Source organism: Rhipicephalus sanguineus, chromosome 5 (assembly GCF_013339695.2).
Source record: "Rhipicephalus sanguineus isolate Rsan-2018 chromosome 5, BIME_Rsan_1.4, whole genome shotgun sequence".
NCBI classification, from domain to species: domain Eukaryota; kingdom Metazoa; phylum Arthropoda; class Arachnida; order Ixodida; family Ixodidae; genus Rhipicephalus; species Rhipicephalus sanguineus.
This window is the reverse complement of record NC_051180.1, coordinates 25355756-25427844: the sequence shown is the minus strand read 5'-3', so window position 1 is coordinate 25427844 and position 72089 is coordinate 25355756. Positions and strand designations below refer to the sequence as shown.

Genomic DNA, 72089 nt, shown 5'->3' with positions numbered 1-72089 from the left:
GGGACGACGCTAGTGAATGTAGTCAAGAACTTGGTTCGGAAAATGTTCCATGATGTCAGAGTGGACTCTTGGTTCTCGGACGGCGTCCTAGCGGCGTCTTCTAAGGCGAAGTAGACCTGCCGCAGCTTGTCTTCATTGCTCCAATGGTTGAAGACGGCGACGCGGTCGTATATTTCCAGCTAGCTTTCAGGGTCCTCGCACGATGACTCATGGAATTTAGGTGGCTCCCTGGGATGCTGAAGCAGGGGTGGTGTAGGCTGCACAGGTGCTGTCATCGTGCCCGCTTGCTTTGTCGTCTTGGCTGTTGTAATGTCAGGTAGGGATCTGAACTCCGGTTCTAGTCATAGGTGCCTGCGGCTAGCTTGACGATCCGGGAAGTCTTTCGGGTCTTCTTGCTGACGACCTGGACTTAGATCACGGTCTTGCGTGGACGTCCGGAACATGGACGAAGCAGCACCTCTACCAGATGTCACGTGGTCGTGACGTCGCCATTCACTGGGTAACGGTCAAGCAGCTAACGTTCAAGCGGGTAACGGTAGGCGGGTTAGACTTAACTCTTTCTTTGGCTGAGCTTGTGGCCGGGAAACGCAAAGTCAAACTACAGGAGTGCACACTGTACAGTGATAGCGGTGAACAGAGCGTCGGCCGTCGATATTCTGACAAGCTGTAAAGCGTGTCGGCTTTTATACATGTGCTATCGAACATTCCAGCCCTATCTTTGGTGGCAGTGTTATCTCTCGAAGAAACTAGACTATTCGCATCCTGTGCGCAATCTTAATGGAATGAGCTAAAATATTCGTGAAGCTTCTGCAACATCGCAGCGCGTCTGCGCGGAGCGTTGCAAACAGTCTTGGCGGCTGAAGCCCGAATACATCAAAATAACACGCATGGCAATATCAAACGTGTTAAAGTAAGCAGACTTATAAGTAGCATATAGTAATATGGCTATGCGAATGGCTTAATTATTTTGCCTTTGCAAGGAAAAAAATTATTTCCTTTCTCATAATTACTGGAATTGCTTGTTTTCCGAGCGATCAGAGACCGCAGAGGCAGTGGCTAAATTGACTTATACCTGGTATGAACAACCGTCCCACGAAGTGTCACGAGTGATAGCAGACGACGCTCGGTTTGTGTCTCGCGCTTTAGCGCGAAGAAAACGAAGAAGATCGACGCCGAGCTCGCGCGCGCTCGTGCAGCTTCGAGGAATAAAGAAAAGGGTCTGGCAGTCCCTTCCTGGTCTCCAATGTGTTCGGTCGTCTTTCTTACGCCGCCTCGGAACCCATAGATTCCGACGGCCACAACGGCACGTTATTAATATATTAGCTGGAAAGGGGAGAAGGGAGCGAGGGGGGCTTATAGAAGGACACCTATTTAGGGAGAAACTGTCTAGTTATGTCCACGCGTAGGGATAAACAGTTGCTTAAGTTACGTCCAGCGTGCTAGACGCATTTTTATACAGGCGAAATGCTATAGGCTCGTGTACTGTGCGACCTCATTTCGCGTTAAACAATTTCATTGGGTCGAAATTATCCGGAGACCTCTACTACGGCGTCTCTAATTGCCCTAGTCGCTTGGGAAAGTTAAACCCCATAAACCAACCAATACAAAATGCGGTAAAAGAAATGCTTGTACGAGCAGACCATGGTTCACTCAGACACTGCTGGAGGCAGAGCCACACACTGTTCTCTGCGATTAACCCTGGATTTTGAAAGCAGTTCGACGAAGTCATCGAAATTATCGGGTTTTTATGCTAACCTGGCACTAAATTTGATGAACTAGAAATACAAAGCAAATTTCCGCTTTCTTCATTAAGTTTATGCGAAATGCGGGGCTTCACAATCATGTGTAGTGAAATTTCCGATGCCAGTGGGCAAACAAAGATATCAACGAAAGCGCAGCGGGTGCTGTCAAAACACGTTAATGCGAAGTGGTGTTCTGCTGCAGCCTATATCTATAATTGATAATGGACAAAAAAGCGTCCAAGCAAGGAGTCGTATATAACACAAACACAGAGCAAAAGTATGCCTGACACCGAAATGTGGGGCTGCACAAGTGCAACATTTATGTGGCTTCAAAGCTCACGTTTATATTTTGCAGCCGGCATATCGGTTTTATGGTCGCTGTCAAACTTTTAGTCAGTATTGATCGCATTTCTAAGTTGCTGACGAGCCCACTTCAGTCCGCAGCTTGAAATGAAAGAATATATCCGCAAGTGCATGCAGCTTCGGTAAATCATGACGAATAAAAACTGTTAAGATCGTTCGATCCCAACTCCCTAAACGCAAAACGCGCTATTACTGATCGTGTAGAATCGTATTTCCCCGTAGCTGCTGACGAAAGTTCTTGCTTTTTTTTTCCGAGTTCTTGCGCGGGACAGCTCCTGCTGTCCCCGCTAATTAGCTTTTCTGTGAGTTTTTTGGGTGAAGCCAAATCTGGTTCCATCTCGTGCGTATGCCTCTTGCTTTGCACGGCTGACCGGAAGTTTGAGCTTTCATTTCATACTGTGCGTTTATTCCCGCTGTTGAGTTAACCGATATTTGTCGAGGGAAGAATTAATTACGCAGATTGGCTAATCTGAGTCTGCATATGGCACCTTAATTAATTCTCTGCCTCCTGCACCGGTCCTTATCGGAATAGAAAACAAGAGAATAAGGCATGTCCGTAGGACATTTTCCAACTTTAACAGAATACTTTATTTTCTGTTTAAGTAGCGAGTTCAAGACGTAGTCGCTTCTCTTTTTGGTAAACAGTTACGCTCACTTTCTTTCTCAAAACAACCTCTTGCTGTTATTCCTTCCTTTTTCTTTAGACTAAAGTGCGTCCGCAGTTTGAGACTTTCTGATTCACTTTGTCATTTGAATTTCTACCAGTCGTGCGTAGTGCTTGAACGTGTGTGTAAATGCTACTAGTTTCTGAAAGTTTCAATGTGGGCAGTTTAGTGGCACGATCAACGCGTGGCACTCTTGTTTCTCTTCCAAGCGCTTCTGGTCGAGCACTTACTTCCGGTGTTTCGAATATTGAGATGTGTTAAAAATTCAGGCAGCTACGCACAAGTAGTGTCAAGCCTGAAGGAAGTGCGGAACTGGATGTGCGGATCGCTGTGTCTAAAAAGGCCATCTCCTCAGCAGACGACCTTTCTAGAAGCAATGATAACTCGTTGGGATTTCGTTTGGTATGACGCATGGCTGCTTCACGCACGCGCAAAGGTGGTTGCCGGCCAGTATAAGTTTGCGTTTCAAGCATTCTTTGATCAGTTGTAAGTGCCAGGCTGTCCCATCATGTTCTTTCTCTGTGGTTCTTGTTTCCTGCTGGTGTGTATCCAATTTATTGAACGGCGCCGCTTTCCATTCTGCTTAGGCCTACCAGCTGCGCGCATGGCTGCCCTGTTTGCAAACCTTCCTTCGTTCCTCGACGTTCCCGGCAGGCCTCCCATTACTTGGCATATATGGAAAAAAATTTCCAGGTTCACCTGAAGGCGGCCGGCGGAAGCGGCTGGGAGGACGAGCGATGTGCGTGAGCCCACTCGGAATTGAAGGACAAAGAAGGCACTTCACCGCTCAAGAGCAGCTTGAAGCGCAGGCGGATGGCACCGTTACCGTTACGCCGTCGGGTTCGGGCACAGTGTCGACAACGGCGGAGTATGACACGCTGCTCCAGTTTCTGGATGGGCTCTTCGCCGAGTCTGCCAACGTATTAGCGGAACGGCACCTTTTCACCAGCCGCAAACAACTTCACGGAGAAACCTTTCTGGAATTCGTCACCGTGCTGAAGGACGAGGCTCTGTCATGCGAATTCGGAATCACGTACGACGAACAAATACGTGACCAAATAATTCATGGGGTAGCCAACGGACGTGTCCGCGCCAAATTGCTGTCCTGCGGGGAAGCCCTCACGCTGCAGAAAGCTGAAGCAATCGGATGAGACTTGGAGGCGTTTGAAGGAAATGAGCGGCTACTCGGCTCGCTCTCCGGTGACGGCGATAGCGTCCAGCGCGTCGCAGCAGCGCAACATGGCAGATTGGCGGCTTCGCCTGCTCCGCGTGCGACTCAACATGGCGGCAGCGTACCCCCCAAGCCGGGCGGCTGGGGCGGCCGCGTCCAAGATGGCTGCGGGGGTTCGACAGCGAGTCTGCAGGACGGCGCTCGCTGCCAGTATGTAGAGCAGCTTGCTCCCAAGCCTGAAGCAGGTCCATGCTTACGGTGCTGCGAGTGAGGCCGTTTGGCTTCGGCGAGAAATTGTCGGGCCAAGAAGGTATGCTATTTCTGCAATATCAAAGGGCGATTCGCGGCAGTTTGCCGTAAACGACAAGCGTCGGTCCATGGCGCAACTTTGACGTGTCGTCTTGCTACACCACTTTCTTCGCAGGTTCCTGCAGGTGTACCTCTGGGGTTCGAGCACCTGTCTGCCGGGGTCCAGGGACGTGTCAAAGACTACGTCCACCGGGTCAAGAGGTGGCATGACACATTTCCAGTGTCAGCGAAGCTACGTCGGCTGCCTCTGGCGCTACAGAAGCAGGTCGCCAGCGGGCTGCTCCGGCTCGAGAACGACGACGTCACCGTCAACAGCGATCGACAACCGCAATCAAGCTTCGACATCAGCAACCAGGTGTTGCCTAAGCAGGCCATTTGCGGTGGCCCTTCTATCCAGTGCAACTCTGTACCTGCTGAAGCACAGCTTCAATGGCCTGCAGCCCAGGATCGTCACTTGGGACCTCGGGAGGAGAGTCCTGGGCACTCATCCTTCCCGCTGGTAAATGAGCAAAATTCCAACACGGGGGAAGGAACACATGGGAATGAGACATCAATTCGGTTACCGACAGCAGCAACCCCCAAAGTCTTTCTTCACGGTCTGGGTCGAACAGTCCATGGAAGGCGCGTGAACCCCGGCCCACCTGGACTGTCACATACTGAAGTAGTCCGTGTGTCTTCTGGTGCTGTACTGCTTTAGAGGTCCGCAGTGTAGCCGCCGAGGACTATTATGTTCAGTGTGGACAGTGCAAGTGAGCACTTTTCCTTGTGTACTGTATTCTTACGTACTCATGTTTTGTGTGTAAGATTGTGTTGCATGACTGTCTTCGGTTTTCATAAAGCGTTGTTGTCTTCTTTGCTTAACTTATTTGTTTTGATGCACGGGCTGAAGAGTCAATTTAATGTGCATCATAGTTTTTATAGGCAGGTCATGTACTATTGTTACATGCACAGTAATGTTACTCTACTCCCATCTAAAAGGCAGACTGAACGGACTTAGTCATTCGTACACTGGAACGTACAATTATTTGCAGGCCTCAATACTTACAGCGTAGTCTTGGTGCATAACTCGGGATGTCATTAACAGATGTATAAGGACGTAATTTCTCCCAGGGGGAGACGATGTAGGGAGCCTACATGACCGGCCGGTCATGTAGGCTCCCTAAGACGATGTCTTGTCGTGCAACCTCTGGTGTCACGTCAACACACCAGCGTGTTATGTTTCCTGTCCATGCCGCATGACGGAGCCATGCCTTTGAATCCTGTAGCCGACCCGGCGTGGCCACGTAAGTAATGTGACCATGTCACGCCGTCCAATCACCCCTTTTTCCCCCTCCTTAAAAGGTGATGAAATAAACGTTGGGCGAACACTCTCCAGTCTCGCCCGAACGCTCCGTGTCCGTGTCGCCTCTCTACGCGCCCTCCCGTCGCTAGGCCTCTCTGTCGGCCGGCCACGGGCTACGCCGCGCTCCTGCCAATACCACACTTTACTGAAGAATTGCCTCAGAATATTGGAATGCAGTTTCTAGACATTGTTTAACGTTTCAGAAGAATCACGTATGCTGGCAGTATTCTCCTAGATCTGCTTCTCGTCGAAGCATTCTAGTGTTGTAAAAAATGGTATAGCCATGCCTTAAAGCTTCCCTCCCGAAGTCGTGTAAGCATAAAATGAGTGTCAGCTTTATCTAACGCACAGGTTACGCGTCTTTTAGATGTAGGTTATCCTCGCGTGGCAGTGACCACTGTCGCTGAACGTTCAAAGAAGTACGTTTTGTTAAGGGCAAGCATTGTTACAGAAAGCAATAGGAAAAAAACGTGTCGTAGGTATTCATTGCTTATCTCACAGGCTAAGGAAAGTGGGAAGTAGATACGATAATAATGTTGTTTTTGCGGCTGACAATAAGCTAGGTAAGATATGTGCCGCTGTGTAGAGAAAGAATGAGCGAGCAATAGACAAGAAGCGGGCTGACATTTGTCTCGTAAAACACACCGAGAGTGGAGAGGAGGTGCGTGGAGGGTTTGCGCATGCGCAGTAAGGGTGATCACGCGGCACACCACCACCGGATTCAACTCCGCCAAAAATGCTTCGGATCTAAAACTCGTCTAATGATTGGGGCATGGCACATCGATAATAGGCACGCGTCAGCCAACCGTCCATTAACTTGCGTAAACAACACATCCGATGCCTTAACTGTTATCTTTCACGTAGACCCCCACATGTGCCGGATTGATAGGTTCGTCTATTGCCTGGCTGTGCGCAGATACGTTTTCGCGCCTTCATTCTTTTCCGCCGTTGTACTGGTTGTGCGCCCTTGAAGTTGTTAGCCGGCGTTTGTGGTGTCTTGACTTCCTTCCTGTCTCCGTCTTTGCGCGCCCGTGTATTTTACAATGGTTCTAATTCAAGTTAAAAAATATACGGGAAACATACCATATGAGAGCATAGGTTTTTTTTACAATAAGGGCCAATTAGCTGTTAGGATAATCAACGAAAGTTAATTAAATAAGTTCACTCAAAGAGCAGGCGCTGGCTTCTGTACGAGAACTTGCAGCATAACCGCTGTGCCAGATCACAACAGATGCAAAATTCTGACATTGCTAGTTATCCAACAAGCGAGCACCGGCAGTCTTAAACGCGAATTGAGCGGCGATGCCCTTTGGCCGCGCCCCTAGACCGTTTGCACCATCTCGTAGGCTTATAAAGAAGCATCTGCGACGCTGAAGCAGCTCAGAGATGAGCACACACGAACTGTAAAGGGCATACATATAAATAGCTGGTCGTTTGTGCGCTGGATTATGTATGGGCTATGGCGGAGCGGTCTAAAGCGCAGCGCCGAGGAACGAAGGGTCAGTGGTTCGATTTGGCGGTCGCACATTATGGAAACATTTTTACCAGTACAATTTCTTGTGGGTGTTTGAAATATATATATACATACGTATACAAAAAAAAATGAAGCCAGTTCTACTCCCTACAAACCGTCGGACGGTGAAGCTGCCGCCCCTTTTGTCCGGCCGTACTTTTTCCTGTTAAGTTTCGGCAAAGTTCTACCTAAGTAATTTATATATCCCCCTAAATGCCTCGTGATAAACGCCTCTCTTCGTAAAATTCTGTTGGCACCGGCGAGACGTCCGACAGCGTCGTCACCGTCGTCTTATAGCTTTTGCAAATCTTGTATTTCTGGAATTTTCGAAGTTTCGCACCATGTTATAAAATCGATTTTCGATCCATTTTCACGCATAACGTAAGCCTATAGCCTTTGGAAATGTTGTATCATTCGTTATATCGAAGTTTTGTCCCATATTGATAAAACTGATATCTTGAGCAAGGTGTTCACCGCAGAAGTGGCGATATGTCCTGGGACGTATCACACCGCAGTGCGATACGTCCCAGGTTCGATTCCCAGGGCCGGCCGGAAGGTCGTCGTGTTTTTCTGATCCCACTGTTCTTTGGGTGTACGATATCGAAAGATGGCCCGAGGAGGTTGTCGGAAGTCCTCTGGGCGCACTTTAACCCACCGCAACCTTTGTGAATTCGCGGAGCGTCGGCCGTTGCTATAATATGCAGAGAAATATGCCGCCGAAAACCTACCGGTAAAATAGGAGAAAGCGTGCTTCTGGTCTCGTGTCCGGCAGTACGAAGCTTTAGTAGCTTTGGAGGGCGACCAAATTGTTTGGCGTAGGACCACTACGCCTTGTTCTATGCCGCCAAAAGGAAGCCGTTCTTAAAAAAAGTGGAAGCCTTTTTTTATTTTTAAAGAGGAAAGACGAAGCTTTTATGGCCTTGCAGTCCCATGTAAAATCTGGCGGCAGCAATTCTCTGCCTCCTACAGCAGCGGCGAACGCCGCCTGTTTCACCAACACTGTGGTAGGTTAAGGCGCGGCCAAACGCTTCCCCAGACCCTCATAGGGCCCACCTTATAAGGCGAGTATCCACAAGCGAGTGCTAGGTCTGTATACTCCTTTAAGACTCGAATAAACCGCGAGTGTCTCTGGTCGGCGCATGGAATCGAACGTGGTACCTTCTTAGCCGGAAACGAACACTCAAGCATTTAGCCACTACCGCTGTTGCGTTTTCATACGCCTATTTTCAGAGCACTTTTGGCCGAAATGCTAACTTTATTGCGTTGGTCATCTGGAGTTTATCAATTTTTTAATGTTTTCTTGCCTCTTGATCAGGAGCCTTACCACGGGTGATAAGGCCTTCAACTTTTTCGACTGCTTTTCTACATCTATTGCTTTGAAGCAGTTGCACCAGGAAAACCTTTGGCTCAGAAGGTAGCTCTTACACGTGTAGTAGAACCATAGCTGCAAGGTGTGACGTCAGAAAAATGTTGAGCTTATCATGGGTGATAACTGCCTCACCTTTTTCGACTGCTTTTCGACATCTATTGCGGTGAAGCAAATGCGCCAGGGGAAACTTTAGCTCGAAAGATAGCTCTTACACGCATAGTAGCTGCAAGGTGTGACCTCAGAAAAAAAGTCACTGTTTCGCTGCAACGGCGAAGCAATGAATGCGATAGCAATAAATTGGAATGTAACGCGAAGAACGGAAAGCAGCTCGAAATTGCCAGCGCGTCGCTCAAGCGCAAAGGACGCACGAAAAGAACACACACAGGACGAGCGCGAACTATTACGTGTCACAGCTCGACACTTAAGGCTCATTCACACCGAAGGCGGGGCGGCCAAAGCGGCAAAGTGGTGAGGCGGAAAGCGGCAAAACCTCCTCTCCAGGCGGCGAAAGCGGGGCGGAAAACGAGGCGGCAGGGCCGATCGCTCTCGGATCAATTTTTTGCCGCTCGCCGCTACTCGCCGCTTTGCCGCAGCCAATCAGAACGCGCTGCGGCGATGGCGCGGCGGTGGTGCAGGTGTCTCTTTGGGAGAAGCCGTACCACGTGATAGCGACACGTGCGCTAAAGCGCGAGAGGCCCCGCCTCCTCGGCCGCGCGGGCAGCCAAGAGAGCCATGCGGTCTGAACAGGTACGCGCGCTCGCCGCCTCGCCGCCTTGAAAAGCCCGCTTCGCCGCTTTGCCGCCCCGCCTTCGGTGTGAATGTACCTTTAAAGCGCGCTGCTCAAACATAAAGGAGGCATGAAACGAACGCACAGGTATACACAGGACGAGTGCGAACTAACAACTGCCACAGTTGTCACTTATTTCTGTTTGAACAACGCGCTCGTTTCACAAACGCGGCCGCTGCACAGCGAGTGAAGGGACCTTCGTACGGTCTGTAACTTCAGCGCGGAAATCGCGGTGAAAGCACGAGACACACAAATAAACCCTCCCCCCACCCCCAATCCACGAGAATAGCGCGCGCGCAGGCGACCATGCCCTGTAGGGCGAAGTGCACGAAGGCGTGAGCGCATCACTACGAGTGGAGCGACGACCTTTAAAGCGTGCACTTTGCGCCATCTCGCTGGTGAGCAAGAAAGCACCTTGAAGTAAATGGTATATATAAATAGCTCGCCGTTAGCACGCTGAGAGACGGTATTCTTTGTGGCCTAGTCGCCAACGCCGCGCGCTGCGGAGTGAGAGGTCGCCCGTTCGATTCCGCACGTCGGAAGGTATTTCTAAATTATTCTTTTTTGTGGCTTTTGTGCATATATATATATATATATATATATATATATATATATATATATATATATATATATATATGTGTATATATATATATGTGTGTGTGTGTGTGTGTGTGTGTGTGTGTGTGTGTGTGTGGGTCCGGACGGCGACGCCGACGCCGACGGCAAAAACCAGCCGAGAGTGTCCATATATTTGCTATCGCAATAAAAAGTTGAGCGTGAGCGTTATCATGGTTGAGAAGGGCCTTAACTTTTTCGACTGCTTTTCAACATTTATTGCGGTGAAGCAAACCCATCAGGGGAACCTGGAGCTCGGAAGGCCCATCGCTGCAGGGTGTGACGTCGGACAAAAGTTGAGCCTTATCGTGAGCGATAAGGGCCTCAACTTTTTCGACTACTTTTGGCCCTCTATGCGGTGAAGCCAACGCATCTGGGGGACCTTGAACTTGGAAGGAACGCATAGTAGGCACACCGCTGCAGGGCGTGACGTCAAAGTTGAGCCTTATCGTGGGTGATAAGGACCTTAACTGTTTCGACTGCTTTTGGCCATCTGTGCGGTGAAGCCAACGTATCTGGGGTACCTTGCACTTGGAAGGAACGCATAGTAGGCACACCGCTGCAGGGTGTGACGTCAGACAAAAGTTGAGCCTTATCGTGGGTGATAAGGACCTCAACTTTTTCGACTGCTTTTGGCCATCTGTGCGGTGAAGCCAACGCATCTGGGGGACCTTGAACTTGGAAGGAACGCATAGTAGGCACACCGCTGCAGGGTGTGACGTCAGACAAAAGTTGAGCCTTATCGTGGGTGATAAGGGTCTCAACTTTTTCGACTGCTTTTGGCCTTCTATGCGGTGAAGCCAACGCATCAAGAGAACCTTGAGCTCGGAAGAAACGCATAGTAGGCACACCGCTGCAGGGTGTGACGTCAGACAAAAGTTGAGCCTTATCGTGGGTGATAAGGGTCTCAACTTTTTCGACTGCTTTTGGCCTTCTATGCGGTGAAACCAACGCATCAAGAGAACCTTTCGGAAGAAATGCATAGTAGGCACACCGCTGCAGGGTGTGACGTCAGACAAAAGTTGAGCCTTATCGTGTGTGATAAGGGCCTCAACTTTTTCGACTGCTTTTCGGCATCTATAGCAGTGAAGCAATCCGGCTAGGGGAACCTTTGGCTCGGAAGGCTTCTCTTAAAATAGATGAGACCTGACCAGGCGAGCGCACGAAATTGGAAACAGCAAGAAAGGATGCATGGGGAGGTTTGCTTGATGAATGGAACTCTGCTCATTAACACGTATTTTCCTTGCGCTGAGGGCATTCTTGTATGATTTGTCACTTTACTATGTAGTTGGGCACTTTGCAGCGTTAGAGACCCGCAGACTTTTAAAGCAGTTTCAATTTACGGATATGTATAGAGAATCGATTATTATGACACTTTTAAATGAATGAGCATTTCTATGCCGAGTTAATAAAAAAACTATCAGTCTGTCCATCGGTCTGTAGCTTAAAGTGAATTGCTGTGTATAAATAAATGTATGACAGAAGAAAACATCTTCAGCAGGGCAGGGCATCGAACCTAGGACCGTGAAGTCCGTAGGTCAATGCCTTAACCGCTAGGCTAAATGCCTCTTTACGTTTTTCGTTGAACTATGTGCTTACCGATGCTTGCACAACGTGACTATTTGTGAACCACATAAGCGTGATGTCTTGGCAATAAAAGAATAAATATAAAAAAGAAAGCTTTTTCCATGAAAGCCTTTTTGAAATAAATAATGATGGTGGAAGAAAGAACACCTTTGCACGACAACATGGGAAACCGACACTGAGCGTTCTACGAATAAGAAAAATTCCGGCGAAAATGTCAAAACGTCATGACAGAGACGCGTTTTGCTGGTAGTGGGATGCTGCTTTCGTAGTGATATGCGGCTTTCGTGGTAGTGGGATGCTGCGACTACATACAACGGTAACCCAAGGAAAGCACCAAGGCACGCTAACGCCGAGGTGCGAGTGTAAACACCAGGCACTTCAGTGAAGGATTATGGTCATCTGCAATTTTTTGAAGCAAACCTGCCCGTACCTCGTTTGTTTCTATTTCTGGTTTGTTGCGCCCGCTTGGTCAATATGGTTAGTAAATTTTGCTTTAATTTTCGCGATTTCTCTAGGATCGGCCCATGTCGGTGGCCATTCGAAATCGACCTTCCGTTTTTTGTACTCTCGCGGGATCTTGTAAAGTTTGGCGAGATGTGTGGTTCAGCTTTAAAAAAAATCTAATTCCGCGGCACTTCAGAGTACGGAACGTCCGTTTGTCACGGCCGTCTCAGTGAGCCCGTCCCGCAGATTGAGCAGAGGGAAAGTTCCTGTTACTCTTCAGATTTACCAAGCATGCGCACCAAGCTAGAAACCCCATGAAAGGAGGTAAGCACAGCTTCACTTTACTAAATGAACTGTTTTCATTATTGCACACATTCGTTACGCTGAGGACATTCAGGCCCAGTTCGTCTTCGGGTTGGCGTGCGTTTTATAGCATGAGTCACAAGCACTCCCTGGAGGTAGTTTAAATGCAACTATTATGCACTCAGTATTTCTTTTCTTCCATCCCTCTCGTACACTACACGTAATGCGGCCTCATTCATCCGACTCTTTATGAACGCAACAGCAAATTTTGTACACCCATAACACCCTGTACGGCGTGGCATAAGAATATGACCGCAACACCTACCTTTTCTGAATTTCCGATACCACGCAGAATCAAGGGGAGATCCAACTTACCAGACCCAACACTGATGACCACTGACAGCTGATGAACAGGGCGAGCCAGTATCCTGACGTGAGGAGGCGAACCAACACTTGGACGTCCAAACAACATCGTCTACTCTTAAATAAAGTTCTTATCTCGTTTTCCATCTTCTTCTTCTTCTCTCTCTCGCTCTGAATGAGCCTTATACCATGCGGGCGATAGCTTCTGACTTATGGTTATTTAGCTTTTCTAAAAGGGTGTTCTAGGGCCTCATGCATTGTTATAGTGGACCTAACCTCAGTCCATATAATACATTTGCTTTTTTTTGTGCTTAGAGCAACTCACACGTATAGTACTCACGGCTTGAAACACGAAAATTTAGGGCTAAGTAGTGCACATACTTTCGTTTCCATCGCTTTCAGTTTGTGTCATATCGGCGTAATTTCGACTCGCACACTTACATCAGAACTAACATTACCTTCAGTGACCAGATTCGTGGCGACAGGACGTGGTAATGTCGAGCAATCGCTCACAGCAGTCTTTATACTGGAGAAAATTTATGTCGTGCTTCAATTCGTGAGGACTGTACCACGCCTAATTTGCACGGTCTAATTTGCAGTTTATGGCGCATAAAAACTGTAGAAGGAAGTCCCAGCAGCTCGCTAAAAATAAAGCTCACGTTAAAGCCTCTGTGCACGTTAAGAAAAGTGATGGCAGCACAGAGATGCAATATTTGAATGAAAAAATCTCACCAACCTGTGATCCTGCCAGGCATGTCATTGTTGTCGAAAACACCGGCAGTATTGATTTGAATGCAATGCTGAAAGGAAAACCCCTTATTCAAGTATTACCGAACAAATGCGAAATGAAGTAAACGCAAAACTGGGGCAAGTTTTCGTTTCATAAAAATACTCTTTATTTATTTGTCGCGATCGCGGCCTTTCAGCAAGCCACCCAGGCCTCCAATATCGGCACTGCATGCTTTGTCCAGGACGAGTCCACTCGTCGAAGCAGTCCACTGAAGTGCTCGCTCCAACAGATGCGCGCTCATAGAAACAACCGTTGCAATCATCTTTGGTATACGCTGTTGGTCTCTGCTTCAGGTTAGCATAGAGTAGTCCATATATCTAAGCAGCCATAAAAAGGAAGTATATTATCTGTGGTATTTAAACGAACGGTTGACTACACAAGGCGGGGCTTTTAAACGTGTAGTGGGGCTTCAACAAAAAACATAGTTCATCACAGTAAATGGACGATAACAACAAAGGAAAGCCACAATTAATGCGGGATTTCCTCTTAAAGGAATGCGGGCGAAACAAAGCCGTAACTATTGGCCAGCTTTCTGCCTTATGTCATTGTTCTTCGAGAGAGGATACCAGATAATTACAAATATATGTGCGTATGTACATCTTAATTACAAAAACTTTGAACGTCTGACTAGGCGTCCTTCAAGCTTCTGCCACAGTTTCTTCAACAAACCTGCGAACGAAGATGAGAATCAGATGAGTGACGTAAGGAAGGACGCTGGCATTATTGATATGAGTAGTAACCAAGCAGCTTAGCCGTGCCTAGAGCACTATGCTCAGAGCGTGAACAATAAGGATATGTTCAAGTTTCAAAGGATGTAGACGATGCAGTTAAAAGAATATTCTACATGCACCATATTCACCGAGTGGCGCGGGTGAAAACTGCAAGGGCCGTCCATGTCAATGTACACTAACAGCCAAAGCCATGCACAAATGACCAGCTGCCACGGAAATGTAACCATCGGTACAGCATCGCGAGCGTAATGCAAAAGGCGTGGCTGCTCCCACCTGCGGCCAATTCCGTTTTGGTCTACTTTCGTTTATTCCCTGATTCTACAGTTAAATTAAATTTAATCATTATTTCACCAATATTTCCTCCGACTTCATTGTGTCTTATCATATCCAATGCAACTACTACACCGAAGATTACAAAACGGTCGGGTAGGCAATTAACCCTGAAACTCATTTTTTTATTTAGCTCTGTGCATCCCTCAACGCAGAGCGCTCGTCCTGTTTACACGACTCTTCCTTGTGTGTTTGTTGCGTTGCGCCGTTGAGATGAATAAGCTCTTTATATCATGTTCTTTACTGTATTGGTCAGCATTTCCGAAAGTGAAAACATTTCGCACCGCATAGGCCTTTTCGCGATTGTCTCTGGCAGCCTCAATGAAGCAGTTTCTCTGTCGACCCGCGAATAACTCAAGCTTGACATCACAAAGTCTGGCGCTCACCTGGGACTAGTCTTCAACTCGTAGATGTATAGGCGTTCTTTAAAAGCGTCAGGACAAAAAGCACGACCAGTAAGCTCTTTCTTGAGGCGATCTCTGATGAACCACCTGGAAATCGGATATGTTCGGGAAACAGGAAAAAGAAATTAACTTTAAGCGCGTAAACGAAACATTGGGATAAGCGTAAAAGCAGCTGGAGGTGTGTTTTCGCTAATCGTTGGACATTTCAGGACCTACTCTGTTCGACAAACGCAAGACTAGAACGCAATAAGTGAGATATTTGGGAAAGCTGAGAATTGTACATGACTCAAGCACAAGTTCGACTTTGCGTGTCGAACACATAGAAAAGTGGTCAATTAAATAAGGCTCTCCAGCTATGATGGCGATGCGTAAATCGCAATTAGTTTCACTCCTGCAATAATAAGTTTTCTTACGCCTGTCCACCACAATCTCAACGTTGCCCTCGCGCAATTTTCGTGCCTCTGAACCGAGATTATGCGGTAAGGCTTACGTAAAAAAGATACCGGGTTACCCGTACTTCTGACGTAACTCAATCATTAGTGTGACTCACTATAACCATTTTTATCTACCAGTGTTAGACACCTATATATGTGCCCAAATATGGTGTGACACTGAGAAGTAAAATTAACGTACGTACCTGTTAAGTAAAGATACCCTGAAAAGAAACAATACAATGTTGTAAAGGGACGTCAAAGGTTCACCATCACACTCGCCAGTTCAGGAAACACGTTTGCTCTGCCTATAGTACATATGCGTGGAGGGCATGGTGAAATTCGAATATATGGCTATTCAAGAAGCCGGGCAATTTATATGCTTACCAAAGGAAATCATATTTCACACTGCTTCCCATAAAAACACATAGCATCCGTTGCCTTTTTTTCAACATTGCACATGACAGCTCTGCTTTTAAGACAACAAAATCTTAACACTTTGAGCATACTTCATCCTGAAAGTAACATTGAGGAAATTTTATTGCTCATGTATATTGTTCTTCATCTTCGCTGTCGTTCAGATGTTTCTAAAGCGATCGCGATACACTGCGGCTTGGTGGAGCGTGAAATTACGCCTTAGCTTCAGCCCGCCTTTTAGTCAAAGAAGTAAGCGAAAACAACGAACCTGCGGGGTTTGACACTTTAAAATTGCATATCGAGCCTTAGAAAGTTATTGGACAGAAAAACTAATACGCTGACACTTCCATTAGTGGACCATCACTCTCATGTTCACTCACTATCCTTTCGCAATATGAGCTTGACATAAGATTGAAAATTATCCTTCGCAAAGGCTCAGCTTTTCTCTTTTTTTTTTACTATACGTGAGCTACTTCGACAGGCTGCTGATTTGGCCATTCTTTCATTTTTGTAAAGCAGTTATAAGTTACTTCATAACACGTCTACTTCCTGGATGAGCAGCACTTAGAGCTAAGTAGTGAATATGCGTTACAACAATGAAGTAAAGAACATTCTTAAATAATTCACTGGTACTGCCATGGCGTTCGCGAAGGCGGTCTAAATATGCTGTTACCTTATCCTACATTTGTGATACAAGTAGTAGTAGTGTCTTTTGTTGGCTTTTCATCGCGCGTTTGAGAGCGTAAGACGTCGTACACGATGCCGTCAGCAGTTTTGACGGCAGATTCTATCATTTAGTTGTGTTTTAAATTTTTCACAGCGACTATTTCGTCAATGCGTGGGTACACGCAAAAACGTCTTCCGCCTGATAAGGCATACATAGATGATTATTCATTTCGACCAAGGGACTCGAGAAGAATGAAATCACACCATCTCCGCTAAAGGGGACCATGAGGCGATGCGAAGCAGCGTTTCGGCATGTCGAGCCCACGTTTCAGAGGGGAAGTGGAGAGGGGGAGGAGAGAGGGAGGGGAAGAGGGGAGAGAAATTGGAGAGGGTGAAATGGGGTGAGGGGAAGGGGAGAGGGGTAGTGGAGAGAGAAAGCGGGAGACGGGAGGGGAAGGGGAAGTGGGAGAGGGGTGTGTGGGGAGGGTTCGCGCTTGCGCAGTAGGGGTGGTCACGCTGCGCACCACCACCGGATTGAACTCCGCCATAAGATGCTTCGCATCTAAAAGAAAAGATGTTTTTTAATTGGGGCAGCTATACACTAGTGGCTCGTAGACTGAGGGAACAGGGGAGCTGGTGGCCTTCCCCTCCTCCTTTCCCTCCTCCTCATCTTCACTTCCCTTTCCCATCCTCTTGCTATACTATGCTATACATTACTATGCTACGCTTTACCCTGTCACCTCCTCCTTTCTATCATCCACATGCTCACTGCCATTTCCCACTCCCTTTGCCTTCACTGGCAAAAGCACAATGACTGGGAAAGGACGAGCGGTACCGTATAGTACATTACCGTGGTAGTATTTGCGTACCGTATTTCCGTAACTTGGTAAAAGACTCTCAGTTCGGGTTAAGCGTTTCGAGTTAAGACAGGGAGGTGTTGAGCCGCCGTCACATTGTGAACAAAGTCGCGAGTGGCGAAAATTGCGAATTTTACGCTGATAGTATGCAAAGTACAGGATTTAGGTATTCATCAAGAAAATGAAACTGCATTGACGTAATCGACATTTGTTTATTGTTTCTTGATACATTCTATAATTCGGCATTCGGTTAATTCAGACATTTTTTTCCGGTCCCGTGAAATCCAAATGAACGGGAGTTTACTGCACGCATAGCTTGTTATGGTAGGAGCTGCTTGGCTCACACCCGCCTTCTCTGGCGCATGAACGCCCAGTTTTGTGCGGACTATCCAGGAATTTTGCAAATCTTAAGCAGCTCCGCTGCTAAAAAAAAAGAAAGACTTGTGCTGTTTTTAGCACTTTTTCATAATACTACTTCTGGCACTTATTTACATCGTGAATTCAACCAGCAAGATTACATTTATATGCTGCTAGGACATCTTACTTTAGTATTTCTAGATTATCCAAGTGTTTTCTCCTTATTGATTGTTTGTGGTAACTGTAATATTCGCCTTTTACTTGCAAGGTTCAGGCACTCACCGGGACTGTAGACTGTCCTCCGGCGCACTTCGTAGTCGGTGCCCGGTATCTCGAGCACGCATTCGAATGTCACCGACTGCGGCAACTGCTCGGCGCTGAACGAGCGTGACAGCTCGATGTCGTACGTGCCGTTTGTCTTGCGTGTCCGGGGCCTTCCGCGCTGTACCTCGGTGCGACGCATGTCCGGTGTAATGCTGAAGAGCCGAAGCGTGGGACGCGGGTGCAGCCCCAGGGCGCCGCAGTGCACCTCCACCATCGTACCGCTGCCACTGAAGCTACCCGGACTCGTACCAGGCCCAGGGGAAGTGGTATCAGCGGGAACACCCACGAGTGCATGGGCGGCGGTACCGAGGGATGACGCGGCCGCAGGGGGCGCTGCCGGCGCTGGTGTGGTCACGTACGAGAGAGTGAAGTTTTTCGCTGGTACTGCGAGATTCAGAGAAAGAAACGGTGCGTGTGGACATTCAAGGGCCAAGCAAAACACAATTCAATTGCTCAATAGCTAATGAACCAAGACCAACTAGCACGATTCACCATTCTAAAAGATAGCCCGATTATCCCGCACCTTGGACAAGGCAAGGAGTAGTGAAATAACCGTAGAATGTCAAACTGAAGTACATCATGCAAAAAAAAGCATCACTAAGTCTATTAAATTCTTTTCGGTTTTATTATCATGCTACCTTGCGTAATATATGCCGTTTGCTGGCGTAATCACTATAAGAGACTAAACTAACGGGACTTCTGGAGATGTGGCGTTCATTTAAACGGGCACTTGTAATTTCACAGAAATGGTCCAGCAGAACTGCGTCACTAAACCAGTTCGAAATAACTTATCGTCAGCTCAATCGCAACTACCCATGAACTCAAGCTTTGTCGATTAGCACTCTGCTTAAGATATGCCTTAAGGTCTTGAGCCCTGTATAAGAAGCGCATGAAGTGCTCACATTGCTTTGGAATAGAACTAGTCTTTTTTGCAGTGATTGCTTTTCAACCGGATACGCTATTCATGTGCCGCTTTCTTTGCATTCGCAGGCCTTAAAAAGTAAATACATAATGTACACTGCTGTTGTAAGCCACTAAGTTTATTACAAAAGATAACTAATGGAAAGAAGGTACGTGTTCCGCAACATAAACAAAGAACCCACATAGCGCACTTGCAGAACGTACAGTACCTATTCAGCGTACCATGCACGCACGTCAAAGTGCGCCGTTTGCACTGAATTATTACGCACATTCAACAGCACGCGGTGTTGTTGCCGGAAGCGTGCTTTCGTACGTGCTAAACTAAAATTACGAAAGACGTGGAACAAGACAAGTTGCTACATGGTAGCTACTTGGTCGAGCGCATACGAATGCTGTCCAAGCTCTGCGTGACGATGGACGACACATTCATTCTCAAATCCATGCGACCTGCACGCACCTATGTCGGGGTCCCGGAGCACGAAGTTCCTGGGGCAGCTTTAACAATTACAGTCAGTAAAAAGAAGCTGTCTTCAGCCAACGACGCAGGGAAAACGGATATGTATGCCGTTAAAAGCCTCCAGTCGGCACGTACGCTCACGCACGGCGGTTGACTGTGAGCACGCCCAGAGGCACGGACCATGCCTCCTCTTTGAATAGAACGCGTCAGCGGCTATGATGCGCCAGCCATGCTTTGTATTTCTTATTTCGCACTCAGAACCCCTCAAGCGGGGTTCGCCTGAATGACTTCCCACACCCCGTCTGGAGACCTCTGGCACACTTTTTTTGTTTTATTGCGCGTCGCTTGACTGAACAAACTTGGCTTGCAGAAAAGCGTGAGGATCAAAAGAATACGAAGAGCTGTGTGAAGTGTCACGTCCGTAAAGAAAATATATGTCCCTTACGTACGGAATACGACGACAACCCTGGCTCCAGTATATTTTTCGGGCTTCTTTTTTCTTCTTCTAACACTTCGATATTCGTGATGATACTATCAAAGCCACAATTTTCTCATCACAAAAAAAACTTGACTGTCTACCCAAGAGCTAGCGGTTATATTTGCCACGAAACGGAGAAGGGAGGAAGGAGAGACGGGGGTAGGCGGGTAGGGTTGGGTGAGCGGCGAGCAGGGGATATCGAGACGCGTAGAAATAATAAATGAGAAAGCGACAACGACTTGCAAACATATCTCCATGTCCGCGGGGAAGTGTGGCGAATAGCGTTACACGCAGACGAGCTTTTCCGCATTCGGGTCTCACGTTCTTGAGCAGCATACGCCCACGGAAGATGTTAGGAAAGTGGAGTAGCGCCATGCCTTATGCATCGCGCGGCGGCACCATTCTGGGCTCTCCGCAGAATACATAATAAAGGGGTAAAGTATCACCGCAGAGGCAGCCTTGGTGTGGCGTCCGTGCATCGCTAAAATTCACGCAGCCCTACGCAATGAAACTGTCCCCACAGACACAAAGAAGTTGATCACATCTGAAACAGCGGCGAGGTTGGGAACAAGCGCAGTATCGCTCGATCTATTTCGGTTCTTCTCTTGTGTTGTTTTCTATTGAAATAACAAATAAATGAAAGAGTTGTCATTTCTTGGTGACCACTACACCTTCCAGCTTGGTTATTAGAATAAAAAACAAAAAGTAAATAAAAATTAGGAAACAAATAGTATATATACATGTACATATAAACAGTCGGACATTTGGTAAGTTCAAAAAGTTCTCGTTTTAATAGAGCACACACGCAATCGCAGTGTACACTTTGAATGTAGTTCGTTCAATATTCGTCAGAAATTTCGCGCAGTTTAGAATCATTCTCAAGAATGCAACAGCTACCCCTTAAGGATCGCTGTCATCCTCGCTGCATAAACGCCACCATAGTAAGCGCGCGATTTCCTGGGATGACCATGTTTGATTTCGTCACTGCTAATTCCTCGTCGAAACATCTATTATCACACATACGACACATATCCAATAATCTCGTGTGACCATACGACAACACATATGATTCATGTGTGGTACGAAATTAATGAATATCTGGCCTGTATATCATATGAGATTTTCGACAGGGTCCAGGTACATATTTTACTTTCACGTTGCGCAGAGTGCAACATCGAAGGGTCATGGGCCAAATAACCTTCCTTTACGACCCTCTGAAACAGGCCTGTAATGGTGGATGAAAAGGTTTATAATAATTGCTGGGGTTTAACGTCTCAAAACCACGATATCATTATGAGAGACGCCGTTGTGGAGGGCTCCGGAAATTTCGACCACTTGGGGTTCTTTAACGCACACCTAAATAGAAGTACACGGGCCTCAAGAATTTTCATCTCCATCAAAAATGCGGCCAGGATTCGATCCCGCGACCTTCGTGTCAGCAGTCGAGCCCCATAACCACTAGACCACCATCGCTGGTGAAAAGGCTTATGCAAATGCGACCTTATGCTACAAAGCTTACGCAAGAACGTGAATAATATGACATGGATTGACCCTATTTCTGCATGGCCTCTAACTTCCACCTAATTCGTTTTTTTTTATGAACGGACCTGTCCGCCTGTGCACTAATATCATCACTGCAATCTCTTCGAATCGCTGAACAAGCTAATGCAGGTGGCTGTCAGGTATCCAGTATCACTTCCTTAGTAGACCTCGTTTAACTGCATAAGGAAGCACACAATGTTGCCCAAGGTGGAAGACGACTAAAAAAACGTATTCAAAGAAAGGCGGCGCCGAAAATTCAGTAACTAATGTTACGGCGGAGCTGTTAAGCCTCTCGTGATGCAGTTTCGCGTGGGCATGTAATTATCATCATCACGAACCGGCACGCGCTTTTTTCGTCCTCTTCGTTCTCTTCGTCCTCTTTCTCATCTTCTGCTTTGCTCCCAGAACACGTGCGTCGATTTGCTCGGCGTGGGATGCAATAACGCTGATGATTGAGAGAGCAAGAAAGAGAGAGATATAAATTGTTGGCGAAAAAAATTTCTCGACGAGGCGGCATTCCAACCCGCGAACCCACGATTAATTTTTGTAATTTTTGTAAATTTGTAATTTAGATTTTTTCTGGGTCAAGGGGCCAGTCAAGCTGTGAAATGCAGCTTTTTTCCCTTCGCACCAAACCACGTATACTGTGTATTTTCATGTACTTGTCACGTGGTTGAATAAACTCAAACTCAAAGGCGAGCCTCGCAACCACTCGGCTATCCAGGCACGCTAGCAGAGCCAAACCTACTTAAACAGTATAGTATAGTAAGGCGGTGGGAAAGAGAATTGAGGTTGAGGAGTAGGGAAATGAGGAGGGGAAAGAGAGAGAGAGAGAGAGAGAGAGAAAGAAAGAAATCGAAATAAACAGACACAAAAAGATATAGAAAAAACAGAGAGAAGAGAGAAAAATAAAGAAAGAGAAAATAATGGGAAACAAAGAGGGCCGCCCAGCTCCGCAATTCCTTCAGGCTTGGCAGCAATACTGCGAAGATGGCTTAATTTTTTTCTACAGAAGATTCTACGAGTAAAGCGGCGTGAAAAGATTTAACTAGTTAGATATGGCATCATGACAGAAGTTCAAAATTCTTTAATAGCAGCGAACTCGAAACCTACGGCAACTGGTTAGCGTGCAAATGACGTGTGTTGGAGAGCACAAGGCCGCCGCCACATCATCGGATGATTGCACGAAGCAGTGGTAATGCAATCGGATTTTCAAGGCAGTCTGTTCAGCCGCGATTTTGTGTTAATCGTGTTGTAATTTAGGCTAGTCCACTAGTTATGCTCGCTTTAATAACCTTCATGGCACTGCATAACTTTAAGGTAAGTTTACTGCTGAGTCCCTGTTCCTTTTTTTTTTCAGCGAGCGAATGCATAACCAAGGCAGATCATATAATAAACGTAGGTTCTCTGACATTCATGCCACATTTGAACGGATAACGTGACGTATCTCATTCTTTTTATCGGTCTTTTCTTTTTTCCATAACTGACTTCAACTTCAGCCCAAAACAAGTTTGTTATCCTGTTTACCGAGCCGCGCTCGGGTTTCCAACAAGCGTTGTCAACGAGTCACTCGGAAAGTCTGTTTACACGAGGCTTAATTCCGGAAACACTCCGCTTTCATTTTCTGCCTGGACCCGTGTCACGAAACTCTCTTCACCAGGCAATCGAAATTCTAAAGTTGCAGTTTCAGCTCATCCGACTTTTTTATGTAAAGAAGTACTTCGTTCATATAAGGTCCGCACGTTGAACCTTCCTTCATTCGCTTGCCTCTTGGGTTTCTCCATCAAAACCTTGCTAATCCTTTCCCACGAGGCAGACGTAAGCCTGTGCCGTCCACTTAGTCTGTCCAGCCAGGATGGGCGTGTCATATCGTCCGAGCCAAAACACAGCAGTGTAATCTCCCTGTAGCGTTTTTTCTTAAGATCGCCCTTGCGCCTTGCCATGTATGATTCACGTGGCTTCGCTTCCTTGGTACTCGCGTTGAGAGCGCCCCTCATATGATGTGCTTATTTTATTTTTGCTTTTGGCACGGCGACGCCCCAGGCGCAGCCATTCGCGGCATCAGGGGAGCTTATGCGAGAGGATTATGTGGTTTCGTCGAGCCAGGGAGTGACTGGTAATGAGCTATGAAAGAGGCTTATGACGGGTCGATAAGTTTAATAACTGAGCCTAGGATCAGCATCGTGCATAACACGCTCGAGAGGAGAAAGGGTGAAAAGTGGAGCCTTTTATAAAGAAAGCCTTTCGCCACACTGAAAACATTGATGCCATTGGGCTGATGATGCGCTAAAAAAGTAAATGAAGAGTAAGGATGGTAAGTGTTTAGTGCCACAGGAGTTTCCTGCTGCAGTTTAGGTGTGCCATCTGAGTAGAGTCTCCGCGGCGATATGATATCGCATTCACCTTCGATGTCGAAACAAAACGTACGTTTACCGGAAGAATGAATGTTCTATTGATCAACTGAAAAAAAACCAGACAAGTTCAGATGTAACCTACGCTTACATCTACAATTTCTTCCCTTACATACTTTATTCCCCCTCTCCCCTTCCCCGGTGCAGGGTAGCCTACTGGACTCAGCCCTAGTTACATCCCTGTCTTTCTTTCATCTTCATTCTCTCCCTCTTCCCTTGATAGGTAAACATACAAACATTGCCGACAATATCACCGAGTCATTCGCACACTTATGTACAGAAAATGACCCGGTTATCGCCAATTCAAGAATCAGCTGTATAATACTAAAACCCACACACACACACACACACACACACACACACACACACACACACACACACACACACACACACACACACACACACACACACACGCATATATATATATATATATATATATATATATATATATATATATATATATATATATATATATATATATATATATATATATATATATATATTCCTGGACACCTTGGCAATGCAGCTGCTCAAAAAGTCAAACAGCCCTGCCCTGACCAGTTTTCAGCCACACTCAAATCTCCTCGCTGCATAGATTGAAAGAGGGCACAAAGTAGCAAAATCAGCCGAAGAGAATTCAATATCTGCGTGAGAGTTGCCAGCTGTCGAAAGCCCACAGCCGTTTAGTCTGAAGCCAGGCCAAGGAATTACTGATGACACAAGGAAACCCCAGACAACTCGCAGGAAAAGTAAAGAATGCGTTCGTTGCGAGAGCCCTGGGCGACAGAATGGACGAAGCAGCTGTTTCAACAATTGGTCTGCTGCTCTTTTGCGTCGCCGACGTTGTAGCGACCGCGTATTTGAATTTCACCGCAGCGCATTCCATAACGGTCGCTCGCAGCTCTCGCGTATGTGTGTATACATCGGAGAGCTGTAGCTTTCACCCGTGGCGTCCGCGTGGGCTTTTATGACAACGCGAGGGCTGTGCTCAAAAACAACGCCTCAACGCCCCTTCTGTCTTGTACCAGCGTCTTTCCATTCCTTTCGTTTTCTACTTCATGTCCGAGAGCATTTTGCGTAACACGCTGCACTGTTATCTTTCGTTTATTTTTCGCTTTTAGGCCAATTTTTACTGTTTTGCTAAAAATGTCTCCTTTTTATTCGGCCTCTTCTACTGTACTTCATCTTTACTGTTCCGTTATCACTCCAGTGGCACTTTTTTTATGCCTTTCCCTGTTATACTTTTGACCTCTGTTTGTGGATTGGTTTCACTTGGTTCTTTGTTAACTTGCAGGACCAATCCTGGCAGTTCTCACTTGGTTCGCGCCGAAGTTTGACGTCTTGTTTCGCCTCAGCCGACTTCTAAGCACCGCGTGCTTCTTTCATGTCATTTTTGCATGCTCTTCGCTACTGTTTCTAAGACTTCAGAAGCAGGAGCCGAAGACGATGGAGATGGATTTGTTTATGTGTAGGCACTGAGGCTCTGCCCCCAAGTACCGTTGATTATATATTTATGTTTACACTGTATGTTATTTACGTCTTTTCACTAGCCGAACGCGAAGAACGCTTAAGATAGTGAAAATGCTCCCTCTAAGGGAACCTCTTCTTCTCCGTAAATATATATGCCTGAAAACATACCTCCACACTGAATTTTCTGGGATGGCTTTTCAAAGCAGACATAGTACCTAAAGTTATGACAAAAAAGAACGAAAATTATTATCGCTTGGAGAATGACGACGGCGGGGGGCTACGTCATATCAACATAAGGAATCAGTGGGTCCAGTATGGGACAAGGCTAGGAATCACTCCGCGGTGAATAAAACCCCATCACCTTAAGCCGACATGACGTCTGTATCATAGGAGCACATAGGTAATGTCTATTACCTTGTTATATAATTACATAGAACCACAATTGACGTTGCACCCACATGATTTTTGCGCACAGGATCTTTTTCCAAAGCAGTTTCAAGACCTGGCGTGTCTCAGTGGTAGAACACGTGACTGCCAGCAGAACTCCTGAGTTCGACGATGGAGGCGAAAATGTTTGAGGCCCGTGTACTTAGATTTAGGTGCACGTTAAAGAACCCCAGGTGGTCGAAATTTCCGGAGCCCTCCACTACGGCGTCTCTCATAATCATATCTTGGTTTTGGGACGTTAAACCCCAGATATTATTATTAACGCCTGAGTTCGATTTCTGCTGGTATCCTCAATCTTATTCTTTGGATTCGTCGGGTGACGCTCTCCCGTTTCAGTTACCAATGTCTGTTCTCGCCGTTCCTTGGTAGATATAAATTGTGAAACACCTGTGGCGCATAGCCGCAAACCGCGGCCCGTAGTATACGGTATGTACCACACGTGGCTGGAGGAAAGGGTTTCATGACGTACACTCCAGGATTTTCGCGCTATTGACGTCATGACCAGACAGACATGTTCGTCATACCTTCACACCCTCCTGTGCTGGATGGACGGATAGATAGATAGATAGATAGATAGATAGATAGATAGATAGATAGATAGATAGATAGATAGATAGATAGATAGATAGATAGATAGATAGATAGATAGATAGATAGATAGATAGATAGATAGATAGATAGATAGATAGACAGACAGACAGACAGACAGACAGACAGACAGACAGACAGACAGACAGACAGACAGACAGACAGACAGACAGACAGACAGACAGACAGACAGACAGACAGATAGATAGATAGATAGATAGATAGATAGATAGATAGATAGATAGATAGATAGATAGATAGATAGATAGATAGATAGATAGATAGATAGATAGATAGATAGATAGATAGATAGATAGATAGATAGATAGATAGATAGATAGATAGATAGATAGGAAAACGCTCTAAGTGTCTTGGCTTCGCTAAGAAATGCTTCGCATTTATTTAATGAAGTCCGATGTGCCTTCCTTGGCTTCATTGTCTGTTGGTTTTCTTTAAAGGGGTCATGAACCACTTTTCCAAGTAATGATCTAATGACCTCAGCATCGGAGTTTACTGCCTCCCGAATCGATTGCCGCAAAAATTTCTCGAATCCCTCAAGAATGAGCGGAGTTACGGGGCTTTGGCGCACACTCTCAGCGCTTTCTCTATTTTCTCGTGCCAACGAGCGCACTGGAAGCTAGACAGGGAGGGATGGCACGGGGGAAAGAAGTTACGTCAGCGCGCGTCATGAAACGCGATCGCTCTCCCGATGTGATTCGCGTGCGCGAGTGCGGCTACCATGTAAAATTAGCAGACTGAGGAGTGCGGCACGGGCAAGTGGCGGCACCCCGTGGCAAGAAGCACATCTCATCCGGCTATCGGCCAATAAGCATGCTATGTCTCTTGCGACGTAAACAGGCAGATCCGCGACGTCAACGTGCAGACGCCCCGCCCACCGACGAGAGTGACAACCGGCCTCTGTTTGAAAAGAGGGCGCCTGAGGAAACGGCAACTTCGCGCTCCGCTTGTGGCCTTTAAGCGGCGCGCACGACTGTAATATTTTGCAGATCAGTTCATAGCCGTGTCACCTTTCTGCAGGATGCGTTTTTTCAAGACCAAGGGGTGCTTCATGACCCCTTTAAGGTTATGTCCAACAAAGAACAACGAGCCGTTGAGAAGTTCCCATTCTTTTGCCTTTCGTGCGCGACAACCTTATCGCCGTACATCTGCGAAACACGTGCAAGAGATAAAATCACACGTGGACAAGAGTCACTCACCATAGACCATCATAGACTGCTTCCGCGAGTCGAAGCCGGCCATGGACGAGACGACGCACGTGTAGAGACCACTCATCTCGGTAGTAGGCCTGATGATTCGCAGCGCCCGGTACTGCGAGTCCCGGGGACCGCCCACAGTGTACGAGTCGTCGAGGCGTCCCGTGAGGATCCCGCTCGTTTGACGCGAGTTCAGCTCCGGTATCCACTGGTACACGGGTTCTGTGAGGTCGTTGAAGAACCACTTGACCACGAGTCTCCCGTCGTGCTCGTTGTACACGTACTCGCAGTCCAGCAACACGGGATCCTCGGTGCCATTCTGGACCCAGCGAGGCACTGAGAATTTCCAGATGGCCACGCAACGAACGCCTGCAGTCGTATAAAACAAAGCCAAAAACATTGTGTTACAGCAAAGAAGAAGAGGAAGAAAAGGAAACTTCATTTTCACAGGAAAGTCTGCGTGGCCATAATTTGGGTGGCCATAACTTGGGTGGTAGCCTCCCGTAGGGCCCTAAAGGCTGCCGCGGCCCGCCGGGCCTGGCCTAGGGTTGCCAGTTGGTTTCCCGAGTCCAGTTCAGAGAGTCGTGCCTCCCAAGACCATGCCGTGAGTGTTTGTTTTGTGAGTCCAGGCGAGTCCGCTTTATCTGGGCGGTCGGTGCATTGGTGCGTTATGTGAGCAAGTGTCGCTGTGTGTTCGTTACACGAGGAATAGTTCCTGGTCGCGAATCTGTCTGGCAATGTGGCCAGTTAGCGGGATAGACAAGAGTACGTGTTGGTTTGAAGGCGGCGCCAGTCCCTGGAGCACTGCCTATTGAGCCTTTGGAAGATGGATGCAGAACGGGAACGTAGCTCAAATAATAATAACAAACCAACGGCCAGGGAACAAGCGAATTGGCTCCGACCCAAGTTTGGCAAAAGTTCATCCCGCAAATTTTGCCTTTACCACTTCCTTGAATCAATGAGGAGTGTATCGATTTCAAGTGCCAAAATTTAAACAAGGTTATTCCTCTCTGCATACGAAATTTCTGAGTATAATGTTAAACGCTGTGACGATTATGTTTAATAATGACCATGCCACACCACTGTTCTTGTGCTATAAAGATTTATGCGGGCGCACTGCATGCTGAGGGCGTGTTTCTTGAATACATATACAAGGTGTATTTTTTAGACATTACAGATTCTTCATTAAAATGTGATGACAGTAAGGTTCCTGTCGTTTTCGCACACGTACTCCACGTCGAGGCGGAAATATTTTGTCGCAGTTAAAATGACACTGTTGTGTCTGATTAACAAAAACTCTTTAATTAGCTTTTTAATTGTTGGCTTGAGGGCAGGTGTTTATATCACCAAGTTGTAGTGCGTGCCAATTTATGGCGTGCCTATTTTTAGACATCACAAAAGTTGCACGTAGTTCGAAATATTCGTCATGGAATTTCATGGGCGAGATCGAAACTGATCGTGCAAACACCTTGTATAACCAATTTTATTCAGCGAAGCATCGTCTTTCTGATAACACTGCTGCAAAAGAAGCAACAATTTAGTACTTATTCTGACTGTCCTTATGTCTGCTTTTATTATACAGCAGTCGCGATGCTGTATCCGCCGCTTGTTGCGTAGGCAGTTGCGTCGCTCCAGTCCCGGCACGTCTGTGTTTACTTGAGGCGCAGGCGTTGGAAAGCACGCACTATCACGCGTGTGAGCCTGTATATAATTAAATGGAGATGAGTACGCACAAAATCTTAACATCACACACCGTTTCTCATATCTCTTGTAAGAGCACGCAGCCCCACACTCCGGAGCAGACGAGGGCCAATAGGAGATTATTTTTCCTTCCCTGTGGTTTTGCCCTATCAAGAAAGAGCTCGCGGCATATCCTACGAATGGCTTGCTAGTAAAGATTCTATGTAAATAAGCTCGTAGCACAGTGGCCTCGAATGCAAGGCTTTGGACAGAAAGAGGCAGGTTCGCTGTATATAAGGTTTCCCTGTTGAATATAATGCGGTGGAAACCGAGACATCCGCAATCGCTGAAGACGCCCGACTGGGTCGTACATAGCTACGCTGTTATGCATAAAGAAGCAGGTGACTTCGAAAGCAGACCAACTTTTCCTATTTCAGGCTTCTTCCAAGAGCTTGTGCAGTTACGATGATGAGAAAGAGGAATGTCAGGGCAATAAGTAACTCCGTTCTGTGCTTTCCTTTGCTGGTTCACGGAACCTTACAAATGCGTCTGATATTTCACTATTTCAGACTTTATTAAGCTGTTTGTTTTACCTTACTAAGCGTATACGAGCGACCACCCGGCACTGATATCAATGTGAACTTCTCACTCAACTTCAACAAAAGAAAAAAATAAAGAATTTTGTTGTTACGGAATTATGATCTCAATCAAAGCAGCCAATCAGAGACAGATAGTTCATACATACGCCTGCTGTTCCGTCTTGGTGTGCATTGTTTACGTTTAAAAAAAACAGGCAGCTACGCACTAGTGGTGGGAAAACTGGGGAAACAGCTGAGCTGGCGGCGTTCCCCTCCCCTTTTTTTCCCTCCTCCTCACGCTCTCTTTTCTTTCCCACCCTCTTGCTATACCCTACTATACATGGCTATGCAACCACATCGTGCCCTCAACAACTTAGACGACCCGCCTCTATCAGAAGAAAGACTACTGCGCCATCGTCCGGACATAACGTCGCAGAAGAAGGCTTTACAAGCACTACTAGTCTTCCTGCGATCCACTGGCCTGTCAGAGCGCCTCTGAGCGGAATGCTCTCGTGTGTGTGTGTGGTTCTGATTGTTTTTTTTTTCCTTATTTATTATTTATTTTCTCTCTCTCGCATTCAACTCCCTATTCCCCAACCCTAGTGCAGGGTAGTATACCGGATACAAACTTTTGGTTAACCTCCCTGCCTTCCTCTACTCTTTCTCTCTCTCTCTCTCTCTTGGCACATACCCGCTTTCTGTGGCGCATATCCGCCCAGTTTTGCGTGTACGCTTCGCGGACATACCTCGAGCTTAAACAACTCCGTTCTTAAAGACCGACCACATCAAGCTATTTTCCTCTATTTGTCAAAGCAGCGACGGACATGAGACTGCACGCACACAATCTCGCGCGAGCATCAGCCTTTGGATGGCCATCCTGTGAACCCTGCCCCCACAATGATTGATTGGACCATGATACAAAAAAAGTAATAATAATAAAGCAAGGAAGATGCATGGCAGTGCGAGCTTCTACGCACTTCCGGGTTTCCGGAAGGCAGTCACACTAGAGCTTCCGGGCGTAAAAACGTCCGGTCATTATGGCGTGCACGGTTCTATGAAGTGAGCTATAAAGTGTGCCCACGTCATGGAGTGGGCACTTCTTGCTGGACGGGAAGACACACGACTTCCCTGCGCCGTCTAATTGTTGCCTCGGCTTTTTCTAAACAAGGACCTTATCTTATGGTCACACAGCACTATGTAAAAGCCTGCTAGCTGAGTAGACAACGCGCGTGAAGAAAAGGCAGGCCCCTCCCCCTTCCCTTGAACCCTTTGCCCTTTCCTCTTCGTTATCTTCCGTGTGCCTTTACATATTTAACGCGAGGTTCATCTGCAAGTACGCGTTAACAGCTAACTGCTCGTGTGTTGGCACTAAGTTATAATACTAGACTTTCAGGATAAACCAAAGCATAAATGATGCATGATGTAACAGTGAAGCCTTCCGTCAGTGCGGCGGATTGTCGCTTTCAGTCATGGAAAAGTGTTAGGTTTACGCCGGCTGTGCACAACAGATTTTCTGCAGCGTCTAGGTTCCCTTGGGGTGCATTTAAATAAGCCCCGCACTAACGTTCTCGTTAGCAGACTTACCGAGTAGGAACGGGTTTAGCGCGAAAGAAACCTTCAGCCCTTACGCATCTCTGGCTCGTGCTCGAAAGTTGCTTGCAAACTCCACGCAGAGCTATGTCGCTGCGTCGCCTTAATTGGAAGGATTTTAAGGCATTTAGCGGGGGATTTGCATGCGCATTTCGCAGGCGCTACTGACACGCTTTGGTGGCTTTCAAGCTGCCGCTTCGGCCCGTCTGTTGTACCTTACTAAGTAGAGGAAGCAACCTGTGGTACGTTTATGAATAAATAAATAAATAAATAAATAAATAAATAAATAAATAAATAAATAAATAAATAAATAAATAAATAAATAAATAAATAAATAATGTGGCACAATATCATAAGAGAAATCTTGGCTTTGCGGCTTGTGTCGAAAACGTCTGAAACATTCATTTCATGCACTTTCCCCTGAAACTGTTCACTGTAGTGAATGACACTATAATTGACAAATATACGTAAGAAAACGTTTGTCTTTAATTGACTGTACTCTCACCCCCATTAGTCATGTGGCGTCAACGTGGCAGTAGAAAGACAAGCAAGCTGGCTTGTAGCCTTGTTTACTTCAGGCTAAAGCAAGGACAACATTCGGGAGCAATTTATCCATTCATGTCACCTGCACTTGCATCGAATGTTAGAGCGGAAACTGATGTATTCGCTTGAGCATTTCTTTGAGAAACGGGCACATGAATGTGCACTAATTGGGCCGCATTTCTAATGTTAGGTAAGCACAATCCGCCCCCCTCCTCCCCTTCCACACAAACACACACACACACACACACACACACACACACACACACACACACACACACACACACACACACACACACACACGCGCGCGCGCGCGCGCGCGCGCGCGCGCTCATGGCTAGGCATCTTCGCTTTTTATGTTAGTCATAGCATTACAATGAAAATTTGTGTTACTGATCAGCTGTGTTTTAAGTGCGAAGAAAGCATCTCTGGGTAAATATACGAAGGTTTTTTTTTTTTTAATATAACTTCTGCAGATATATTTCGCACATATATCTTCAAACACTAAGTGGGAAGAATGACGTAGAAAGGTCATAGTAGAATCTCTTCAGAGTAAACGACCTGGAGAACGAACAGCCTGTCTGAAAGCGCTATCACCAAGCAAAACGAAGCAACAGTAAAAAGAAAAAAGAAAGGACAACGACGCTAGCAAGAGTTGTGGGTAGGAACAATGGGCGAGCGTTTCGTAGTCGTAAACTCGTTTAGAGTAAACGACACGGCAGCTTCCTCGGGCTCGTGAAATGAGATTCCGGCGAAAGCACGGTGTTCTTGATCACGCGACTCCTTCTACTGTACGAGCTCGTTACGCGGCCGTTTCGAGAGGCTTTCGCGCGTCGACTAAACTGATCTCGCGATCCTTCTAGCGAACGAGCTTTCCGCGCAAATAAAGCGTCCTGCATAGGAGCACGCTACACACAACGATAAGCTAGAAGTAGCGTTGTGGTAAATCCATAAAGGGGTCGTAAACAACAACAACAAAAAAAAAATGTTCACCTTTAGATGGCCTCAAAGGCCCTTTACGGAACGCAATAGCGGGAGACAATCAACAAGCTCAATTTATCCCACAATTTGCTTTGCCCTCGAGGATAGCTTCACACCGAGTCGTCTATATTTGCTACTTGTAAAATGACGTCGTGCTAGTTTTGCCCTATATTTCAGTACCTTTTTCGTATCTTGGTTTCCTCTTCTTGAGCTTGTTTTTGCGAATCCAAAGGGAGATAGGCTTTCAGTTTACTGCTAAATTGGAAAGAACGCGATTGCACACGATTTGCAGTTGTGGTTTTTTTGCAAATGTCGACCATTGGAAGGTGCCTTCTGTAAAACAGTGTGTCATAATAGACAAACAAGGCCGATAGTTCTCCGGGTCACAGTACTACTGATTCCTTCATTGTATAGTGCGTTGCTCCTTTAGTCTGAGGTACCATATACACCCAGCCACTTCCTGTGTGTTATCATGGCTGGGGAAGCCACGGACAATGAAGCCAGAGCTGGAGAACCCAGAAAAGTCACATTGCTACGGTCAAAAGAAATGTATAGCTGAATGGACGGCAAGGAAAGTGGACGAAAAAAACCGTAACATTATCAAATTATGGTCTTCATCGTTGACATATTGCGTGATTTGCAATAACATTCTCTTAGAAATCTTACTTTAGGTCTTACTAAATGTCTGATGAAGCATTGTCGTAGTTGTGCCGTGGTCATACCCACGGTAAAGGTTCGCCCCACTTCAGGTAGTCACCCACATCGAAAACACGAAAGCGCCAAAAGTAAACAGTCAATATGGTAACCTTATGGAAGTGAATCGTAAAATATTTGCAGGTGCATAATGCCAGCTTTAAAGACCACTTTCTTCCTCTCCCTTTTCTGTCCCTGAGATAACTCATCTCGCCACAAGCAAAACCCCATTTCTGAAAGAGAAAAGAATTTTTTTCCTTTTCTTCGCTTCTATACATCGCGAAAACATATTTTATTATAAAACTTTTATTTTCTTTATTAGGCTTAGGGCTCCTCTTGCAACCCTAACGATCGCGACTTGACACTTTTTATATGCGAGCGTAAAGTATGAATAGGTGCGCAAGGCATTGCCTTATCGCACAAAGGGAATGCGGGGAGGCGGCCGAGTGCAAAGATAACAAAACCCGTTTCCAGAGCCCTCGGTGGCCCAGGGTTCCCTTTTTGACTTCCTGGCCTTTTCCAAAGGGAAAATCCCCTCCGGCGCTTCTCGGCGACCCCGCCGTTCCTTGCTTTCGGAGAGAGTGTCAGAGCCCTGAATCTGATTTCGTTCCACGTGATCATTACTCAAGAGCGCAGCTCGAGTCCTCCGCGTATCCTAGCTTACGTCCCTGCGTTCGGATTAGCACCGCCTGCGCTGATAGCCTCGGGGTCCCCGAGACAGCGAGATGGCTCAATATAAGATGGAATGGCACGACCCGCCGCTGTACGGGCTTACCACATTGTTTACTTATTTGAGTGGGGAAGGTGGGATTTATTTTATTATTCTTCGAGACGCATCGGCTGCGGTTGGTAAAGTGCGAAGTGACGGCTTATAACGAAGGAAGCGTTGACGCAGCGGTCGCTGCAACGATGGAAGGTAAGCTATCTTTATCTTTGTATTCAAAACAGTGAGGTTGGAACCAAACTTTGGGAGACACAGCTCTTCTCTTACCGCAACAAAGCAGTAAAACAGCAAGTTATTTTCGTCTGCCTTGGTGTTACAGAGGATGCGGTGCTCGGCTGCTCACCTGAAGATCACGGGTTCGATACCGGCCACGGCGGTCGCCTTTTGATGGAGGTGAATTCTAGAGGCCCGCGTACTGTGCGATGTCAGTGTATGTTAAAGAATAGCAGATGGTCGAAATATCCGGAGTCCTCCACACATCGTGCCTCATAATTGTGATTTTGGCTCGTGAAACCCCAGATATTAACAAACCGCAAGTCAGGCGAGCTGGTATTCGTTCCTGCTACATTCAGAGCACAATAGAGGACATAGACAAAATGGAGGCCAGAAGGAGAGCTTACTCGCACGTTCATTTCATCATGATATAAAAGCAGTGAAAGGCCAGAAGCACTCGAGCAGGAAAAAGTTGCATCAGAAAGCAAGAAAGTTAGGTCACTAAAGATGGCCGGCAAGCCAAGCCGGCCATCTTTAGTAACTTAATATTCTTGCTTTCCGATGCAACTGTTATGTATAATGGACACTGGGCTCGACTCGGTGCGGCATGTCTGTAGACTATGAAATAAGTAGTGAATTTGATTTCAGCGCGCATAAATGTTTCGAAATTTAAGGTGTGTGCCTCTCGATGCTCACCGCTAACATTATACCTTCCTGGCCTAATTAAATTTAATATTTAATGGCTGAACATGCAGAATTGTGTCGTTTGAGGATCGCTTTTTCTTTATAGAATGCATAGCGTACGATACTGATAATGTTCAAGGCAACCTCAGTGGTTTGGATATCACGACATATGTTTACATTGAGAAATTCTTATACTTCGTTTATAGCGGCCCCCTTAATATAACAGCCAGTAAGCGTAAATTCTGAAAGCCTTAATTTAACCTTAGAAGTACCTAATAAAAAATATCTGCAGTTCCACTTAAACGTCGTCTTTACATGAATACGCGCGGTGAATGGCGAGCGCCTAATTCATATAAACTTCGTAATATCTCTGCTCAGTTAGTGTTTATGACATAAGAGGTATTTAGGAATATTGCTCAAACTGCGCTAAATGATTTCCTATTTCAGAGAGGTGATGTTTCAGCTACATATCAGGCTGGAAAAGCTGTAATAAATTTCACCTTAACCCCACGCTAGACTCTTGTGTATCAAGCCGGTGTGATCGCTTGTGCTGAAGCTCCTCTTGTACTTCTCATTAATTATGTGTTACTCTCTCTCTCTCTCTCTCTCTCTCACTCTGTCTGATGTACATGACAAATAATGGAACAATAATTTATTTACGTTACTTAGGCTAAAGTATTATAGGCTCCCGCCATGTATTTGATCAGAGCGTGCTTCAGTCTGACGGTCAGTGAACTGCGTATGCGAGAAAAAGCTGAAGTACGAAAATTGCTACTTAACCTCAGTACTTCCCACAGACACCCACAAAATACTCTGAGTGGTGCGAGATATTTACGAAGTGCGCCTGAGTCTACCCACGACTAACGAAGTACCCGTTGACTCTCGCCGAAAGTCAGGCAGACCGTTCTATAAGAACAATTGTCAACGTTTACAGCCGTTGCCAAAAGTTTACGGGTCATGGGATCATTCATCCAACCCTTCCTCCTCTTTCCCTATATACACCTCACCTCATTATGCAGTCAGAAGTTTGTGTTTCCCGTCTGCATATAGTATTCTATACAAAACACGTTGTTTGGCATGACGGACTGCTCTGACAAAATGTTCCAAAATCGAACGTTTACGCAGACTCTGAACAAACAGATCGCTCTCCTGTGCAAGCGCACTGCGTGCGCTAAGAACGCAACAAAAGGAAACTCGATATATCGAGCCGCAGCGCCCAGCCGACCGTCCGGCCTTCTTTTCAAAACACGGCTTATCGCGTTCCGCTTCTCGCAAAATTGTAGGGGCACTGCTTTGGACGCACTACGCTAGCCCTTTCCTAGATAAGTATTTGTATTGCCCGGCCTGTGATCTTTTATTTTAAACGCACGCGAGGAGAGCACGCATGGGGGTGATCGCGTGGCCGATTCATGACCGCTTATTTTGCTGTCTCGCCGTGTTTACACAACGCCCTTATCACGGCAACCTTTGAGCAGGAGCACGTTTTCGCGCTTCCAGTGAATGGCCGCACGGTCTCGTAGGTAAAGATAATAGCCTGACCAGTGTTGCCTTATTTTCTCAGTATAATTTGAAGATAACGTTGACTGAAGTGCAGGCGCAGTGTGTTTATATCAGTAAATTCGCGCATATAATGAACTTTCGGGGATGAAACTTAGGCACATGTGCCTCAAATGAAACGCGCAAAACGGAAATTACGGTCATCTGGCGTTTCTGGCTCCTTTTCTAATACATTTTATGCGGTAAGTGCAGTCTAAAATTATAATTACACCGAATCCAATCATTTTGTATATTCATATATAAGTGAACGAGTACACAGGTATACAAATTACCTCTGTTTTTTGTTTTTCTTTGTAACGAGCATCATCCCCGAGAATTTGTTGTCCATGAATTTATTGTCCACTCCAGCTAATTTTACATTCTTTTCTTAACGTCAGCGCAATTTGTGTCAAACGGCGATGCAGCCTTTCAGATTTCGCACCACACTGCACACTGGGCACAGCTTTATTCAGACAGCTGTACTGTCGGTGAATAAGTAGCCTACGCTGGGAGCATACCGTAGAGAAGGAAGAGGCGCAAGAAGCGCGTACTGAGGTTGCCCATTACACGTATAAAATCACTGAATGATTCCGGCTTCACGGGTAGTCAGACGAGAAGCAATGTGTTTATTTGGAAAACTGAACATAATAACGGTTGCTAAACAACTTCAGTTAACATAGAGAAAGAAAATTTTCAACTCAACTACCACATACGGTATTTCCAGTTAAATCACTCACCCTTCTCCCGAAATGTGTTTTCCGTGTATTCCGATCACTTCCCCATCGCCCAACACCCCGCTTTCTCCACACGTGCGCTTCATTAACCTGGGCTACTTTCACATCACTGTAATCAAGTGCAATAAATGTGATAGATAGCATTTTGTGTTAGTATTTTACAGCAGTTACCTAAGTTAGATAGTATTTGTGATAGATAATTTTTTGTTACAGTATTTTGTGAAAAAATATCTGCAACGAAACATGGTGTTACCCCCAGAAAAATTTTACAACAGTTACCTAACTTAAGAATTTTAAATTCATACCCCACATTCGTTTATTCTGCAAGCAGAATAGCAACCATAGCATCGAAACCCGCCTACTTGCGGCGTCAACTGTGGAAATGACTTACCTAGAGTCGTTTACATAATTAGAGTGGATACGCACAATTTTCCCTTCGCTCAGGAGAGCATCAGAAACACTTATAACACGGGTCTGAGTAAACAAGCAACCCAAACAGTTCAGTAAATTTGTTTATCCTTGAGTTCTAACCCGTAAAACTGTCACCAGTTACGGGCTTCAGTGCATCACACACACACACGAACAAAAAATCACTATCTTTGTACTACGCGTACATACTATATGGGGTCGCATTCGCGTGTACGCTGCACGCGTAAACACATCTCGCGGAGCCGTGCGTGGCCGCTGATGGTTGTTTACGAGAAGTGGAGCCAAGCTACTTGCTCCGCAGTCTCGCTCGCGCGTACCCCAGCGTACATTATGTAGCGCACATAAATCAAGCTACTGACCTAAAGGGGCAACGCACGCCGGGCGCGCAAAAGCGTTTTTGCTAATAGCGCTTCGGCCTCCACGAGACGGCGCGCGAGCTCAGGCGGCAACGAAGGGTGCACGAGGGTCAAAGAGGCAAAGAAGGAAGCCTCCCGGTCGCGTCGTTAAGCGAAAGGCAGCCTTTTTTTCCCCCACTGCCATCAACCCTCCGTACCCTTGGCCCATCAGCTTCATAGCCGTCGCGCGCTTGATCCCCGGGCACCCCCATCCGTGCGCATACTATTAAGAGCCACGGTGAACGGGCAGTGACGAAAAGCGAAACAACAAATGCGCTTGCCGGGCTTTGACGAGCCCTGCCGGGAAACGAGACGGCAGGGTGGCGGCGAGCGGCTGCTTTAATTACCGAAGCGAAAAGTGAAAATGCGGCGGCAGCGAAGCTTGATTAGAGAAAGAGAGAAAAATAGCGGGTATAAATGAAATACGCATAAGAGAAGCGTCCTCAGAGCGCCCTCCTAGGTCTTCTCGGTACCGCGTGCGCCGCTAAATCTGAGCACCACCTGCTTCATTTCTATATATTGGATTCTTTTTCTCTTGCTTTTCCAGGGCAGCGCGTAACCTCGTCTCCCAAATACTTCCGACTCTAGGAGCCTCTCGGTCCCTACTTTGTGCCGCTTTTCTCGGCCTTTATTCGGGAGTCTCAGCTTCTCCGTTCGCTTTTTCTTCCTTCCGCATTTCGTAATTCTAAGTCGTCTTTGAGTTCCACAAAAGTGTTACCCTTGCTCTCCGCCACACGCATACCACGCCCGCAGCTCTCGTTTCTGATTACTTCTCGCCTCTGTTTCCATATCACCGCTTTTTTCCCTGCATTGTCGGGACATCAACGGGCCCTTTTCGGTCCCCCTTTTCTGCAAGGGCTGCGAAGAAAATCATTTGTATCTCTCCCGCTAATGACCGGAACGGTGTAAGAGAAGCGAATGCAGCTGCGGACGAATCTTTCGGGGCGCGAGTTTACGAGGCTTCTTCGCGCACGCGCGGACTTCTTGGTTGCTTCTTCCTTTTGAATCCCCTTCCTCCTTGACCTTGAGCAGGCCGAAAAAAAAAAGAAATGGTTGCGGCCTTGTCACTCGTTTATTCATTTGTTGCACTAGTGCTGTTGTGAGAATATGCAACTCTTGTGATTTGAAGGAAAGCCAATCATAAAAAGTGATACACGCACCACATGAGCTGTATAAGCCCGTCATTTTATAGGTGCATATATATGGAACAATTATTATTATTATTATTATTATTATTATTATTATTATTATTATTATTATTATTATTATTATTATTATTATTATTATTATTATTATTATTTGCACAACAGAATGATTATTTGCGCGAACTGGTTGACCAGCCGCGCCTTGTCCTGCCGTCGTATCTCTGCTTTCGTCTGTCGTGCGCTGAAATTTTTACTTCTTTTGTAATTACGTGATGGAGCTTCAATTCACTCACTGACTGATTGATTGATTGATTGATTGATTGATTGATTGATTGATTGATTGATTGATTGATTGATTGATTGATTGATTGATTGATTGATTGATTGATTGATAAGTTTGCAAGCAACAGTAATAATGCAACGCGTGGAAATCACATTAACAGATCGCCAGGAATGGAGAAGCAGGAATAAGAGTTGAAGCAGATATTCTTCGATCGGCCAGCTTCTGGGAAAGCTAAAAAAAAAAAGCTACAAAGGAACTATTGGTAACAAGCAATGTAATACGCACTGCGCTACTAATTAACCGGGAAACATGAATAGGTGCTCTCAGTGAAGCCTCGTCCTTCATTATATAGCAGTTGAAACGTTCCGCTGATGCTCGACACTCGACAATTCGCCAGTCGGCCTAATGCTGTATTTAAAACGGAATGATGGTCCACAAAGCGAGGACGGAGGCTAGCAGCAGTTGACGCCCTGTTCCGTGCATATTTAACTCAAGTGACCATAAAAAGGAGCCTATTGTAGCATCTTTTTCTTTGTTGATGATGAAACTTACTGAAAGTTAGAAGTTGCTACAAAATTCTGCAAGAGTGCACCTTGTCATACTGCGAGAAAAATCAGAGCATACATTGTGTTGTCATGCAGGCTTTTATTTTTATTTTCATGCTTTTCCATTTCATGTATGCCTCGTTAGCAGTAATACGTTACGGCAAGCTGTCTCGCTACCTTATACTTCTAATTTTCCAAAGGGTGATGCCCACATACAGTGTCATCGACGGCATTTCCAATGGCTGACAGTGTGAAGTGTGATGACGTCTGCGGCAGTGAAGAATACATCGAGCATTTTTATTCTGCCGGTATCCGCGCTGTGAATTATAAAAACAATCACTCTGTAACACGAGACAGTGAAACCATTCTTGTGCCCCAGGAGGACAACTGGCCCATGCGAAAGCCTTTGTCTGAGTGGTGCAATCCCGCACTCGTACGCGAATGCATCCCACTTATCCTTTACATCCCTATCTCCCTCTTTGCCACAATTCACTTCCCTTTCCCATTCTCCCATCCAGGTAGGCAACGAGATGCTTTTCTTGTTAACCATCTTGCCTTTTACCTTTCTGTTTCCTTCCTTCCTCGTTTTGAAAACAAAGCTTCAGAGAAACGCTTCAAACATCTGTGTTTGCGCATAAAAAGTGTCAAATTCTGTAATTTAGAATTAGTACTCCGCTACGACCACATTCAACAAGACGATCGCTCTTTCAGTGAATCAAAAGGGCTGCCTCTTTTAACGAAGTATACGTTATTCTTTTATTCTATTCAGTCTTCACAAATAAGACCTCGTGCCTAATTAGATGAAGGGCCTTATTTTAACAGGTAATTGGCTTATTCCTGACCTTTCAACTCCACCCGCTGCCTTGCGCTCCACTCATCATCTTTGAATAAAGCTTGAACGCAGCGTTCCTTAGAGAAAGTAGAACAGCATCTCATAGCATGTTCTGACGACGGTGCTTTTATCTTTGTTTCCGTCGACGTGGAGAGTGGTAGGGATGTTTACTGTGTGCCAACAGAAAAAAAAAGAATAGAACAAGCTAAAATAAGTGGAGGAAAAGATTTAGGAGGACTATGGACACAAGGGACGATGCAATAGAAAAAATAGCCAGCACATAGGAAAATAATTACGACAATAATTTACGCGGCCGTCCACGGGCTTCCGTGAGCATCTCCCTTTTCACGTTGTCATTTTTTCCCCTGCCACATTTTGTTCTTGCGGGAGAGGGGGGGGGTGTGCAAAGCAATTCCTTTTCCCCGCCATTGTGCGCCTCTCCCGGTAGCCCCTCGCCAGCGCCGTCAAACGGCGGTGGAGATTAATGACTCGGCGCCGCAATTTTAGTTTCCTCTTTCCCCTCCTACTTCCCTTCACCCACCCCTCCTCTCCCACCACACACGCGCGAACACGGGTACGTGTACTCACGTAGACGCGAAGGCGCAAAATAGCAGTGGCAACGTCCTGTGACAGGCACACAAAGTGCGGGAGAGCGCCGCCTGGCGGCCACTGCTCCCGCTTCAACCATGCGGCGCAGTTAATCCCTCAACCTTGTTTTTCTTCCTCTAAATTCCCCGCTCTTTCTGGCGTTATTTTTCTTGCTCGTTTCAGTTCGTTCCGACAATCGATCGCGTCCTCATAGACCCTACAAAAGGGCGAGCTGCCTCGGTCCCTATACACACGAGTCCAGCGCCGAACCTTTGCCCCGTTGAGCGGGAAGGCGAAGAAAATTAGTCATCCCTGCTTGGAAGAATGAGAAGGCTTCAAGGAGATGTCACTATTTCCTGGAGAGCTGTTTGCCGCTGTCCATTCTATGAAGGCTGTCGGATACTTTTCTATCTTCTTTTCTTCCGTTATCTTATTTTCTAACTCGTCTGTGATGAACGATGCTTGCCAATGTACGCGTTTCTTCTGACAAGCGCCAATGGTGAGGAGAACGACAGCACCGTAGGGTTGGAGATTGGATAAGTTTTTTTTTGTTTTGTTTTTTGTTCTTTTGCTGTGTTGTCTCCCTTTGTGTACAAGTGGAGCTGAAAACCAAGTAACCTGAAGCAGCCAGACACGTGCGACTACGCAGAGTGAAAAAGTATTTGTTTGCTGGCTACGTCGTAACTTCTTTATTGCAATTTTGTCATCTACACTAGCCCAAGAAATTCTGTGGCCTGAATAGGGCAATGAAGTAGACAGTAAAAGAGCCCGAGTTGCACGAATGGGTTGCTATGGTTACTGAAAAATAGCGACTTTCTTTGTTTTCTGTAACGTGGTATAATCCAGCGTGAGAAAAGCACAGCGAATGAGAATGTCTCGAGACAGTGTATGGTAACCTCTTTCAGTGCTTAGCGTGTTGCTTCGAAGGTTGCTCTCTGGGTGGAAAAGAACAAAGAAATGAAATGAAGGAGCGCTGTGTGGAGATTGTCGCGGGAAATCTTGTCAGCATGAACGCGTGGAAGGGGAAAACGAGCGCGAAGCAGTGACAGCTTCGAAGGACAAGTCGTCGATTGGCCCTCATCGACCCGGAAGTGGGAGCGGAAGCTGGCAGGCTGCCTCAGTCACAGCAAAAAAACAAGAAAAAAGAAAGCTGCCCTCCGAAACCCGCAGCAGTGATATCCCTGCCTTTCGTGCACAGGCTTACAACGTTGCCAGCTTTTATCTGACATAACCTAATCCAATACTAAAGAAGTAACAGTGACACAGAAAAGTAGCAAAGTAGCAAACTTCAGGAGAAACGTGAACGTCATCATAAAGGCTGCTGGTTATCTCTGAAGCATTACTTTGGCTTTTAAATTTGTGATGGGGTATGAAAACGTGTTTCAATCTCCATCACTGTTGGCCAAAGGTGCAACAAGTGACAACCGAACGATGCAGCTTCCATGCAGAGACGGCAGATCTGTCTTTACTGGAAGTGATGTATAAAATATGCATTATTTAGCACGGGTCCTTGTTTATTTTTGAATTATGTTAACTATTATTATTCTCTTACTACAGTAAAAGCTCGTTAATTCGAATTTCACTTCACCGGAACAAAGTGTCTGAACTAATTGAATTCTGAATTATCGAAAGTATCAAGAAAACAATAAACAAATGTCTAACAGGTTCATTTTCTTGTCGAATACGTATATCCTGTACATACTTTGCTTAAGCGCAGTGTAAAAGCCGCAATTTTTGCCACTCGCGACTTTTTTCACAAGGTGACCGCGGCTCAAGACCTCCCTGTGTGAACTAACCCGAAATGTGTTAACCCGAAAAGAAACGCTGCACATTTGCGGCGCTTCGCGCTCGGGGCGCTCTGAGAATCCTTCGTCTGAATTAACCGGGTTGCAGCTAAATATGACCGAGGTAACGAAAGTTTGATGCCATTAAACAATGCACATGCTTGCCGGGACCAGAGAACACGTCCGAATTATCCGATTTTCCGAATTAGCGGGTGTTGAACTGACGAGCTCTTACTCTGAATCTTTCGTGCCAGCTGCACTGAGAGCCAAGTTTGGGTGCATTGCACGAACGGCGTACTCAATGTGGTACTTCTAGTGAAAAGAAAAATTAATATGGGAAACTCGCCTGCCTAATCCGTTAATCGGAAACATTATTGGCGAGTTCATTGTGAGCGTATAACCTTATTTATCAGCGCAAATAGTATAAGCAATCAACGTGTAAACACGGGTCTTACGACTGGTCATATCAATTGAGCCTATTTGATATCGATTTGCGAGCATACTGAGGAAATCCACTCTTCGCTTGTCACCATTACACGTCATTTTTCCTTTTCACGTGGAGCGAACAGATGTAGTAACACCTCTTTACAGCCTTGACGTATCAATTGGATCAATCAAATTATTAGCCAGGTTGCCGGTTTTAACAAGAATACTATTAACAATTACAAATGCAAAAAGCGAGAAAAGCATTGTTCATGAATAGTAAAAAAATTCCAAGCCTGCGGTAAAGCAAATCGGGTTCCACGTGTTCTTAACCAGTATGCCTAATTTTAAGTTGACGTCATAAACGGAATAGCTGACACACGTCTCAAACCGTCAATCAAAAGCATAAACCTGTCTTTGTTCACAGCTTGCCTGTATCTATTCATAACCACACACTAACAGGAACAGGCAAACACACACATGCATACGCACACCAGACAAGCTCAAACGCGCATAACCACCCTCGGCCAGTGAGAGACGCACCCGAGCATGCATTCATTTTCGAGAGACGCTGAGCTGTTCGGGGAGAAGTCCGGAGGATGGAATATGAGCAGCACGCATCAACCAAAAAAATTTAAAAAAAAAACGTATTTTAATAGTCGAAGCCGTGGGTACGAAGCGTGCAAAATAACAACCAAGATGCGCCGTAGGGAAGTCAGAAGATGCAAATGGCAATGTGGAGTCGCTGGGTTTTATGCACACGCAAGGCTAGCTAGCAAGCAGTCGGAGAAAAGCCGCCGCCTGCGAGGACGCGATCTTGGAATTGTCGGGCGCCGCTGGGGTCACGAGTGGCGTATTCCGAGGGGGAAAAAATACCACGCTGAGCGGATTTGTATGCGGAACTGCCCAGTCGTGACCAGAAATGTGTTTTGCTTCTCTGGCGAACAGTGTAAACGCAGACTCGCAATAGCGGTAGACAGATCTGAAAAAAAAAAAAGTGGTGGAAGGGGACACGTAGGTTTATAGGAAGAAACGCAAGCGAAAGAAATTGCTTATGTAGAAAGTGAGATATATGAACTCACTTGAAAGTCGAATTAATGTCTTGGGCACTGTGTCGTACTTTCATGCTGTGGCTCGGATGAGTGCTTCCCGACACTCAGCTTCCCGCTGGGAAGCAAAGAAATTGTCAAGAGTTTGAGTGATTTGAAAAAAAAAAGATAGAAAGAACACTAAAACAACAAAGTTCGGTTGACAAAGTATCGGCTTACATGTTGGCGAATAAAAAAAATAATAATGTATGCATGCATGCTCATGCAGCACAGTATTTTTACTCGAAACTGCCATTAGACTAAGTGTGCTTTTGCGATATATAAAATGCCTCACCGCCCCCCTCGTGCCGCTTTATCTGATTCAGAAATTTTTTTATTATAAATGCTCCCCCTTTGTTTTCGCTATCCTTTATTTGAATTTATTCCCGGAATCCAAAAGAAGAAACAGTCGTCATATTTAGCCCTACAACAAGCCACACTAATGTACCTGCACGAGAAACACAGCGGACGCCTTCACATTTACACGGACGGTTCTGTCTCTTCTGAAAGCTCAGCAGGGGCAGTATTTATTCCCGCGAAGTCAATCACCATAAAATTCAAAACAACGCATTTGACATCATCAACGACCGCAGAACTCGCCGCCATCCGTGCAGCACTAGAATTTGTAATTGAAGAACCTTCGCAAGCTTGGTCCATCTTCTCTGACTCCAAGGCAGCTTTTCAATGTCTTATGTCGCCATTTCGTTATGGACCTAATGAGCAGTTAGTCGCTGCTATAAGGCTTCTCCACCACCATGCAGTCGAGAAACAACACAACATAGCGTATCAGTGGATACCGGGTCATTGTGGTATATACGGTAACGACCGTGCGGATGAGGCCGCCCGATCTGCACATGACAGTGACCACTACGCAGATATACCGTTCTCCAGAACCGACGCAGCTACAAGACTTCGTTCGCTGGCACGTGAACTCACACTTGCCCAGTGGAACTCGGCTGAATTCACCAACGCTCGTCTACACAGCTTGGATCCCAATCTCCAGCTCCGTCTTCCGTCAGGAATATCGCGAGCTGAGGAGACGCTTCTGTGCCGCCTGTGGCTTGGCGTGGCCTTCACGAATGCCTACTCCTGTCTGATTGGAATGGCCAACAACTCCACATGCAATTACTGCAGCTGTGAAGAAACGATCTCCCATCTTCTGTGTGAGTGTCCCCGTTTCAGTGCGCCAAGACAAGAACTTTCCAATGCGCTAGATAAACTTGATAATCGCCCTTTGTCGGAACAAAGGGTTTTGGGACCCTGGCCGAGTCCATCGTCAGCACAGAAGGCTTTAAAAGCATTATTGCGCTTCTTGCGGACAAATGGTCTTAGAGACAGACTCTAAGAAGTGACATATTCTCGTTTCCTTTTTTTTTCCCATCTCTTTTTCTTTTTCCTTTTCTGGCTCTCCTTTTTTCTAACATCTCTCTTCTATCATCTTTTATCCCCCTTACCCCTTCCCCCAGCACAGGGTAGCCAGCCGGTCTAAGAACTGGCTAACCTCCCTGTCTTTCCGCTTGTTTCTTCCTTCCTCCTTATTTGAATTTTCTTGTTTATTAAACATGTTTCGTAGGCTTTCAGACCGGCTAGGGGATGTCCTTTCTACTTTTTTCTCTCCTGAACTAGTACAAGTAGTCCACTAGCACAGGTAGCTAGTGTAACTATTCAGTACAAGTAGCTCCTGAAACTAGTTCACTAGTAGTTCTCTCGTGAACTAAAACAAGTTCACGACGCCTGTACTTTGTTGGCATCATCGGAAACACATACGAATGGGTGAAGCTCAATACGGAAAGCGCCTAATCTGAGATGGACACCACGGCCCACGCGACAGAACGCTCATGGACGCCGGCAAACACAATTCTACATTGGCCGGATGCGAGCAGGGCATTCCAATCTTGTCTGCTGCGTAGACTGCTAGTGGAATCCAGGCCGGGTCTCGGATAAGAGCTTGCTTCCAATTCCGTACCACTGTTTGATTTTTGTTCTTTGCCCTCATACGGAAGGAAGTGGAAAAGTAAAAACCTCTTGCCCACCTCCGGATTTCTGGCGGCTTTCTTCTACACTGCGTATCATGTGCGAACCCAGACTCGGAGAAGACGGCTCGATGCGCACTCGCTATCAGAGGCGAAGCAAGAACCTCTCGTGGATTGGTGGTGCTATGCATGTTTGCTTGGCGAGAAAGTAAGGAAAGGCGAGTCGTTCGAGTACCGAGGAAAAGGAGGTCAAGCTAAGGCAAAAAAAGACCCGAGTCGAAGAGCAATGCGCTGCTCCGCTGGCGGAGAGAATGGAAGGAAATTTATGCAGCGCGGCTTTGGATAAACCGTGCCCGGAGGATTGGTCTGGCCTTGCGGCGAATTGTCTCGCCTCTGTGCCACTTTGCATTTTGCTCTTTGGACCTATTCTAATATCACGTTGTTCGACTGTTTTGTTGGGGATATTTCCATATCTTCAGCAACCCGGTTTTGTCTTTCGATGCCTCATTCTGACTATTTCCTGCCATTTTACTTCTCTACTCCGTTCTTTTATACCACGTGGTTTCGTTTCCCAAGTTTGGAGTGAGCTTCACCGCATCTTACTCTGAAAGTCTTTGTCTCTATTCGAGGAATAGTGTAATATAGTATCCAGGTTTTTTTCCACATAACGATTCTTTTACTGTCACAGTGAGTCGCACGCTCAGAGTAATTATCCGGCGCTCAGTTAAAATTCTGAAAGAAGTGCAAAAAATCAAATGTTTTCAAACGAAGTAGTTGCAAAGATATAGCCGCCATCGTTTATGGATATAAATTTATAGCTTTGATAGCCGGTTCTTCGGTAGCTCTGGCAGTTTTGAGTCTAGTAACGTTTGACTAACATTGTGAACTTAACAATATATATCATTTGCGATTCCAAGCTACACCCCACAAAAGTTCTTAACTGGTGCCTAAACTGAATGGCGGAAAAGCCGGCTGAGAATAGCGATTAAGGACAGGGCGTTGTTTAACCCGCAATTTGGCATGTTTGACCACGTCAGTCTTTAACATGCACTTCTGAACGTTTAAGACGACGTTATATCGTACGCTGGATATCTAGTGTTAAGATAACGATAATATTAAAATCCTTCGCCGCTGGATGTGGGAAACAGATGACGCTTATTTTCGAGCTCCTTTGCTTAGTCAGCGCAAAAGATCGATAAGAGCAAAGAAATTGGAAAAGTTGCTGCTGAAGTCGTTGTCAGATGTTGCAACGCTTGGGAAAGGGGGAAGGGAGGGGGTCGCTAACTCAGCAAAAGCTGAATCAGCAGAATGCGACCGCTCGAAAACTTTGCGAAAGTCATTCTTGCTGCCTGTGATTCTGGGCACAACGTTTTCTATGGCAGAGGAAAAGCTGACTGTTTTGCTTATTGTGGCTGCTCTTAAAAAATTACAAATGCCCGTGAACTTGATCTTTTAATTCAGGCTTTTTTTTAATCTCTTGTCTCTTATTGTTGCGAATATGTACTGAAAACGCGTACATGAGTTCTCCGAACTTGCGTCTTTTTTTTTTTTTGCTACTGATTAAACTTTCAGAACTCACGCTACAGCAATCAAAAATAATATTCTGGGGATTTACGTGTTAAAAGCATGATATGAATACGAAGAACGCTGTACTGGGGCACAAAGGATTAATTATGACTATCTGTGTTTCTTTAACGCGCACGTAAATCTAAGTATACGGGCATTCTTGTATTAAACCCCCACCAAAATGCGGCTTCCTTGACCGGAAATTGCAACAGCGGTTTCGAGCATAGCAGCGCTACGCCTAGGTCGCTAAACAACCATGGCGTGTTGCTTTTTTTTTGGCTGAGAGTACAACGCGACATGTTTCATTAGTCGTTATGAACAAGAAAAGAGAGAACTCACGCGCTCACTTCTTAAGTGCGTAGTAATTTAGAGGCTGGGGCTGTCGTATGCTGTCGGCAGGAGCGTAGCCAGAAATTTTTTTCGGGGGGGGGGGGGGGGTCAATCATACGTTATGTACGTTCGTGCGTGGTGCGTTTGTATATATATATATATATATATATATATATATATATATATATTGTGAAGAAGAAACAGAGAAACAAGAGACAACGCCCGCTCGTGGGCCGGCTGTTCTTATTCTCAACCTCGTTCTTCTCTTCTTCGCGCATCCTGCTCTCGCGCCAGAACCCCGTTGTCGTTCTTCGTCATTACACTCGGCCACGACTGCGAGCGGCCGCAGCTGCCGACAGTGTCTCTGGTGGGCGGCACTGGCTGCATCGAGGTGGCCGATCTCGGCCACGCAGTGACTTGGTTTCCTGAGGTGCCAACCGCAGTTCAGGCGGGCGGCATTGACTGTGTCGCGGTGGTCGGTGTTGTATACGCCGTGACTTCTCCTGCTGAGCTGCCAAACATTCTGGTCGACGACACTGGCTGTACCGGGGTGGTCGTTGCAGGTCTCTTCCATGCTGTGAATGCATGTGGTCACCTGTAGAATATGGAGCTAGCAGGTGGTACTGGCTGATGCGGAGTTGTCGCATCGGTTGCAGATCATCATGACTATCCCGTCGCAGTTAGGAAGACACGGCAGCGAATCTGGGCTGCAGTGCCACGACAGTCCACACTGAGCGGGGACGTCTGCGCCGTTCGCTGTGTGTGAAGGGGCGACGGGGTGTTCCACTAGACATCTGTGGCATCGCAGAGCAGAGTTCACGTACTGGCTTGTGAGGCAAGTCGTGCTCTTGCGGTATCGCTGATGTCGTACTGGTGAACGAGCTGGTGGTTCTTGACAATGTGCGACTTGCGGTTAAGCCATCCTGGTCAAACCCATTGTAATCAGGTGCAAACATGGGTTGCACCGGTAGGTTCTCGATGACATCGTCCCCAGGCGGCATGGGCACAGGCATTTCAGGTTCTTTTACGGAGACGGCACTTGGCAATTGGCGAGAGTCATCCCACTCGGCCAATGACTGCGGCGACGTCCGGGGATTATGTGACTCCTGGCTGTTGGCCAAACCGGGAGTGGTGGCTAGTGCATCGTCTCCGGCTTGTAGCGAGGGAGGTGAAGTCGTCACACAGTAGGCCGACGCCTCCAGGCACTCTAGCACTGGCCAACTTGGAGGCCGGCTCGCCGGCTGCTGTGGCTCGGAGACGGTCTTGGTCTGTGTCAAGGGTCGTTGTGGGGCAGGTATCGACGCGGAATCTGACACCTGTGGGGAGGACACCTTGCGGCTAGTGTGGATGACTGCCGCAGGGCACTCCGTAAAGCTGTCCGTGGAGCAGCTACAGGCTACAGCTGTACCAGGGGGGCGCTTCGCCTCGCGAGCTCTATGTCCGCTGGAGGGCAGGTTGTTGAACGCCCGAGCTGCTGCCCCGAGGTGGAACCCCTCCTGAGCTCCATCCTCGGTAACGGTCAGATTGGCCTCGGTGGTCGCATAGAAGTTGGAGGGTGTCCGGCCAAAAGCAGCAATGAGCTTGAAGCTCCACTCCGCCCAGGACTGCTGCCGCACGCCTTCGAACCTATGCCACGCCGCGGCAGCATGCCGAAGGCGGTCAATGGCCACGCACCATTTCCGTTGGTCCGTCCACGCTTGGCGAGCTCCAAGAGCGTTGACGGTGGCCACCCAATGGTCGGCGTCGTCCTGGAAGCCGCGGAACTCCGGTATTTCGCAGGCAGCTGGCGATGGTAACATGCCAGGCGAAAATCCAGAGTGAGCCGGCGCTAAGCAGGCCAGTTGGTAAGAGAGCTGCGTGAGGGCATACCGCAGCCCTCTGCGGCTCTCGGGTGAGCTCTCTTCATGGTCTTGCGAGGCGGCGGCGGCCAACGCGGCATTGGGCGAGTGCAGTGCTGGCAAGGCGGTAGGACGCAGCACGGAGATTGACGCTGCCAAGGCGTTCACCGTGACTCGGAGTCGCGCGATGGTGGCGGAAAGCTCGGCGGCGCTCTCGGGCGAGCCGCGCGTGGAGCCAGTGGTGACGTCCGAGGAGTTGGACACAATCGGTGTACTCACAAGGAGGGACCCTTGTCCGAGGGAGCTTGGACAGCAGCACCCCTAAGCGGCTCGGGCGCCGATGGGGCACCGGGTAAGCCGTTGTCGCTGCGGGAAGCGTGGATGGCATTCCCAGGCAACGGTAAGCCGTGTACTGTCGTGGCGGTGCCGGGAAAAGCCTGCCCTTGAGCCACTGAGGAGGCCTGGACGCCGTCCTTGAATAGTGGCACAGGTGCTTCCGGCAGAAGTAGCGAGACGGGCTGCATAGTCGTTCCTTGGAGGGAAGGTCCGCAGCGCCGATGAGCCACGAGGGCGCACTTAAGGTTGATAGTTCGTAGACTGCGCCATTGTGAAGAAGAAACAGAGAAACAAGAGACAACGCCCGTTCGTGGGCCGGCTGTTCTTATTCTCAACCTCGTTCTTCTCTTCTTCGCGCATCCTGCTCTCGCGCCAGAGCCCCGTTGTCGTTCTTCGTCATTACAATATATATATATATATATATATATATATATATATATATATATATATATATATATATATATATATATATATATATTACACACACATGTATAAACTGAAAAATTTCGAGGGGGGGATTTGAACCCCCCAACCCCCCCTTGGCTACGCCCCTGGCTATCGGCGTCGTCTCGTGTCGCTTGGCGTAACGCAGGTAAAGCCATGCATATCATAGCCGTCTATAGCGTAGCCATGTATAGCAACGGGGCGAGAGAGCGAAAGGAGGAAGGGAGGCGGGAGGAGGAAGGGGGTATGCTGTCATATGCTGCCATCCTTTGTCACCACTTGGCGTCGCGCAGCGAAAACCATGTATAGCATTGCCATTTATGGGTAGGGGGCGGGAAAGGGAATGAGGGTGCGGAGGAGGGAAAGGCGGAAGGGAGAGGGTATAGCATTGCATAGCCATGTATAGCATAGCCACCTATAGTAGGGTATAGATAGTAAAGGTACGGGAAAGGAAAGTGACGGCGAGAAGGAGGGAATGGAGGAGGGTAAAACATAGCATAGTCATGTCACACCGGCGTAACCAAGTATACATGGCAAAACCATGTAGACAACACATACACAGGCAAAATCATGTAGGCGTCACACAGGCAAAATAATGTATACATATCCATCTATAGCATAGCCATGTGTAGCAGGGTGGAAGGAAAGGGAAGCGACGGTGCGGAGGACGGGAATGAGGATGAGAGAAGGCAAAGCATAGCATAGCCAGCATAGTATAACATAACCATGTGTAGTATAGTATAGAAAGGGGTGGGAAAGGGAAGTGAGGACAGGAAGGAGTGGTGTGATGGTGAGGATGAGGGAAATGAGGAGGGGGAGGGTAAAGCATAGCATAGCCGTGTATGGTACAGTACAGCAAGGGCGTGGGAAAGGGAAGTGAGAGTGAGAGCCACTGCATCACAAAGAAAGGTTTCCTTTCCCGCTATGGAGGCAGAGCAGGTCGTACGTTATGAACGCCAGCGCGCGCTTGCCCGTGAACGCGTGCGTTGCTGAAGGACAAATCGAATCACTGTGCCGCACATCTTACAGCTTTCAGGTTGAGTGTAACTGCACAGGTTTTTCATCCACAAGCCTCTTAGAGAACAGACAAGGGAGCATGGTTAACTGGACCAGCTGGTATGGATTCATTGTGGGTAGAGCGAAAAAGCAGGAGAAACGCAGGAATAATATAGAACAGCGCTCGTTTATGTTATTTACTCTTCCTGTATTTCGTTCATTTTTGCGCTGTGCCAAAATGAAGCCAAGGAAGGCATACTGAAAATTATTTGTTGTTTCCCTGGAGCGTTGATTCACTTAGCCTCTTATGTTTACCGTCTGCTACGACAAAGCATAAAAAACTTGGTTTCCAACTAAATATATGAAATTAGGCGCTCGAAGAATAATCCATGTTCGGCGGTCCTCGTCAAAGTATAAATGCAGAACTTTAATTTGCTTTCCTTTTCTGCGTGGACCACTCTGAAAGAAAGTTGCATTTCCACATCAGGTGCAGCCGGCACAAAAGCAACAAACGCTGTGTGTCCGAAAAGGCCTTAGAATATTGACGCAGCGATTGTATCGATTGTATCGACATAGGAACTTCCGAAAAGAAGCGGACCATTATCGATTTTTCCCAAGGCAAGCAGACCATTATCAGGAAGACCAAAGGCATGGTTATAATACAATGTACCAGGATTGAATTCGAACGAACATGTCGTGTTATCTAGGCGTGCATCAACACGCCACTTTCCACGTGCGCGGAGCCGATGTTGAGAACATGTATAGGACAGGTCACTGAGACCCGCATCATGACGCATGATAAGATATTGTCGGTCTTGACGCTTCGCCTCTGTCATCGAAACGGAGAGAGCGCGCTCTTATCGCCACGTGGATAAAAACTTAAAGTTCAGAAACAACCGACCAGTAGAAGTAACATTTTCATAAACGTGCTACTTGGATAACTGTCTGAAGTAATCACACCAACGCCAATATATGTCGGTCGCGAATGTTCAAGCGAAAACCGACCGAAAACCTATTGCCACAGACAACGCGAGGCAGTCGATTGAAGAGCGACTAGGTGAGGTGGGAACAAATACCGATAGCTATTTAGTCATTATAATTTTTTGGAGTTTTACGTCCCAAATCTACAATATGATTATGACGGACGCCGTAGTGGAGGGCTCCGGAAATTTTGACCATCTGGTCTTCTTTAACGTGCACCAAAATCTAAGTACACGGGCCTTCAACATTTCGCCTCCATCGAAATGAGGCCGCTGTGGACGGGATTCGATCCCGTGACCTTCGGATCACCATAATTAATGATAACCAAGAACTACATGAACTATTTCTCGAATATTTTTTTACCTAATACCTCAGGAAATAAACTAGAAGTTTACTTACCGGCTTGTCCAGCATTTGGCTAAGTAGTCGAATGCCTCATTTTTTGGTCGATCGCCAGAAATGGGGTTCGTATGCAGGCAGTCAGCTAACGTGGGCTTGTGCTTAGTTCGGCGCATTGTGGCGTCAACAAGGCATAGCCAACTTCTGTGCTTTGGCTTCATGCGTATCGTCCGTAAGCCATTTCTTTGCGTACGCGTTGTTTACTGGCGCGACACTTCAGAGAAGCTGAACTAACTCACATCAGCTGTAGATAACCGTTCCTTCCTATGACTGCAGATTGCTTTAGCTACCGCACGGCCGGCGTCTGTCGCTCTTCGTGACGGCGAATTCTGCACGCTACGCGAAGAATGCTCTGCGCTGTGTGCGGCCGCAAAAGTTACCCTTTAACGGCTTTTGTTTCACTCCAGTGGTGTCTCCTTGATTGGGCAACGTGGGTTCTTGAACTGCTGCGCTGCTGCGCTTGTGAGCCTTCGCATCATCATATTTTTTATCTCTAATATATTTAGGTGTATAGTAGAAGTACAGGCGCCCAAAAGTAAAACGGAGCACACGTACTATGGACAAAGTGGGCAAAACTGCATGCAAGCGCGTTGTATCAGTAGATGCGCTGGAGATGGAGTGCGTCGACATATCTGGCTGGTCCATACAGATATTTTGATGCTCGCCTCATCGCCGGCTTGGGCGAATCCGTGCTGCTGCCGTCACTGCTCGTCAAGGGCGAAAGTGGTGACATTCTTGGCGACGGAGAAAGCGCACGGCTCGGAAGATTTCTTCATGAATCGGGCAAACAAATGCATAAAGCATTGCAGGCCTCCCTGACGAGCAGTGATGGTAGCAGCGCGGCTTCGCTCGAGCCGGCGATGAGGCGAGCATCAAAATGTCGGGGTGGGTCAGCCAGATATGCCGACGCACTCTCGCTATCTGCTGCGCATCTGCTGATAGACCGCGCTGGCATGCAGTTTTGCCTGGTCTGTCCACAGCTCGCGTGCTCCGTTTTACTATTGGGGCACCTGTGCATTTTGCTAATGAAATAAGCTTGCTTCTCAAATCTTCCGTGTTCGTGATTTGCAAAGGCAACCACAAAAACACATGACACAGAAGGAGACAAAACGAAGCGGCACTGACAACTGTTCATTTATTGAAACAAATGCCAAGATTATATGGATGAGGCGCACGTATGCAGCGCGGAAAGAATTATCAAAACAGTGAAACCTTCGTGAATGGTGTGATACAACTGCTAGATTAAACATCCGAAGACACCGGAGGCAGCGAGCATGTAAGCATCACGTGGAAAGAAACAAATTCATTCTCGGTTACAGCGACTGACGGCGAACTGTATAACGCTGTCACCATCCTTAAAGCATCACATGGCCACTGCCTCTACAATCTCTGTTTCCAGCTGACCATTTTTTTCTCTGCCGATAATCTAAGATAACATAGGAAAGCAAATGTTGCAGCTAGGGAAGTGAATTGCCAATTTTGTACCTGCAGCTGCCGCCAAGAAATGCGCATGCTTGTTCGTCTTACGGCTATTAGCGAGCCGTGAAGGCTCAAGAAAATTGCTTAGCTGTTAAAAGCAAGTAAAAGAGCAGTACCTTCATAAAATATGACAATTTTGCGTCATGTATTGTAAAGTGCAACGTCGTTACCGCTTACGGTTCTGACGAGATTTTTCATTGTTTTTATTTTTTGCTTCCTGTTAGCTTTGCCGCCAACGATAGATGCTAACGGTTGCAACGAGCCGCCACCTTCCTTACATCATAGATAATAAATGCAGCGAAACGAAAAAGACCGCGTCATTTAATCTAACTGAAACTAATGAAGGTCAAGGAAACACGTTCTCGCCTGTCGAAGGCGACCCAAACATTTCACATTACTCGGCATACCATGTTCTTCAACGTTAACTACAATGGCAATCATCCCGTTGACTTTATCTGCATTAATGCATGTGTGGAAGATGTGGCCGTGGGAGTGTCAGTCAGCGCCACTTAATGCCATGGCGAGAAATGCGGCACAAACTTATATACTGCCGGCATTTCCTATAGTACTGCAGGATCAGGCAGGCCACCAACCATGGCTTCAGGAAGACGGGCACAATTTTGGTGGAATTGTATAATGGAATCGCGACGAATAGCTAGAAGTTATTATCCTCCAAAATGAGATGAGCGCATTCTCGCGTACGACTCCATGGGAGGAGCCGGAGGAAATGCCGGCAAGTAAATCAGACGCGCGTCCAATTTGCAAGCCTACACACGCAGGCGCCCGTGGCACTCCGAGATTTTCCAAACATCTGCTACTAGCCTTCCGTAAACAAGCATTTGGCGCAAAGCGGCCGTCGTTTGCTAGATTAATTAACGAGAAGCTGCGAGTTTCCAGCGTAAATGATATTGAAACGGCGACTGCGCGTACGGGTTCAATAATCCCTGCGGTACCTAATCACCGGGTGCTTGTAATCCCAGCGTAACGCGTTCGTTGCGTCCAGCGTTCCCGCATTTCCCTGCGATGCACATTCACTTCGACATTCGCACTTCGCAGCACGGGGAATTAAAACTGCGCAACGCGCAGCTGCTTCTCTAATGGAGTAAACAACGTTCGATAAACACGCATCAGCGTTTGCCAACAAAGGGCGCTGCCTAGGCCAGGCGTTACTTTCACTAACGCCGTCTCGCAGAGTCACTGCCAGACGGAGACTCCCGTCGATTAAATCGCCCCGGGATGGCGGCAGAAGCGATGGCTCAGCATGAAGAGTCCGCATCACGCAATGGGCATGCGCTGTGGTAGGCAAAGCTGGCTTCGGGCATCTTAGGTTGTACCTCGCACTACAATAGGATTCTCAGCGTACGCTCGGCAAACGGAGGCTGACTTCATTATCGTTTCCTCCTTGGAGTTGCGTACGGCGTCAGCATTAAAGAACCGTTGCTGTGTCGTAATCGGCGAATCGAGCAGGGTGCAATGAACCACCGTTGTGCACGCACAGCATGAGGTTTGCGCGCTCTATTTCAACATCTAGTCTCCGCTTAGCGGTACTCTTGTCGGTTCTCCCTAGACGTCGAAAGAGGCAATAGTGCTGAGTGCGTGGTGGGCAATAAAACGTACTGACTGAACACTGGTTGAACAAGGGAAACGCGCTTAGTTGGCCTTGCGTAAGGGTTGGGGGTAATTAGCTGTAGACTAAGACGCGCGCGCCCTGAGAAAAGTGGAAGCGAATCGTACATGTACTTCCTTTCGTGTGACATGCTTACCAAGCAGACGAGGATAAGAAAAAGAAAATTAGAGGGTCCCCTGTGCATTCACCTAAGACGACTCGAAGGCGGAAGCCATCTTCTTTTTCTTCTCAGTCGACGTATTGCTCTTGAACCGCCACCCAACGAGTTTTCCGCATGTAACGTGGTTTGGCACTGCCTCCAGTATCGGAGGCAGCTCACCTGGTTTTGCACGACCTCCGTGATCGCGGTCCAACTTTGACTAAGCGATGATGTCATGTGATGACGTCACCATGTCACGTCATAGTGACGTCATCACGTGATGATGATTTTTCGCATCACTCGTGTTGGCGCCGCCGACGGGGGACGCCGAAGCGGGACGCCGGTCGATTTTCGCGTTTGATAAGGCATCTAAGGCTTTCGCCTTAAGCTAGATGCAAGGCCTTCAACTTTGGCTGACTTCGTATATACGAATATCTGTGGTGTAGTTCGGGAAGAAGATATGCGTAGGCGTCTGGGGGCTGGTAACATAACAAAATAAAAATGAAAAAAAATTCCATGGCAGAATAGCTGGTGAATGTAGTTTATGAAATTCTTAGCATGGAACATCGACATGAATAATTAAAGTGGGCTAAGTATTAATTACTACGCGTGTTTTACGTCTTAGTAGTTATAACCAAGAGGGTAACCCTCCGAAATCTGGTGGTTATTTGGCAAACAGGAAATATTGCCATCAACTCTGGCGTACGAAACAGCGCTTTAAGTCAACGCTAGCGGTTCTTTTTTCAACTATAAAAACAAAATCTACCCACTCAAATGTTGCCAAATTGAGGCCGTGACACACCATAAAACGAGAAGGATGACGTGAGACTCGAGTAATTGGGTAAAGCGGCGCTGTAGAGATACAACCTTAAATGCTTGCAGTGTTGGACGTATTGCTATAGCCCTACCTACGTGTTTCAAAGCCGTCATGGAAGAACACATGAATGTAATATTCTCTATTTTGCCTCTCAATACATCCGCCAGGGCAAACACCCACAAACTTCGTCCCTACATCTCCCAATACCTGACGTAAAGATGCAATAGGCAAAAAAGTGACAAACGATCACGTGTGAGAGGCCACATATAGAATAATACGTATACAAGAAAACGATGAAAACATTCGTGGTTTAAAAAAAGCTGTAGGTCACCAAACCCTTTGCAGGCAGATCGTTTCTATCGAAAATACTGAACCAGAAACACATCTTTCCCTTCCTCCGAATTTTTCCTTCGTCGACACAATTCCGGAATGAGAACAAAAAGTGGAAATGTAAGAAGACGTCTGACGGACGTTTGAGAGAGGAGTAAAAATGAGCATAAAAAGAGAGTACCGAAAGACACGAACTGGTTATGTATGCGATGCGCAGCTGCCGCTTTTGCTCGCCACTCAAAGCAGAAGGATATATCTCTCCGAGGCCGTCTGGCACAGCCCACGTTGGGCGAGGAATTGTTCATAATGATTCGACAACACTTCTCACTCCTTTCGGTATAAATATTTCATCTCGTTCTTGAACTTTACTTGCCTTAGTAGCCACTTCTCGCCAGTGGCAACTGTGCTTTCCAAGGAGTTCTCGCGCAAGAAGCAATAGTTAGCGAAGCAGGTAGCAAATCACGTGAAAAAAAAAAAAGGCACGGTGCCACGCCCTTTAGCCATTAGACGGCATGGCGCCTGTTTTGCGCTGCCTGACGTAAAGCTGTTCGGGCACCGTGATACTCTTACCAAACTGCAGACACCTGTCCCGTGCCCGTTACGCTCGAGATTCCATTTCCCGCGGTGTGTGTTTCCTCGCCGCCTTATCTGCCCGCTCGTTTATTTCTGCCCTTAAATCGAAACGCGGAGGGCAGCGAGGAGAGATTTCTTTCACTTCGTACCGCCGTGAACGCGAAGCCGCGAAACGACAGGAAAGGAGGCAGTGACAACGAAGAAAAAGAAAGAGCCTGATAGAAGGCGCTGGTAGAAGAGTTCATTCGGCCACCGCAATTGATCGCCGTCCGGCGTTTACCCAAAAGGAAAGAATAGAATGAAGATTGTGCAGACTCCGTTTTTTTAATGCATAGGCATGCCGTTCGGTCTTGTTTTGAGTGTTTCTACTTAGCTTCCCTTTTTTGCACCAAACTTTATCTCCACTTCCCCATCCGCTCCCGGCACTGTGTTACACCTCGTTCACGCAGTAAGGTTGCATGACCCTGCACTTCCCTCCCTGTCGTCCCTCGGTGGCCTCCCATTTTTAAGTGAGCATGGGCCACGCCGTGACGGCTAGAATGGCCGCCGGCGAACACCGCCGATGTAGCGGCGAGCTGGGGGCAACAACCCCGGATCAAGCGACCCGCTGCGCACAAATAAAAAAATGAAGAAAAAAAGGTGGGGAACCCTGCTTATGGGAGGGCACTGGGACATTGTTGAGCATGTAAAAAGACCATGCGGGCCAAACGTAGCCATGGGTACAGCTATAAGATTGCTCCCTTGAGCGCATAACGAAACTCGCACATCGGAACAGACAAGATCTTTAGTTTACGGTGTGAACTGTGCTCTTTGACGCTTTATTCTACGAGCAGGGGGGTTGACTGCTCGTGTGGAATGTAGAACAGTAGAAGATTAGATTATTAGAGAGATTAGTTACCCGCAGAGGTAAGTCTAAATCGGTGCCCACGGTGTCATGCTACCCTGCACGAGATCACTGGTTCGGCTCGGGTCACAACTACTTGATTTTAGCACAGGTCGTATGGAAAAGCGCTCGTGTACCATGCAATGGGCGCACGTAAAGGAACGCTGTAAGGTCGTGATTATTCCAGAGTCCTCCATAACAGCATAACTTATAATGAGATTGTGAGTTCTTTATGATACTCGAAACACCGGAATTAAATTAACGTAGATTGATTCACGGTGTTCCAACTAACGAGTTTACTCTGTGCACACAGAGCGCTGTAGCGATTCTTGGTTAAAAAAATGAACGGGATTGGACTGCATTTTAAACCACCATGCTGTGACCTGCAATGTTCGCGATGCGAAATGCAGCGTAAATTTGATAACGTGATATCATCCACAGAGGTGTTGTCGTTCCAATAATTAGGCTACTTCGAATTGTTCTTGCATTTTAGTTATACATACATGCAGAAGAAACACGTAAAAATGAGTGCATGCGTACACGAACCCCTAAAGTGAAAATGTTTAATAGTTCCCGGGGGGGGGGGGGGGGGGAGTGTCAAATGAAATATCCATGATTGTGACTTGCGTTTCAGATGTAGGGGGGCTTTCTTCCGATGCGTTGACATTTCTGATCTCATCGCTCGACGGCTGATTAACCTATTAAATAGGTGGCCGTTACCACATCACTACCTATACGAAACGTGCGGAGGTATAACTCAGATGGACGGCCGGAGAATTAAAGCATGTCACATATCAGTTCATGCCACGCCCGAAAGCTGCTTTATCATCGCTACTGGACGACGCTCCTAGGTATGAGCTGGTCGTGGGAGGCGCTCCTCGCGGAACTGTAAATGGGAGCAGGCCCGGCTAGCCGCTATTGCCTGCGGGGCCCTGGAAGAGGGACTCCACTCACAATAATCACGAACGTACACGCAGTCACTGCATGCATTGATTGAAAGTTAGGTTGTTCGTGGTTAGCAAACGCGTCGTTGTGCATAGTCGACACGGCACGCACACGTATAGCTACGGAGAGATTCCTAATTCAAAGGCACGAGTCCGAGCGATATGTATTGTACACAGACCGCACACAGCGAAAGCAGGCGCCCCAGCCGCGCGTGGATTCGTCGCGCGTGGTCGGCACGGTAGGCTCACCAGTACTGGGAGATTCCCTACTTCTGAGACACGATCGTGCGCGATCTGTTAAAGGAAGCGTCCCGCCTTCTGCGACACCATTCAGTTTCCTTAGCAAGCGCGTCCTTGCCCATAGTCGATACGGCACGCACAGGTACGGGTATATTCCTCATTCGGGGACACGAGTTCATTGTATTGCAACACGGCGCGCAGTGTCCGGACTTCTGCGAAGCGATTCAGGTTCCCCAGTAAATGCGTCGTTGCGCGGGCATTTCCTACTTCTGAGACCCGATTGAGTCCGATCTGTTAATTGTAGAATGGTGCATACAGCGAAAGAAAGCGCCCCGTCTCCTGCAACGCGCAGGGGCTGTAAATTAAAACAGCCGATGTTCACGGACGGCACTGGCACTTGCGAAATGCACAGCGGATTACACAGGAACATTACGAGAAAGCTGACACTGCAGGGAAAGTTTAGCCGCCAGATTCGGCGGCAGTCTGGCAACATTGACCCCCCGAGTCTGGCAACAGATTTATACAGCAACAAACAGAACCCTGCCGAATTCAGGCCGGACTGGAAAGGCGTGCGAGCGTTCCGGAACGCTAGCGCGCCTTTCTAGTCCGGCCGTGGCCGAATTAAGACCTCATCGTTTTCATGGGTTTTTTTTTCTCGTTTACAACATCTAAAATAGACTTCTGTTTGCTTGCGGCGGTAAGAGGAGTACCCGGTGCTTCGCGCATGCAACAAACCATTGTGAAATGCATCTAAAGTGTACATCGTAACACTCCAGTAAGGTTTATGTCACCTCTACTAGAGCAGAAGAACTTTATGATACATTTTTATGGGACTCTTAAACCGCCAGTTCCTCCCTATGTATATAGCACCGTACAGCTTGTTGAGTAATAGACGAATCGGATACTGCAATATTATTACCTTTAAGGTCACGTTACCTTATTGTCTTTCGCCTTCCGCTTAAAGTCACACACATCCCTTACACAACCACACCGCCGTTTCCAAGAGAGCTAAGGAGTTGTGACCAAGGCGTGGCCGCAAGCAATGCTGGCGCTCACTACAGCTACGATGTCTGAGTGTGTCGTCACATCCCGGGGCAAATGCCGGCGGCGACGGCGCCGTAAAGTTTATGCCGCATTAACTCTGCCCCGGGTTCTAAATTAGCGCCATTTTATGTCCCCCTCGCCACCACGGCGCTGTTCGAGACGCCCTCTGCCTCTTTCTCTGCGCCGGCGGACACTGGTAAACGTATACGGTACTACAAGAAATCCCCATTCGATGTCGTCTTCGCCGACTGCTTTCTTGCCAGCCGTGTCCGGCTATATAACGCCGCAACGGAGACGTCCCTCATTCTACTAGCCGGCATTGTGCCAGCCCTCTCGTCCCTTACGACGCGTCCACGAGGCTATCGACTGTGTTTAATCTTGTTTCTCCGGTACACCCGGAATGGCGACGCAGGGTCTGAGGCCGCTACAATATTGGCTCGGGGGTAAAAGCCTCCGTTCTCTCTCAATCTTCGTTGCCTTTTTTTTTCTTGCGCGATAACCCCAGCTTTCAGTGACAACCTAGACACGCAGATACGTGACCCGTCCGGACTCGACCCCGGGACACCCTTAAACCCTAGCGCGAGAAAAAGAAAGGGGCTTTCGCAAGACTCCGTGTCCCTTTGTTCTTATTTCCTGTCGACACTTGGGAGGCTTTCCTTACGAACATCCGAGGTGCATGTTACAGGGACTTTTTTTATAATCCAGCGCCGAAATAAGCCAAAAAGGTAGTCTTTTCGCAACTCTTTGATTGACAATAAAACCGACTGGTGGGCTAGTTGGTACTGCATTTCTTATGTTTCAGCGCGTACCAACTAGCCCACCAGTCGGTTTTATTGAACTTCGTCTCTAGTTCTTCGGGCTCTTTTAACTGCGTCAATGTTGACCCAAGCATTCTCATCTCCCTGGCGGCCGCCACTATATGCCGCTCCCGGGCGCTATCCTTCTGTAACCGCCACGGTCTACTCTCGCGTGAAGTGCTCATGCTTTTTGGCGGGTTCATGCCTTCGTTTGGCCATGGAAGGAGAGTGACCAAGATTTTGAAGTCAGAGTAGCGCCGTGTCCTCGTCCCTTCTTGCTCGTGTTTCTGTCTCCTTGCGCTGAAATATAAGAAATTCTTTGATTGACGTCCTTCCTTGACACGCCTTATTTTTTTTGTTTTTTCTCATTGCGTCGGAGGCAGCTTCTTTGAGCGTGGTTTATAAACGAGAGAAATGTAACTCTCTTTCACGTATTTGACAATGAGAAACTGAAAATATTCTGCGCCTGCAGTAAGCATAAGCTTGTTGCACTTACAACACACAATGTATCCGGACATAGAAGAACACACTGTTGCGCGAGTTGGTAATGTATTATGTGGAAAACTGTGCGAAAAACGTAGACAAATGCGCTTGTGTTGTAGACAAAGGAATAAACAAACAACACAAGCCCATTTGTCTTCGTTTTTTGGGCTGTTTTCCGCATAAAGTATCCGAACAGGCCGCGAAGAGTCGTTGTCGCTCTAGCTGCGGAAGAACATACGAGTAGAGGGAGAAAAGTTAATTTAACAAATTTTTAAGACTGCGCAGCGCGTTTTCAATAGCTTCAGGCTGGTAGCCCTTTTTATTTTGTCCGAAGGCTTAGCCACAAGTGTTTGGACACGCCACCTGAGACAGTGCTCTGTAGAGAGCACGGAGTGAGTAAGCCGATTGTGACGATATTAATTCTTGTTTGAACGTATGTAAACTCCTGGGAGACGCGTTCTCAGATGGTCGCCCTGCGTCGCCCATGTCACCATGAGTGGCGGTCTGGCAGCATAGAGCGTCACGTCTAACGAGAACTTTGGTTTGGCTGCTCACTGGAACTTAATTATCACTGTTATTTTGACCGTGAACACATACACATACAGGTATATGCTGAAAGCACCGGTACTGAAAGCGGTATGCTAAAAATCACTTTAGATATAATCAATTCAAGTTTATGTGCCAATTTAGTATCAGAATTCTGAACTCTAGCCATTGTTGCATGGAGAAGACGTTTCCAAGAATATGTCGCCAATTGGGAAAGTAAGCCCGTGTTCCCCAAACGGTTCTGACCCTAAAATTATTCGTAGGAACAAAGGTCAGCCTCTCGCCACTCACAGTATTAGCAAAAGCGGTCAGCCAATCGCAAAGGTAACTTAGGAACGAAAAGTTTTGGTTAATTCGCTCGTCAGTACAGCAAACTAACGTCACCGGATTTCGCTTGATGTAAGCAAAAGCGGCGTACCTCTCTCAAAAACTTGGTTACAAAGTCAAGTTTTACGCACTTCGACATTGTCGCTAAAATAAAACACACGAAAGGGTCCATCTCATGAAACAAGAATAATTAAGACACAGAAAGGCAAAGAGAAAACCAATCATTCCCCAAGCAGGTCTTTCCGCTTGAACGCCGCTATCTGAAAGCAGCGCTTGCTCTCAGCGAAGCGAGGCAGGCGCGCGGTCCCAGCATTTAATAGCTCCCACATGAATAACGGAAACAATTGAACGGCAGAATACCAGGGAGCTTCCTGAACCCGCGGATGCTTTCAAGAAAACCATACGACGATGCGAGAAGCGCGCGCCGTTTAAGCAAGAAACCCTTTGGCTTCTCGAGAAAAAGAAAAAAGAAAAACCTTGCAGAGGGTGTATCGACTCTGCCGCAACGATCGCCCACGAAAAAGAACTAGAACGTAACGGTGCGAATAGCAGGCTCGCCAGGATGTAATCACTTAAGTTTTTCTTTCGTGGCGACCACCAAGAAGACGAGCAAAGTTTGCGCTTCTCCCGGCTGCTTGAATCGGCGTACCCACGAGGGCGGAAAGTACAGAGGAAGTGTTTTTCGAAGGCCAGCTAAGGCACATCAAAAGAGCCGCCGCCTCTGTTCCCAGATCTCGCTGCGTTGCCAGTGCAGCCTGCGTTGTAGCTGCTACCCTCAATCGATGCACGAGCTAACTTTTCCTTTTTGTTTTAGAACTTGAGTTTGTTTTAACTGTTTTGTTAAACTAACACAACGTTTTTCAGCCTCCTGGCAGTTTTTTTTCTTAAGTTTTTTTTTCTTAACGTTCTTTTTTTGCGATTTCTGGGGCCGTTGTTCTACATGACTTCCACCTTTTCGAGCCAACAAGAGAATGTAGCGATGCACAAATAATAGGCCTGTTATACTGGAATGATGTAGTTCGTGTTGGCTTGATATTTCGCAGCTGGGCTCTGCCGGAACTATTGCGGCGCTGCCGCAAACTCTCTGACTCCATGATTCTCACTTTAGGTGGCGCTTTTTTTTTTGAGGGGGGGGGGGGGGCGGAGGAGGGCTTGATCCTTTAGCATGATGGTAGGCCGAAAGAGAAGGTCAATAGTATCCTAATTTTTTTTTTTTTTGCAGGTTGGTCAAATAAAAGGTCGCAGTCAGTTGACTTTGAAAAGGTAGTTTGTTATTTAAAAAAAACGACGTGTTGCGAGATTATTTTCTATTTAAGCAAATAAAACATCGACTCGCTGGCCGAAAAATATTCCATATTGTCCAATACCTCTCTAAAAGCGATCTCAGTCCACTCAGATAAAGAAGTATCTTTCGCGGTGTTTGTGCAGACCTTTCTGTCGAATTTTATCAGAACAAGTTCCCCACAATGGCGAGCTTAAAGTCACTAGGTAAGTTGAAGTTGCATCAATTTTGTTTACCGCTTACACTTATATTGTAACAAACTTGCAAGTTGGGCTAGTTGATACTTGTTCATTTTTGAAGTAAAACAGCGCACGAAAAAGACACGTAGACAAGAAAAAGAGGGACGAGTTGCGAGTGCAGCGCTGTGCGTCTTCCTTCCCTCTTTTTTTCTTGTCTACGTTTTCTTGTGTGCTGTTTTTCTTCAATAATAAACGGTTTACTCTTCCTGTAGTGTCAGGTAGTCAACCAGGCGCAACCTCATTAACCTTCTGGTCTTTCCTTCTCTCTCTCTCTCTCTCTCTCTCTTTTTTTGCATCTCAGATGACATCTTGTCATCGCTGATAAAGGTCACCGGGGGAGTGTGTGCCGCAGTACTAAAACAGTTTTGGCATAGTCAGAAGAGAATGTGCCTTAAGCCGTTCGCCTCTGCACAAATTCAATCATGTCTCGTGCTGTCTTTCGCTGACATTTAAACAAGACTTAGTCACTCGTTTCGTTTCATTCTCGTGGCAAGCTATTCTCCATTTTTCGACCTTCGTTCGCTCTCGCTCATCACGTGACCTTGTTTCTCCTCCGAAAAACGAATATGTAGGCCGCAATTCCGACAGCCCGATGTGGTTTGATGATTAGTAAGAAACAGTTTAACAAAAGAAATGGCAGCATTGTCGTGAGAGCTGGCGCTTCTTTTTTTTTTTTTTCAATTCTCAGCCATTCTCGTGTTGTGCTTGCAAAAAGAAGGACAGGAAAAAAATCGTACGTTTAAGCTCGTAATCAAATTGTAAAATCCTCCTTACGTGCTTACATTTCCGGTCTGCACTCCTCCGTGAAATCCCAATCTCAATTGTGCGGACGAACAAACATTGACAGCTGGCTTCTTTTGAAAACGTTGACAGGACGTCTTTTATGAAAATTAAGTTATACTTAGGTGCCGCGCGCTTTAAGTTCTCGAAGTGAGAATGACTTTCCGCGCGCTGTCGTGTTTATTGAGAACTCAACTTCAATGACTTCGATGATAATTTTTTTTTGTCGCCAAGCTCGATAAAATTTATTGTATGTAGTAAAACAGGGCGTTTCGGCGCAGCACTTCTTTAATAAATAGTAGGAACCGTCACGGCAGGCCAAGTAGCAATAGCCGAGCAGACACGAGTGTCCCGATGCACCAACCCGAACGTCGTCTTCTCTCTGCCTGAGAGTGGTACCCCCTGCCTTTCGGAACGGCGCTGATCTTCTTCATTACAGTAGAAAGAACTTAGTGTCATATATAAATCTTTTGTTAATGCATACGCATCGGACGGGCCTAAATGGTGTCTATCATCGTGTACACTACGTGAAAGAGTGCAAGAAGACATTGGCTGTAACTTTCATCTTTTGCATTAGAAGCGTTAACAGTACTTAAGTTCACTGCCGAATTAGAAAACATGTGTTCGAAAGTATTCTTCCTTCTTTTTTGAAAACACTGCATAAACTAGAGCTGGAAGGTAAGATCGACGTATGTCGGACCATTTTTTCGAAAAAAGGAAGATATTCATACCGATATGCTTGTCTTGGAGCATAAAATGAAATGTAACAGTACGGTAGGTTTTCATTCATACGCTCAAATACCTGCAAAAATGTCCATGCTTATTAACCTGTGATGAACAAAGATTGTGTCTCCGTGCCATAACATGACAAGATGACTTTCAAACATTGCTGATCAATAGCTTTTAAACCAGTGTACGTGTTCGTACTAGATGTTCGTCAACAATCAAAAATAAATAAAATAAAATAAATAAAATTAATTTAGAAAGAGGGGCGGGGGGAGGAGTAAGGGGGAGGTAATATTATCCACTCCCTACAACGTGGCCAGCAGAGGACTTATGAAAGTACAGCCACATACACCACAAGTAGTTCCTGGTGGCGTTGGCCTAGTGCCAAGTCCTGTCAAGTCACTTTTTCCCTTCACAACACAAATAAAGAATACACTCCCATTAGAAGCATTTATTGCTGTCGCTGAAGAGTAACCCTTCTTCAGCTACCGTTATCTTAAGTAACGTATTCACAACGAATAGCGAAGGTCTACCATGCAATGTTTGCATCGTTTTCTGTGAAGGCGTTCCATGTTTAACACATGTTCGCACGACATGTATCTAGCGTTCTCGTGTTAGCATTCGACGAGTCGATTATATGCTTAGGCGTGCCGTTGGCGTTTCGCAGATCTTGTTACTTGTCTGTGATGTTTAGGACATCGTTATATTTATGATCAATATCTCTGTCAACCTTGAGTTTTATATTATGCAGTCGCACACGCTTTTATGACACTACCCACCAATGAACCCACGATCTCGTGATCGACAATTACTTGAGATTTGTTTTACTGGAGCAAAGACATCCTAAGTTTAATAATAGTCCACACCACATGAACTACGCACGTACTTCGACGATCGCACTTAAGAGAACCTTACTTCCTGATTCTTTTCACGTTTTGCTTTTTTTATCGCATGCCGTGTATCTTATTGTGCTTATCTTTCACATAAAAAACATATCCGGAAAACGTGTAGCGATTCAGTTCTGTTATTTTTAGGCCTGGCCATGGGTGCGAATGATGCACCACCCACGTTAGCAACGGCATTAGTCAGTCATGAATGGCTGGTGAATAAAAGATATCCTGTAATTTATGATCCCCTTAAACCGGCTAGAATTTCTCCGCTCATCATCATCATCATCATCATGACCGCCGCAAAGAAATCAACATCACGCCTCATAGCTCTTCAAACAATGTACCGTCTACCAAGTGTGGGAACACGCTTACCTTGCAGCGACAGGCAGCTTAAAGTCCAGCACAGTAGCCAGCAGAATGCTTTTGAGACGGACATAATCCGCTGTGCACAGAGGGAGGCCTTTCACAAGCGCGCACGCAGCAAAGCACGGCCGCGTTTTCGTCAGGAAGTGCAACCACCGCCTAATCGACAGCCAGGCACCTTCTCAAATTCGGCGCCGTAGTGATACGACCGTCGCACAGCAGAGGACGGCTCGGGCCCGCTTAACCGGCTCAAACGCAACAAAGGCGGCGCGAAGTCGTGAGTCCCAAGCGACCGCACGTTTCACGGCGCCGGCATCGACTGTCCGTCTTTCTTCCGGTATCGGTGACAAGAAAAGCAAACGCTCATGCACGCGCGCGATCACGAAGACGAGGAAAAGTGTGAAGAAAGAGTGGCGATGGTAAGTTCGAAAACACTGTTGTCCCTGAACGATAGACGCGGCGTCGGCTCAGACTTCAAGGAAGTTCTTCCAGCAGGAGCCTCAAAATATGTTTGTACTCCAGCAGTCGTTCTTCTTTATGCTCCGAAAAGCCGGGATTGGCGACTTTTGCGTTCAAGCTTGCAATCAGCGAGCACGTTGCAAATCGTGACTATCTCGACAGACCGGACGTCGCGAAAGTGATCCTTCCGTCAATAATTCGGTCAAACTTTTTCTCTACACTGCCGAAGCAGTGCAGTGCAGAGGCCGGGAAGTGTACCGTTCAAAAAAGAATCAATTCTAGGCGTTCGAAGCTTCGTCTTGGAACATTCCCGAGAAAGAAAGTTGCGTAGACCACGCCGCGCGAATTTCTTCAGGCTTTCAAGGAGCGCCGACGACGCTGGCTGGTACGATAGGCGGAGGCTTCGGCGTCTTCGTCTGAGGAGCAAGCAGGCATCGCGCCGCCGATAACTGTCGGTGGAGCTGCGAGCAGCGCGCTTGTGGGCCGGTGTGAAGCTGTCGCTCCACTGGCTGCGCCCCGAACGGAGCACGACGCAAGCCGCGAGCGGAATCCGCTACACACGGCCGTTGACGCCGCTAGCCACCATGCGGGCCGTTAGCTAGGGGTGGGGTCGAGGGAGAGGAGGAAGCTGACGTCACCGCGAGCTCGGAGTTTGGGTCGGCGTCTCTTCCGCCATCTACCGGAGCCCAAAGGCAGTTCGCGGAGCCAGGACCTCAACTCGCTCCCCACTGTTGCAAAAAAGTATGATTTAGAGCACTGTGTTCTCATTGCTATGGCATAGCCGTAAGCTGTCCATAAAAAACACACAGCGACCCGAGTTTGTTACCTATCGCGCCGTTCCACGTAATGTATGCTTAGAAAAATGGGAGACGATTTGAGGTACTATTTATCTTGCTTTCACCATATGCAAGAAGGATAACGTGGGTCTAGAAATGTGGGCTTAAAAGAGGCTAAGAATTTAGAGCAGACCTACTGTGTTTTGGGAGAGCTAACACGAGATACCCATGTTTAGACAAAAACAAGGATGACTTTTAAACCAGGAGACGGTTTTAAAAAATGGTTGACGACTGCGTTCTGCAAAACATAGTTCATTTAGAGTAGTATGTGCGCTTCAATGGTAAAACGGTAAGCCGTCCTGTTAACATGGCTCGCGATAATTTAGGTTGGAAAGCAACCAACAAGATGGGACTGCTTTCATAATAGTGTGTTTACAAGAATTATTTGCTGTTGAGAGTACTATGTAATATACAACGGGAGAGTGGTAAGCCGTTCCCTGCATTTTAGCCTCTGTGCTATTTCTCATTGTATTCGGGGAAAATAGGGATGGTCTAGAATACAATGTACCTTGCTATTGGAGAGTAGTAAGTTGTCCCGTATACTGGTAATATTAAACCAGAGTCAGCATTCAAACTTTTCAAGGGGACCTGGTTTAAGCTATTTGCACTTTATCTACCTGTGTGGTGTTCCGCGCATTGCCAACTAGAAGTTGTTTATTATTGACAGATATTTAGCAATTAATGATAGCCCCGTCATTATTAAGCCTGGCTAATCGTCTTGCTTGATATACCAGGTGACGGGTGATGACAGTAGTATACAACAATGACCACACACACACACAAAAATACGCACAGTAACGCACACACAGATAAACGCATATTTACAGAATAGAGCGATTCATAGTGTTTTGCTGAGGTGTGTAGTCCTTAAGATCGCCAGCAGCGCTTTCGTGTTGCGTATCGTACAGGCGGTGGTTTGCGAAGGGCCGGTGAGGTACTACCGCTCTAATCTCAAGCTGCGTTACAAATGTAGTGTGTCTTCACAATCTGTCGCTCTGAGTAATAACGGAAACATTCACACAGGTCGTGTTTTTAAGACTTATCGAGTATTGCATGCTGTGCACATCGGACAGTCCAACTCTATAAGCTTATATTTGAAGTAGCTGGGGTAGGCAACGTCGAGTCTGATACGGTCAATGCAGGTTTCGTCTTGCCTGCCAGAGCAGCACAGGACACTACATCTGAGAAAATTTATGTTCCTTTTTCAAGAAAAGATGCAGTGACCCTGGCGTTTGCGTTTGCTTGGAATCTGCAGTGATCGTTATGGTGTGACGCGACTAACCAGTACGGACCGCTGCACCATATAGACCCGTCTTGTCTTTGCAAAAATTCTGAAATTCTTCCGGCAGGTTTCGAACTTGCCGCCGTCTGATACCCTCTTGTGTTTAGAAAAAAGGGCCATACTTTAGAGTGCTAATTACCCTACCGTGGAGGGGCGGCAAGCTGTCCCTTCGTCAGAACACGTGGACGAGAATCGTCACTGGCATCGTGGTTAGGAAATTCTAGGTCTCCTTAGCTGCGATTAATAAACCTAATGGCGCTGGCTGGGCAGCAACATTCAAGCATTTATACGCCATAGCGATTGCGACCATGAGAATAGCGTATTGCCAAATTGCAATAATTGTACACCGTAGAAGACCGCAAGCTTTCGGCGCTTTTCTTTTAGTATAGCGAATATTTGCTTTTTGTTATGTCTGTTGCATAACAAGCATCACAAATCATGCATGCCTGTGCATAAGGCATAACACCAGCACTTGTTAGCAATCGCTTATTTTTGCTATATGATAGCTAAACTTGGCAAATGCTGGTAAATATTTTCTAAACGTGGTGAATGGATTTCTGTTGTCAAATGATGTTCCCTATGCGCTGTTGTAGCATCAACTCTGTCTTCATGAATTCTTATTTCAATGACTGAGCTATTGTTTTTCTCTTCATTATATGGACTGCGAAGAGAGAACGAAGTTGCTTAAGGTCATTGGTTTACCTTTTCTACGGCACGTGCAAAGTCGACAATACCGCTTCAGTAACCACGAGAAAAAAGCTTCCGTGCGAAGGGTGCCCTAGTGAGCACATTCATTTTTTAAGCGAGGGAGCATATCGAAGCGTGCCCTCCGCGATGGGTGAAGAGCTGTGGACAGCTAGTGAGGAGTGGTCAATTATGTTAGTTGTCCTGTAACTCCCTTCATTCATCGCCACTCCTTGCCACCTTGAGAGTGAGAAATGAGGTGCGCGCCGAATAAATGCTATAGAGGCGCTGGTAGCGCTCTCAGAAGACAAAGATGAGGATCTTAGGGTCGCGCGCATGCGGCCCGCACTCGCCCTGCGCTGGCGCCTCAGTTCAGCCCTGGCCTTTAGCAAGCAAAAAAGTTTATTTTGTTCGCTGCCTGCGTGTCCTCTCTGAGGGCCCCTGCCGACTGCCTGCCTTGAGCCTATAATGCATAGAAAGCAAGAACCCTGTGTTTAATTTATGTCGGATTCCTAAATCTCTCGCACATACATAGACAACAACTTGAGTTGGCTTTACCTGAATTGTTCAAAGAATAAATGTG

General features: G+C 46.8%; 1 protein-coding gene across 2 annotated transcripts; it reads right to left on the bottom strand.

Annotated features, from left to right (window-relative positions):
* Positions 1-13445: 13445 nt before the first annotated feature.
* Positions 13446-69278, bottom strand: LOC119393374 (uncharacterized). Of its 2 annotated transcripts, XM_037660350.2 has the most exons (6): positions 68255-69278; positions 27412-27777; positions 17839-18264; positions 15466-15483; positions 14811-14915; positions 13446-14032 (listed from the first exon to the last, which is right to left on the bottom strand). In XM_037660350.2, exons 1-5 carry the CDS (start codon positions 68316-68318, stop codon positions 14824-14826), a joined length of 966 nt encoding a protein of 321 aa, XP_037516278.1. In that variant the 5' UTR covers positions 68319-69278; the 3' UTR covers positions 13446-14032; positions 14811-14823. The 2 variants fall into 2 exon arrangements, with proteins under 2 accessions (XP_037516278.1, XP_037516279.1); XM_037660351.2 differs by lacking the exon at positions 15466-15483.
* Between the last annotated feature and the right edge of the window lie 2811 nt (positions 69279-72089).

Coding starts and splice junctions, on each gene's coding strand:
- LOC119393374 (XM_037660350.2), bottom strand. CDS start 68,318: ATGTCCGTCTCAAAAGCATTCTGCTGGCTACTGTGCTGGACTTTAAGC. Junction 27,778..68,254: donor AAGCTGCCTGTCGCTGCAAG/GTAAGCGTGTTC, acceptor ATACGACTGCAG/GCGTTCGTTGCGTGGCCATC. Junction 18,265..27,411: donor GCAGTCTATGATGGTCTATG/GTGAGTGACTCT, acceptor TGAATCTCGCAG/TACCAGCGAAAAACTTCACT.